General features: G+C 43.2%; 2 protein-coding genes across 2 annotated transcripts in view; both read left to right on the top strand.

The window, feature by feature from the left end:
* Positions 1 to 23863: 23863 nt before the first annotated feature.
* On the top strand, positions 23864 to 42417 carry CA3 (carbonic anhydrase 3). The gene is made up of 7 exons (XM_001506785.4): positions 23864 to 24002; positions 26242 to 26439; positions 31051 to 31169; positions 32084 to 32176; positions 34992 to 35054; positions 36380 to 36535; positions 41458 to 42417. The coding sequence occupies exons 1-7, from the start codon at positions 23969 to 23971 to the stop codon at positions 41575 to 41577; spliced, it is 783 nt and encodes a 260-aa protein (XP_001506835.1). The 5' UTR covers positions 23864 to 23968; the 3' UTR covers positions 41578 to 42417.
* A 21999-nt stretch (positions 42418 to 64416) lies between these two features.
* Positions 64417 to 72089, top strand: part of LOC100075583 (carbonic anhydrase 2) — a 17076-nt gene continuing 9403 nt past the window's right edge. Inside the window, exons 1-2 of the mRNA XM_029063271.2 lie at positions 64417 to 64533; positions 65520 to 65717. Coding sequence (XP_028919104.1) covers positions 64497 to 64533; positions 65520 to 65717 — 235 coding nt within the window. The 5' untranslated portion in view covers positions 64417 to 64496. The remainder of the gene's footprint in view (positions 64534 to 65519; positions 65718 to 72089) is intronic.

Below are 72089 nucleotides of genomic sequence, written 5' to 3' on the forward strand. Positions count from 1 at the left end.
TGTGCAAGGCATTGTACTAAGAGCTGGGGTAGGTACAAGCTAATAAGATTGGACACATTCCCAGTCCCACATGGACCTTACAGTCTTACACCCCATTTTACAGATGAGGTAACTGAGGCCCAGAAAAGTGAAGTAACTTGTCCAAGGTCACACAGCAGACCAGTGGTGGAGCTGAGATTAAAACCTTGGACCTTCTGACTCCCACACACATCCTGTATTCATTAGGATGCTTTTCCTCTCATATAAACAAGAAACCTGTAATAATGTGACTGGCAATGGTGATATAGCCCATCTTTGTTCCAAAATATCTTTTACAAATCAGGGAGCATAAATTTTATTTTCTGCAAGACAGAGAAAGGCTTCAGAAAAGATGATGAATAGCTCACCTCTCTGCTCTCCTAATACAACCCATCATGCACACTTCGCTTCTCTCATGCCAACCTACTCACTGTACCTCAGTTTCGTCTACCTTGCTGCTGACCTCTTGCCCACGTCCTGCCTCTGGCCCAGAACACTCTTCATCTCTCTTCACCTTCAAAGCCATATTAAAGACACTTCTCCTCCGAGAGGTCTTCTGTGCCTAAGCCTTCCTTTCCTCTTTTCCCATTCCCTTCTGCATCACCCTGACATGCTCCCTTTATTCACCACCGCCCTTACCCCCATAGCACTTATGTACATATCCATAATTTATACATTTATATTGTCTGTCCCCCCCTCTAGACTGTAAGCTCGTTGAGGCCAGGGAATATGTCTACCAACTCTGGTATAATGTACTCTCCCAAGACCTTAGTATATGATTGATTGATTGTACATCAAATCACCTGGGGGGCAGAGGAGGGAAATAAAGCCAAGCCTAGAACCTGAATTTGTCCTCTCCCATCCATTTTGTCCCAACTCTGAACAGCCAAGAATCATTGTCACATTAAGGTCAGAGATTTGATCTCTTTCAAGTCATTTAATGTCACTGTACTTTAGTTTTCTCATCTGTAAAATAGAGATATGATACTCATTTTACTTACTTTTTAGATTTTGCCCCTCATGTTGAGGAGGGATTGTGTCTGAATTAACTCATCTTCCCCACTGCTTAGCATAATCCTCCTCCATAGTCAGCACTTAATAAGTACCATAATTAACCTGAGGTTGGAAGATTCTTTTGCAGTCAAGCTGATAGTGTTTCGAGGTGATGACTGTTATCATTAGCAGCAACAGCAAAGGTGTTATTATTGAGTATCTTCTTTCGCCACAGCATTATTTCAAGAGTTCTGAAAACTTACAGAGGAAAACTGAGGCATGGTCCCTACCCTCCGGGAGCAATAGGATGAATATAAATATACAGACATATAATTACATTTAAAGAGAAAGTGATGAAGGACAGAATGTCAAAGATACTTAAGTATGCAAATAACATTCCTCCTCCTAACTTTTCCATCTCTGTTGATAGCACCACCATCCTTCCTATCCCAAAAGCTGGCAACCTTGGTGCATCCTCTACTCCTCATTATCTTTTACCTCTCACATTCAATTGACTGCTAAATCTTGCCAGTTCTTCCTACATAGTGTTTCCTGGATCTGCCCTTTCCTCTCCACTCAAATAGCTAACACTTTGGTCCAACCTCTGGTCTTATCATGGCTAGATATTGTGCCAACCTCCTCATTAGCCTTCCTACCTCCAGCCTCTCTCTAACATGCTGCTGCCCAGATAATCTCTCTCATTCAATTTACATAATAATACTACTAATAATAATTATTTGGTACTATATAATATTATTGAAATGATTATGACACTTCTTAAGTGCTTTCTATGTGCCCAGCACTGTTTTAAGCACTGATGGAGATTCAAGTTAATTAGGCTGGACACAGTCCCTGCCCACATTTGGCTCACAGTTTAAGGAAGAGGGATTGTGATTTAATCCCCATTTTACAGATGAGGTAACTGAGGCACAGTCAAATGACTTGCCCAAGTTCACACAGCAGGTATGTGGTGGATCTGAGATTAGATCCCAGGTCCTCTGACTCCCAGGCCCATGCTCTTAATAATAACAATAATAATAATGTTGGTATTTGTTAAGCGCTTACTATGTGTAGAGCACTGTTCTAAGCACTGGGGGAGATACAGGGTAATCAGAGTGACCCACAGGAGGCTCACAGTTAATCCCTATTTTACAGATGAAGTAACTGAGACCCAGAGAAGTTAAGTGACTTGCCCACAGTCACACAGCTGACAAGTGGCAGAGCCAGGATTCAAACCCATGACCTCTGACTCCCAAGCCCTTTCCACTGAGTGCTCTTTCCACTGAGCCACACTCTTTCCACTTGGCCACACTGTTTCCCACATATTCAGTGTCACCAAATTCTGTTAGTTTTACCTTCGCAACATCTCTATAATCCATCATTTCCTCTGTAGTCAAACTGTTACCACGTTGATTCAAGCACTATTCTATACCACCTTGACTATTGCATTAGCCTCCTTGTTTGCCACCCTGTCTCCTATTTCTCCCCACTCCAGTTCATACTTCACTCTGCTTCCTGGATCTTTTTTCTAAAAGAAATTCAGTTTCCCACTCCTGAAGAACCTCCGATAGTTGCCCCTCTACCTCCATATAAAACAGAAACTCCTTAAAATCAGCTTTAAATCACTCAATCACCTTGCCCCTTACTATTATATTCCTCTGATTTCCTCCTATAATGCAGCTCACACACTTCGCTTCTCTAATGCCAACCTACCCACTGAACCTCGATCTCATCTATCTCACCACTGACCACACACTACCTTTCTCTATATCTAACAGATGATGATGATGATGGTGTTTGTTAAGCACTTACTATGTGCCAAGCACTGTTCTAAGCTCTGGGGTAGATATAAGATAATCAGGTTGTCCCACATGGGGCTCACAGTCTTAATCCCCATTTTACAGATGAGGGAACTGAGACACAGAGAAAGTTAAGTGATTTGCCCAAGGTCACAGAGCAGACAAGTTGTGGGGGCAGAATTAGAACCCATGACCTCTGACTCCCAAGGGCCCTTTCCATTAAGTCACCTGGCTTCTCTTTATTCTCACCTTCAAAGCCTTACTAAAATCACATCTACTTCAAGAGACCTTCCCAATTAAGCCCTCATTTCCCCTGCTCCTTCTTCCTTCTGTGTCACCCTTGTACTTGGATTTGTACCCTTCATTCACCTGACCCTCAGCATTGCAGAACCTGTCTGCTGTGTGACCTTGGGAAAGTCACTTCACTTCTCTGAGCCTCAGTTACCTAATCTGTAAAATGAGGATTGAAGCTGTGATCCCTGTGTGGGACAGGGACTGTGCCCAACCCAATTTGCTTGTATCCACCCCAATGCTTAGTACAGTGCCTGGCACATTTTAAGCACTTAACAAATACCACATTATTATTATTATTAGGTACATAACTGTAATTTATTTTAATGTCTGTCTCCCCCTTGCAAATCTCCTTATGGCTAGGGAACGTCTGTTCTGTTATACCAAATCTGATATGTTATAGTCTCCACTCAGTACTGCACGCTGCACTCAGTAAGCACTCAATAAATATGATTGACTGATTGGTGGGGCAGAGGTGCTCAACCTACTACATGTCTGTGAAATCTAGACTTGCCCAAAATGTTACAATAGCATTTTGAGTATTATCATCAACGCCATCCTCAACCCGTACATAAACTCCAGTGGCCAGGCAGACTCACCAACCAAAAGGTCCTGGAGCAAAGCCATACAGTGGCTCTGAAGTTATTCTAGCTGATCCTCTCTAATGTTCCAGGAATGTGAGGAGTATGGATTGCAGCAGCTCCTAAGCACCAGTCTAAAATGGGCACACATGAGTTGGGAAGAGTCAGAAAAAACTATAAAGATTCCCTGAGTAACTTCAAATAACAATAATAATAATAATAATGATAACTGTGCTATTTGTCAGGCACTTGCTATGAGACAGGCACTGTACTAAGTACTGGAGTAGATACAAGCAAATCAAGTTGGAAAAGTCCCTGTCCCACATGGGGCTCACAGTCTCAATCCCCATTTTACTGATGAGGTAACTGAGGCACAGATAAATGAAGTGACTTGTTCAAGGTCACACAGCAGACAGATGGCAGAGCCAGTATTAGAACCCAGATCCTTCTGACTCCCAGGCCTGTGCTCTATTAGACAAGGGATTGTTCATTTGAGACACAGCAAAGCATAGCCTAAAATGTGGAGACTCAAGACCCTTGAATGATGTGGAGTCCACCCAGACAACTCCCAGGAGATGATGACACCTATTGCCTATGATGGGGGCAGAAGCTCTGTGGTGGAGAAAAAACTGTAGCAGTGCCCATGTTTAGGGGCCAAGTGCAATTCAAAGTTCACTTTTTCCCAACTTGTTTGCCTCATGTTGGAAGACTTATTCCATTCCGTGTCTGCAACATTGGTAGCTGCAGCCAATTTGCTTTTTCAGAGCATATGTATCCCAGTTTGTCATGTGTCATCTCTTCCCTGTTCCTAGGAGAACATCTTAGCCACTAACAGCAGGCTGGTACAGAAAGAGACAAGTGTACTGTCAATCATGGCCACATAAAGGTGCCAGCCTCCCTCTGCCTCTTCCTTTCTTTCCATCCATCTTTCTTCCTCCTACTGCCTAGAGAGCTGTCAGCTTCCATTTCTCTAATTCTCTTCTTTCTTGCCAGGGTCTTTCCTTGGAAGAAAAAGTAAAGATGTTCAGGCAACATGACTAAGGGAGATTGTTTATATAAAGTGAGGAGGGAGGGATGGGGGCCTTAAGGAAGAGAGAAACTGCCTCCGCTTCTACCATAACATCAGAGATCTTGGAAATAAAATGTGGAGATTAATTTCTGCAAATTGAAGAGTGGGTGAACTCATGTTTAATTTGGCACTGCAGCATAAATGTGATTTCAGAAGAACACTTACCTGCAAACTAGATAGAAATAGCTAATGTTCTATATATGTGATAAAATGTGATTTTTTATTGCCTGTGATAACACTAGAATGGGTTATGATATTATTCTTATCACTATACTAATGATTTACACCCAGCAAACAGCATAGAGCCTCTGGCTTACATTTGTCTGTGCTCAGGCCCATGGATTCACCATCCCTTAATTAATTATTCTAGGCTGAAAAATTATTGGGGTACATGATGCTATCTGTTCTCTAAAGAAAGCTTACTTTATTCTCTCATCAATACAAAAGATTATCCCCACTCCTGAGCAGTTTGACCTTTTTTGTTTGTCTTTCCTTATCTGTAAATTGCCAATCCCATCCCCACCTACATTCATAGTTTGTGAACCCCCCGAAGTTTATTCTTTCCCAGAACTTAACACAGTGCTCTGTACATAGTAAGTGTTTACAAAATACTATTACTACTACTACTAGAGAAGCAGCATGGTGTAGTGGATAGAGCACGGGTTTGGGAGTCAGAAGATCATGGATTCTAATCCCGGCTCTGCCACTTGTCTGCTGTGTGACCTTGAGCAAGTAGCTTTACTTCTCTGTGCCTCCTTTCCCTCATCTGTAAAATGGGGATTGAGATTGTAAACCTCACATGGAACAGGGACTGTGTCCAATCCGATTTGCTTGTATGTGCCCCAGTGCTTGGTACAGTGCCTGGCAAATAGTAAGTGCTTTACAAATACTATCATAACTATTATTATTACTAATACTATTGCTACTTGTGACCCCTTGGGGGCCAGGAACTGGGTCTATATCTCACTGGTAAACATTTTTTCCCAGTGTTTAGTACAATGCTGTCCACTTAGTAAATGCTTAATAAATAACTGCAATTACTACTACTGCTGTGAAAACTTTTTCTAGAATTTAAATTGGACATATTTTTTGGATAGGGTAGGAGGAGAATCTGGGTAATATTCTCTCTGTTGATATTAGGGAAGTAAACAGCTGCCAAACCAGTTGAACCCATAGTGAGGACTGAACTCCCAAAGGAAAACTTCTAGTTAGCCAAGAGTTATTTGACAAAGAAAATCATCAAGCTACACCTTTTTCTGCTCCAAAAATGGCTATCGGGAAATGAAGCCATGGAGAAATCACAGCTAAGTCAATGTTCTTAACAGTGGAATAAACAGAGGTGAGGTGTTCAATTGCCCAACAACACGTGTAAGATCTATAATTGAAATGCTGATTTCATGGCAGCTTAAGGGAAAGGTATGGTAGGCCGAGTGAGTTCAAAGAGAATGCTTTCCATTCCTCCACTCTTAGAGTACATTGCTATAAATTTCTTCTGAGCATCAAACAAAAATATGACGCCAAAGCATCTGCCTGTCCTCAGCACAAAGATGGAAAAGCAAAACGTGCTCATCTATGGGAAGGCTACACATGTGTCTGTTTCATGGCTCAGCAGGGCATAGGTTAAAAGCATTTTGTATATGAACCAGGTCAAATCATGATATGGTTGCCTGTTGCTTAGTTCATGAAGACAAAATTTTAAGATTGCCTGGAATACCCTGCTGAGCCCTGTCCCCTCTTTTTCTCTTTGTTTCTCTCTCTTCCATTCTCATAAAAGCTGGGTAAGGGAGCCCAGGGTAAACAGGAATAAGATCTCTTGTCCTTATGTCAGCTTCCTAAACAATGACTCCGCTACAGCTTGGTCTGGCCTGGCTACCTTTCTTCTGTTCGAAGCGTGTATGAGGGCTGTGTTTCAGTACTTCCCTTTAGATATAATAATACTGCTAGTTATTAAATGCCTACTATGTGTCCAGCACTGTGCAAAGTGCCAGAAGAGAAGCAGCATGGCCCAGTGGATAGAGCACGGGCCTGATAGTCAGAAGAACCTGGGTTCTAAACCCCAGCCACCACTTGTCTGTTGTGTGACCTTGGACAAGTCACTTAACTTCTCTGTGCCTCAGTGCCCTCATATGAAAAATAGGGATTAAAACTGTGAGTGCCATGAGGGATAGGGACTGTGTCCAATCTGATTAGCTAGTATCTACTCCAGTGCTTAGTACAGTGATCTGCTCCAGTGCTTAGTACAGTGCCTGGCATATAGTAAGCACTTAACAAATACCAATAGAAAAAAAAGAAATAATATAATCAAATGGACACATTCCCATCACATAAGGTATCCACAGTCTAAGATAGGGAGAATAGGTATTTTATCCCCGTTTTACAGAGGGGGAAACTAAGGCACAGAGAGTTAGGTAACTTGTCCAAGATCACACAGCAGACAAGTGGCAGAGGGTGGACTAGAGCCTGTGTCTACTAATTCCCAATCCAGTGCTTTTTCCACTAGGCTTGGAGATGTTAAGAGCAGGCAACGGAGGCATCCAAAAGTGTCTTTTGAAATGATTTTGTTCCCAAATACATTGTAAAATAGTTTCATGGAGCTGGGAGCTGTGTGAGCAGTAGAACCATCCTGCAGGAAGGAGCTATGAACCATTTTTTCATCATTTCAGTGTCCCAAGAAGGAGTAAAGAATCATGTCATCATAGCAATCTGGGTTGATTTTGCCTTCAAGGTTATAAGTTCCTTAAACACTACCTACTTTTCTGTGGTATTTGTTAAGTACTTACTATGTTTAAACACTGTTCTAAGCACTGGGGTAGGTATAGGTCAATTAGGTCAGACACTGTCCCTGGAGATCATTGATTTATTCATTCATTCAATCGCATTTATTAAGGATCACAGTGTAAGCAGGAGGGGGAACAGGTATTGAATCCCCCTTTTACACTTGAGGAAACTGAGATAAAGAGAAGTCAAATGACTTGCCCAAGGTTACACAGCAAGCAATTGGCAGAGGCGGGATCAGAACCCAGGTCCTCTGACTCCAAGGCCTATGGTCTTTCATTCATTCAGTCAGTCATTCAGTCAGTCAGTCAGTCAGTCAGTCAGTTATATTTATTGAGTGCTTACTGTGTGCAGAGCACTGTACTGATTGCTTGGAAAGTACAATTGGGCAACAGATAGAGACAATCCCTATCCAACAACAGGCTAACAATCTAGAAGGGGACTTTCCACCTAGGCCACACTGCTTCTCTATTTTTAATGGTTCTGCTTTGGTGATTTCTTCAGTATTTGGGGCAAGTGCTAGGGCTCCACACATTAAAAGGTTTTGTATGCTTTGAAGAAAACAGTATTAGACCCTGTAGGTAACATTACACAGAAAAGAAAAGAGAAATCTTTCGATGTCCATGATGTGAAATAAATTGTCAGTCACAAATCACTCTTATCAGCCACACTGACACTGATGGATTTAAGATGTCATCATCAGTAGTAGAACTGAAGGACATCTAGCTAAATGCTCTTAAACAAACTTTGCTTATGCATCTAGGATTTAGTTAATATTTCCTCATCTGTACACTGGGGATTAAGACTGTGAGCCCCATATGGGCAGGGACTGCACCCAACCCAATTTGCTTGTATCCACCCATGCACTTAGCACAGTGCTCGGTACATAATAGGTGCTTAACAAATACAATTATTATTATTATTTCTATAATTATTCATTGTGGGACTGATATTTACACTATTCAGAGAATTATACTAAGGGAATTTATGAACTGAAGTCTCAAAATTGTCCTAGTCTGCTTTCCTGAATACTACTCTGGCAAAAATGTTGTATAAAACAAAATGGTGAGATAAATTTACTTAATTCTTCAGAAGAATGATTCTAGATACTTTCAAGGCATCCCACACTGGAATACTGGCACAGCTTTAGATTCTTGGTGCCTTTTCAAGAATCCATATAAAGGGCCCTTGCTTTAAAACTCACAACAAACAATTGAAACGTTTCTCACTTCCAGGATCTCCACTGATGAAGATGAGGAGCTATAAAATGCAGAATTAACATTTTGGGTTTTCATACTAAATGTAGAATTTCCTGCAACTTTGTTCATGCTTTTTTTATTTGAAAATGAGACTTGATTTTCTGTGGGTGAGCCCTGGACCTCGACAGAAACTAAGACAAGTTTTCTTTCTGTAGAAAACAGACAGTTGAGCATGTGGGAAAGACAGATGATTTAAGAAGGTGAACTTAGAAGATCAGAACAAGTGCTTCAAGTACAAGAAATTCTTGGAAAGGAAACAAATATAGAAAATGGTCATGATGTTGATAATCTAACACACTGAATGAAGGTCATGCAGAGAAGGGATGTTGCTTATTGAGAAATGACTTTTTTATGGTATTTGTTAAGTGCTTACTAAGTACGAGACACTGTTCTAAGTGCTGGGGTAGATACAAGCTAATCAGGCTGAACATAGTATCTGTCCCACATGAGACTCAGATGAGGTAACTGAGGCATGGAGAATGTCACATAGCAGACAAGTGTCCTCTGGAATTCTATGGTAAGGACAGAGAAATCTATTTGAAGATGCCTGAACAGGCGTCAAACCCACAGGGAGGTGTTTCATGGGGAAGAGTTGCTGATAAATTTCACATCTAACACACGAACAGGTGCCTAATTTCCTAGAAGGAATGTGATGGAGCAGTTGGGACATGAGACACTGAAAAAAGGGAGCTTCTCTGAGCGCCAGGCAGACCAGCCAAGTTGGAGGGGGAGGCAGGCCTTGAGCAGAAGCTTTGGATCCCATGATCCCAAGGGGAAGGATCAGAAGCAGTGATAGGTGATTCAGATAGCAAAAGCATCCTCAAATCTTAGAAAGGACTAAGTATTCATCTCTCCAGCCACATCAATGACAAGGATACATTTCACCCACTTCAGAAGCAGAGTGACCTAGTGGGTAGAGCACGGGCCTGAGAGTCAGCAGGACTTGGATTCTAGTCCCAGCCCTGCCACTTTGCTGTGTGACCCTGGCTGAGTCACTTAAGTTCTCTGTGCTTCAGTTACTTCATCTATAAAATGGGGATTAAGACTGTGAGCCTCATGTTGGATATAAACTCTGCCCAGCCTGATTAGCTTGTATTTACCCAGTGCTTAGTACAGTGCCTGGCACATAGTAAGTACTTAACAAATATCATAAAAAGTCATCACTGTGTTTGAATTCAACAGGGCATTGTGAATGGGGACAAGATAATTGTAAACACCTGCAGGAAGCAGCCAATTCTGAGAGCCAAGGGAGAAAATTGCAGAATAGGAGAATATAAGCAACCAGAATTTGGGGCTTCAGGGAAGGTCTTTCTTATTACGTTCTGATTATAGGCTGTAAGCTTGTTGCGGTCAGGGAACATGACTGCTAATTCTGCTGTGTTGTATTCTCGAGACCAAATGCTTAGTACAGTGCTCTGCCTATAGTAAGCACTCAACTAAATACCACTTATTGCTTATAGCATCAGTTTATAGCATTAGGTAGGACTAAACAACCATGTAACTGAAGATCTATTTAGTTCCTCAGTAGGAACTTGTCTGGCAGGGATGAAAATGTGCAAGTGGCACTGCACAACTCATTAGCACTCTAATTCCTTCACATAGGTTCTTGGTCCTCAGATCTTCATGACTAGGCCTAGGCTTGTACAGGGGTTTATAATGGGAGTCACCATCATCATCATCATCTTCAACCTATTTTGTGTCCCGTTAGATCTTTCTTTCTGTCATTTTGATTGCTAAATGGGCAAAATTAGGTTTGTTTTAACCATACAATTGGAAAGTCAGAAGGTCCCTTTCTGCTGCACAGAAAGACAGATCTCATTAGAATTTCATTTTTTGGACACTGATAGTGATAGATGATTTGCCTGACTACTTGTTTTGTTTTGTTGTCTGTCTCCCCCATTTAGACTGTGAGCCCATTGTTGGGCAAGGATTGCCTGTATCTGTTGCCGAATTGTACATTCCAAGCACTTAGTACAGTGTTAAATCATTTCCAATTTCTACCAGCTTGAATGCACCCTTTCTATGTTCAATTATTGTTTGCATATGAGTATTAGAGGTCATTGTGCACTGTGTCTTTGTGGAAAGTAGATGTCTGTCCTGTGGTATTTCAGGATTGACATATTCGGTGTTTATAGAAACAAACAGCTTATCTTGGATTTTCATTCCTGGATTATTTAAGTAGGACAGTGCCAGAGTACATAAAAGCAGAAAGCTTGGCTGAGATTTTCATTCCTCAATCAGGATTTCAATATGCAAACCTTGCAAGTAAATGCTTATGAGATAATGAGGATTCACTCATTTATCGCAATTCTCATTATTTTCTGAGGTACAGTATTAATAAACAAAAGAATAATATTTATTGATCTAAGCTTTGCTTTTATTTTATATAAATATTAATCTTCTAGATATTGGATAGTTTTATGCAGAATTTTCAGACTGAGATATGCATGTTGTGTGTCTCCCCCTTCTAGACCATGAGCCTGTTGTTGGGTAGGGATTGTCTCTATCTATTGCCGAACTGTACTTTCCAAACACTTAGTACCCGTGCTCTGCACACAGTAAGTGTTCAATAAATATGAATGAATGAATGAATGAATTATCCCTACTCTGGGAGTCTCTAGCTTTTATCCCCTGGTATGCCATTATCACCACCTCTTTAAGAGCTTTTCTAACAAAACAAGATGTTTCCAATAAAGTCCATATCTTATCATTACCATCAGAGCCATCCATTGCTCACATTCCAAGTGCTTAATACCTGCACATAGCAAACACTAACAAATATGATTGCTTGATTGATTGATGGAAGTGTGTACTGTATTAATTTATTGGTAGCACTTGCCTTAGAGAATCACAGATCCCTCAGAGGGTCCTATGTGATGAATGATGTTATATGACAAAAATCACAGGAAAACCATATTATGAATCAATCATTGCTATTTATTGAGTACTTATTGTGTGCAGAGCACTCTACTAAGAACTTGGGAGAATACAATACAAAAGTGTTGGTAGAGACAATTTCTGCCCCAAGAGGTTACAATCTAGTGGGGGAGATAGACATTAAAATAAATTACAGATAGGGGAATATCAAGGTGCTTATGGGAGATGTGGAGCTGGGGTGGGGAGAGAATCAAAGTGTTCAAGGGGTACAGGCCCAAGGACATAGGTGATGCAGAAGGAAAGGTGAATAGTTGTATATTAGAGGGGTTAGTCAGGGAAGTCCTCTTGAGACATGATTTAAAACTGTACTAAGCACTTGGGAATGCACAATATAAGACACAATCCCTGCCCACAAGGAGCTTACAGTATATTGTTTTTACCATCGTATGACATAGAATAAAATAACTGGATGGGCCTAGAGAGGTCATCTAGTCTACCATCAATCAATCAATCATGTTTATTGAGTTTTTACTGTGTGTACAGCATTGTACTATGCACTTGGGAGAATGCACTATAACAGAGTTGGTAGTTATGGCACCCGCCCATAATGAGCAGGGGCCAATCTAAAGGCACCACCAGGTAAAAGATTGACTCCAGAACAGATGGGTGCCTATTCATCTCTTAAATATCTGCACGGATGAAGATTATCCACCTCCTTTGGTAGCCCATTTCAGTTTTTTATCACAAGATTACCAGAGAATTCTTCTTTTCACCCTGCCCAAATCTCTCCAACTAGTAATAATTTGGCATTTGTTAAGGGTTTGGTATGTGCTAAGCACTGTATTAAGCTCTGGGGTAGATACAAGATAACCAGGTTGCACCCAGTCCCTGTACCACATGAGTCTCACATCTAAGTTGGAGGAAAAAGAAGAATTAAATCCCCATTTTGCAGTTCAGGAAACCCCACAGCATTTAAGTTCATATCTTTAAATTATATAATATAAATTACCTATTTATTCACTTTTAAGCCTGCCATCTCCTCTAGACTGTAAGGCCATTATGGGCAAGGACCGTGTCTGCTAATTCTCTTGTACTCTCCCAAGTGCTTAGTACAGCGCTCTGCACATAGTAAGTACTCAGTAAATGTGATTGATTGATTACCTGAGACACCCAGAAGCCAAGTGAATTGTCCAGGATCTCACAGCAGATAAGTGGTGGAGCTGAGATTAGAGCCCGGACTTCTGACTCCCATGTTTGTGCTCTTCCCACTATGCCATACTGCTTTTCTCTTGCCTAAATTGAAATCCAGTTCCTTTTGTTTGGTCCCCAAAAGACATACCACATCCCTCTCTTTAAAGGTCAGCATCCTTCCTACAAAGACAGTTACTGAATCACCCATTAGCCATCTCTTGTCTAGGCTAGACAACTCCAAGTCCTTTAACCTCTCCTTACAGGATTAATTTTCTATCCTGTCAGACATCTTTATTTCTTTTATTTGAGACTCTGCTCTAATCACATCTGTTTAAAGTGTGACCACCAAAGTAGAGTAATCATCAGTGTAATCAGGTTTTAACTGATGCAGAATGCAGGGAAGGGTGATGTCCAGATTCTTACATGTCATCTCATGCATCCTAGTGCCATCTTGGTTTCTGGCACTGCAATGCTGACTCATATTTAGCAAGTTTACTTTGGTAATGATGTAGCTTTTTGCTATGAGATGAAGTCATTTCCTGGTGGAATAACATTGTTTCTTAAATGTGCAGAAACTATTTGGCTAGAAGCACTAGCTCTGATTAACGATACAAGGTCTCTGTTTAAAAGGAAAGGCAAAAATCTATTTTATCCCAATTTTACAGATTAGAAAACTGTGGCACAGGGAAGTTTAGTGCCTCATTCAAGGTTACATAGCAGGCAATGGTGGATATGGGACTAGAAACTGGGAAACAGTCCTGATAAAGGTGTATTTCTCCAAACTGAAATATGTCTGGGAAAATTAAAATAGATTCCATTACGAACTTGATTTGGAGAAAAGCAAACCTGAAACGTGCAGGCACATTAACATGAAAACTGAAATCTCCTGGCTTTGAGGAACTGTAATTTGGAGTTTTTTGTGGATGAAAGTGGTAATGCAAAATCAGTTTTTGAAAATTACTTTCTATCATGCCTAACTTATTTTGCTAATTTTATAAGTAGTCTAGAAAATATTGCTCTTTCATTGAAAAAACTATTGAAAAGCCAGTTTGAACGGACTCAAGACATGTTTAGCTGGATCCATCCTGTGTACAAATGGTAGTTAAAAGTGTGAACTATACCCAGTGGAATGTGATGATCTCAAATGTGTCTGCCTGTCAGGAGGTGAGGAAGAAGCCATTTCTGGGGGATTAACACCTGGTTAAGGTTTCAGAATTAAAAGTGTGACATCTGTCAGTTACCTATATGTGTAGAAAACACAAAAATTGAGGTAGAGGACTTTTCAAATAATGGTCATATAACCACTTATTATGCTTTTTTGAAATTGCAAAAACACTCAGATATATTTTCAATGTTCTGATTCCATTTCTAGTTTTTCTTACCCTTCCTTTATTAAGGGCTATAAAGAAAGAGTAAAATTCTTTAAATGCCCATAATGAACCACATTCTCAGGCCTCTTGAGTCAGAAATTGACTCCCCAAGTCACATGACATTGTGAGAAGCAATATGGATGCTCAGAAGACCACATCTCAGCAGCTCCCTCCTCAACCGCATTTATTAGGCATCTCCTGGGCCTAGAGCATATACTAGACTTTCAGCCAAGAGCAATCAATCAATCAATCAGTGGTATTTATTGAGCGGTTTAAGTGGTGGAGCACTGTACTAAGCACTTGAATGCATGACTGTAACTTTCTCCTATAGACTTGGAAGCTCCTTGTAGGCAGGGATCATGCTGATCTTCTATATTGTACTCTATTTTTCCAAGCACTTAGTACAATGCTCTACACACAGCAAGTGCTCAGTAAACACCACTGAATGACTGGTAATGTGGCCCCTTGGATCAGTGCATCCAACTTTTATTATTGTCTTGGTTACCAGTTGCCCTGTAACAAAGATCACTATTAAGTACTGTTCTGTGCTAGACACTGCATTAGAGACAAGATTATCAAGGTGGACCCAATCTCTGTCCTCCACAATCTAAAGATGAGGGATAACAGGCATCCTCTCCCTTTTTTACAAATGAAAAAACTGAGACTTCCACTAGGACATGCTGCCCCTCTAAAGCTAGCTCCATGTGAAGATTTGTGAAATATCAAGCTGACACACTGAGGTATGGTTTGTTTCTTCAGGCACATAGTTGTGTATTCAACATTGCTGCTGGCTGCAATTTGATCTTTTAACCTGGCTAAACAATGCTTATTAGTCATCTGCACAATCAAACACTGAAGGGGGGGGGGGGGTGTTTCTTGCTCAAGCCAGAGATGAAAGGAACTGAGCAGCTGTCCTCTTGGCTCTGTTCTAATCCCTGTGTGAAAAAAAAAATTAATGTCTTGGAAAAGTAACGGTCTGCCTGCATTCTACATGGGCAGCCAAACTTAAAACATCTTCTCTGTTAATTCGGGGAGAGCTATGTTCCTCAATTTGGCTGAGAGACAAGTTTTTATGCCCCTGTGACTGTCAGCGATAGAGACTGCTAGCTCATCCCTATACCCAACTATAGGTATCTGTGTTAAGAGGTGTATTCTTTTTTTTCACTCTCCCACACAGATTTTTCTGATCAGCCAGTAGAGATTAACCTTCCTAACAATTTCTTCAGTGGACACCGTAATGGATTAGCATTTATTAGACATAAGAATACCCAACCCATTTGTATTGGTACCTTCATCTCTCCACATATGAAATGGAAATGTATATTTTCAAAGAAGGAGGAATCTTTAATAATCACAATTATGTGTGGTCTATTAAAGCTACATACAGTTTAGTATTGCATAGACACGAGGGATCAAAACGATTTTTCAGATTCCAGAATTTTGAAGTGGATGGTATTGTAATATTTTCAATTCAATGAGAGTCTTAATTTGAGTACTGATTCATGGAACTATTAGTAGGTGAGAGTTTGTTATAATGGTATCTCTTTCAAATGACCAGAACTTTGGATCTATAAGAGTGATTTGGATATCTCAAAAGAATAATTTCTGCAGTCTCTACCGAACCAGATGAAGTACTGAGACTATCTAAGTCTTCAACTCAAGGCATGGAGAATGTGACATATCACAGTTTCTAAATTCAAAATCTATGGAAAGGAAGCCTTCCCTAAGCAACATTAGGCATCCTTGGAGAAGACCACTCCTCCACTTTATTGTTTCTCATTAATCTCACCTTTCCCCAACTGTGTTTTGTTTATATCTAATGGAGTAGGTCCATCAATCTAGTCTAGAAACCACTTCCTGAGCATGGCACCAATCCTCCCTCAGTGTTCCATCCAACTCTTGCAGATGGTTGGTATTCGCTAAATGTTAAAATGACAGTAATTACACCAGAAGTGTTTTGGTTTAAATATTGGAACGTGACATGCTTGTTTCTGTGCTCCATAGGTTTGATTTGTCACCAAGTTCTGCAGCCCTCCCTATTATACTTTTCAATTGATTTCCATTCAACAGGCATCTAATCTGTGTGGGATCCAAAAAAAAGTGGTTAATTTTTTTTAATTCACTCATTTTTCTAACAAATATGCCCTCTGCTAAGCTAGTTTTATTGAATGAGATTCTTTAAAAATTGTGTTGTATGTTTGGGCAATATAAATTCTCAAAAATCTCTGAAGTCCACATTATCTGAATTAGCTAGAAGCAAAAATCAAAAGTAGGAACTGGCTCCCTGTTAATAATAATAGTACTAATGATGGCATTTGTTCAGCTCTTACTATGTCAAAACACTGTTCCAAGCACCAGGAAGGATACAAGGTGATCAGGGTGTCCCACGTGGGGCTCACAGTTTTATAATCCCCATTTTACAAATGAGGTAACTGAGGCACAGAGAAGTTAAGAGGACTTGTTCTAGTTAGCAAGCCTAGTAGGCATATGTATTAAGTTTACTTTCTAAATGGACTTATGTCTGCGTGTGTGTTTGTATGTGTGTGTACAACTGCAGATGATCTTCCTAGATATATTAAAATTGCTTCATCTTAATGATTCCCCATTACTTTGGCACTCTACCTTTCAAGGTCATTGTGAGATATGAAATTATATGTTTGTCAAGAAGAGATGTGGGTCTGGAATTTCAGGACAGACATGTCCAGCGTTTAGAAAAGCAAATGGCTTAGCTCAGATATACATTCCCGGACTATACCAAGGTAAACAGTGCCAAGATATATAAAAGCAGATAGCTCAGCTCAGATTTTCATTCTTGAACTGCGACTTGTGTTTCACTGTGCATTCCAGACAAACAAATGCCTAGAAGAAAACTAGAATAGCCATCTAGAGAGGTTATGAAGTTCACTGTAGTGCGCCCTGCAGTTTCAAGAGGCTTACTTCACTAGCCTTGCCTACTATATAAATAAATCTTCATTTTGGAGGTATTTCCTTCTGAGCCCCATATTAATTTAAATATTGCTTAAAATTCAGAATCAAGTTTGTCGTACATGAAAACCCCACCCACTTAGGTAACAGAGTGTACACATAACTATTTAAAATCATATTGCTAAACAAATGAAAAAGCATGCATTTTTATTCAGTCAATAAAGGCAGAAATCAAGGCCCATGTCTAGGGTAAAGGGCTGAGTTGTGAAAGAAATAAGACAAGGGTCAACCTGATCACATTTTAAAAGAAATGGAAGATATTTTTCAAAAGGTAAAACCATTCCTCAATTATTTTCAGCAAAAGGAATTCCTCTGGAGTGCTCAAACCTGCCGTTCCAAAGGCATCTGATTCTCAGGGTATGTTGGTAACTCTGAGAAGATCCATTGAATAAACTACTGTAATCTCAGCCTTTTCTAGGTTTCTTCTAGGATTGAGTCCCACAGAGACACTTTTTAAATGCAGTGAGCAGAAGTCAAAGTTGTGCCTATTGTATAATGACATTTTGTCAGAATATCATTCATTTTATAATTTGGGGAATGAATGTTATATCTAGTCATACTGCTACAAATTTCAGAGATTTAGAGTGAAACTATGTCAGTTTTCCTTCAAATAAATGAAAGGTACTAATTAGCTGATTGATCTAGGATGGCAAATCCTAGCTTTCCATTCACTTACATAATAATGATAATATTTGTTAAGTACTTATTATGTGCCAAGCACTGTTCTAAGCACTGGGGTAGATACAAGGTAATCAGGTTGGACACAGTCCCTGTCCCACATGGAGCTCACGGTCTTAATCTCCATTTACAGATGAGGTAACTGAGGCACAGAGAAGTTAAGTGACTTTCCCAAGGTCACACAGCAGAAAAGTGGCAGACCTGGGATTAGAACCCACATCCTCTGACTCTCAAACCTGTGTTCTTGCCTGGGCCATGCTGCTTCCCTCTCTAGGATGTGCTTGATGAAAGGGGAGTGGGCCTAGTGGGAAGGACATGGTCCTGGGAGTCCAGGCCCCCTCGAGACCGTAAGGTCATCGTGGGGAGGGAACATGTCTGTTATATTGATATATTGTACTTTCCAAGTGCTTAGTAAAGTGCTCTACACACAGTAAGCGCTCAATAAATACAATTGAATGAATTGAATGCATGAATGATTGATTGATTGATTGTGTCAGAGGACCTGAGTTCTAAGCTCCATCATTTTCCTGCTGTGTGATCTTGGGCAAATCACTTAACTTCGTTTACCGGCCTCTACTCCATCTCAATCCTCCTTAACCTCTTGGCTGCCTTCAACACTGTGGACCACCCCCTTCTCCTGGAAACCTGATACAACCTTGGCTTCAATGACATTGTCCTCTCCAGGTTCTCCTCATCTCTCTTGTCTCTACTTCTCAGTCTCTTTCCCAAGCTCCTCCTCTACCTTATTCAATCACTGTACTAAGTGCTTGGGAAAGTACAATATAACAGAGTTGGAAGATATATCCCCTGACCACAATGAGCTTGCTCCACCCTCTACCTGTTGGAGTCCCTCAAGGCTCAGTTCTAGGTCCCCTTCTCTTCTCCATCTACACCCACTCCCTTGGAGAACTCATTCCCTCCCATGGCTTCAACTACCATCTCTATGCAGATGGTTCCCAAATCTACATTTCTAGCTGTAATCTTTATCCTTCTCTGTGGTCTCATATTTCCTTCTGCCTTTAGGATATCTCTTCTTGGATATCCCACTGGTACCTTGAAGTTAACATGTTCAAAACAGAATTCCTCATCTTCCCACCCAAACCCTATGTTCCCCCATCTTTTCCATCAATGTAGACAGCACCACTATCCTCTCTGTCTCCCAAATCCATAGCCTTGGAATTATCTTCAAACGATGTCACTCATTCAACCCACAAATTTAACTGTCACCAAATCCTGTCAGTTCTAACTTCATATCATCTCTAAAATCTGCCTTTTCCTTTTCATACCAACATCTACTATGCTGATCCAATCATTTATCGTATCTTGCCTTGACTAATGATGATGACTACTGCATCAGCCTCCTTGCTGACCTCCCTGCCTCTTGTCTCCCCACACCAGGCAATCCTTCGCTCTGCTCCCATCATTTTTCTAAAAAAAAAAGTTCAGTCCATGTTTCCCCACTCCTTAAGAACCTCCAGGAGTTGCCCATCTACCTCCGTCAGCATCAGATAGAAACTCCTTTCCATTGGCTTTAAAGCACCTAATCACTTTGGCCCCTCCTATTTTACCTCACTGATTTCCTTCTACAACCCAGGACCTTCACTTCACTTCTCTAATGCCAACTTATTCACCATACCTTGATCTCATCTATCTCACCACTAACTCATTTGCCCATATCCTCCCTCTGACTTGGCACTCCCTCCACTTCCATATCCATCAGACCAGCACTCTCTCCTCCTTCTCCCCTATTAAAAATCACTTCTCCCCTAAGAGGCCTTCCCCTACTAATCCCTTATTTCCCCTACACCCTCTCCCTTCTGCATCACCCTTGCATTTGGCTGTTTACCCTTTTTTCCCCACCCTCAGCCCCTCAGCGCTTATATGTCTGTAATTCATTTTTTGTCTGCCTCCCGCTCTAGACTGTAAACTCCTTGTGAGAAGGGACCATGTCTAACAACTCTGTTGTATAGCTGTTGTAGTGTATTCTCCCATGTGCTTATTCTAGTGTTCTACACACAGTATATGCTCAATAAATATTGAGCATTGCTATAATACAGATGTGCATGTGAGTTTATTTTTCTGTTAGTGGATGGAAGGAAGCAGCTTGTCCAGCTGAACCACTGTCATTTACCTTATCATGCTCAACATATTCCTCTCACATTTTATTTTTCATTCAGTTCTCCTTGAAGATGTGTTTTCTGGACTATGAACTTAATGCCAAAAATTGATTTCCAAATCCTCCAGTGGGGTGATGGGGACCAGTTTCAGGCTGGGGCAAGCAGCTGGGTACTCTGCCCTACATCTGTGAAATGCATGAGAGTTAGCAAGTATCCTAGGAGTTATACAGGAGTTCATTCTTTAGTGCCAGACAGAAACAAGAAAGACTTAGAGTGGTTTAATGCAAAGGGGAAAATTGGATAAAATTTAAAAGAATTACAATGAATAGCACCAAAAATATTTTTCACACCTGAACCTAGTTAAATAGCAAAGCCTTTAAAGAAAAATGGCAGATGCTCATTATGGCCAGGGAACTTGTCTGTTAAATCTGTTGCACTATACTCTCCTAAGTGCTTAGTACAGTGTTCTGCACATAGTGCTCAATAAATACAATTGATTGATTGATTTACAACTGGATCTGATAGGAAATGCACTGCTCTGGAAGGACTTCCAGGACTAATAGTTTTGCTGTAGTGTTTATTGTACAACATTCTCTTTGCTTGAGAGAATTGGACCCTCCTCAGGTGCTGCCTCCAGCTCCTTGGAGCTACTCTCTAGCTCATTGTTTTCATTTCTCCCAAAACAACCTTCTAGCTGTACCTTGCACTCCACTATCTTGCTTTCAACCCCTCTCTCCTATTTTCCACCAACCTGGAACTCCTTCCGCTGCCCAATCTAACAGACTGCAGCTCTTCCCACCATCATTGACCTCCTAAAATCCCACTAATCTTCTCCCAGTATTACTCAGTACCTTGTCATAAAAACCCATCAGCCACCTCCAGCACTAATTTATTCCTATCAAGAAAGTATTTGTATGTATCCTACTTACCTGTATGTGTATTTACTTACTTTGCTTATACCTGTACATTTAATTACTTATTTTGTTTACTCTATTTGTAAATACTTTATAGGTTTTCCTCATTAGAGTGCAAGCTCCTTGTGTGCAGGGAATGGGTCAACTCTCTGACTTATATGGCACTTAGCATAGGGCATTGCAGCCAGTGGGTGCTCAGTAAATGCTATTATTACTAAAACTATTACTACTGCTAATACTACTAGAAGGAACAATCTTAAATTAAACCAAGATGAATTTTTTTGGACACAAGAAAGTACTGCTTGACTGTCAGGGGGCCAAAACACAGGAACAGTCTATCAGGACAGATAGTGGAATCTCCATCCCTGCAGCTCTTCAAGGAAAGAACAGACACGTGTCTTCTGGATGGTTTAATTATTCTCCTGTCTGGTGGTTGGACCTTCCTGCCAGGTAGATGATTCTCTGATCCACTGAAATTCAGTATTTTAATTTATTCATCAGGATGCTTAGCTTCTAATTACAACTCTTATTTTTACCAACATATATTGGGGAAGGTTCCAGAAAAAACAAATTGTGTTTTGCATGGAGTGTATATCTTGTCAACATTTATCTTATATGTCCCTTGCTTTTGTTTTAAGGGAGTGAAGGTTTGTATGCCCATTAAAAATGACAATTCACACCTCCTCTGCATATACCTCTTGTGCATATTACCTAGTTTAAATGGCAGCACTTGTAAACTCTGGGGGTCCTGGTCTTGTTAATAAATCATGGCCATGAATTTCAAATGCTCTCAGGCATTTCACAAACACATTAGCCTAAATCTATATCCTCTCCCTCTACGTTAACCTGCCAATAAACTGAAATGGAAAGTAAAAAAATGAATAATGAGGAGGAAAAATCACATATCGCTAGTGCCAAAATCTACATTTTAAGTGGGCGGACTTCTCTCTGTCCACTTTATACTTGAATTTAATAAAAAAAAAACCTTCCTATATCCTATTTCACAACTGAAGCATCATCATCTCTTAGGCTGCTTTCCCTGCTTTAATTCCATTTCTATTCTGTGACCATCATAGATCTCCCTTTCACAGTTTGTGATCCGGAAAAACAGTTGGCCTCTCCTATTTGTCAAAGCCAGAAAAGCGACTTCTTTCACCTTTATGCTCAGGATATCTTGGATCTTATAAACATCCCTTTTCCTGCCTCTGGAGAAGGAGATACTGTGACCTGCAGAAATTATTGTAGGTGCTATGGTGATGAGAACAGTACAGTGAACATGGCTCTGTGCCCTGGACCTGGAGACCTGGCAAGGACCCTGCCCTTGATGAGGCTGGCCGGGGGGTGGCCATAGTGGCCCAGGGAAGCCAGACTCCTCCTGATCCCCTGCCCTCTTCCCTATCTCTAGGGACTCGACTCTCCCCAGCCCAGATCCCACTGGACCCGAGGCTGCCCCCAGCCTCTGCGCTTCCTGGGACCCTGCCTGCTCCGAGGCCTACTCTCCCCAGAGAGACCCCAAACCCTGGAGGAGGTGGAGGAGGAGGAGGGCACAGAGGTGGAGAGAGGGGAGAAGGGGAGGAAAGTGGAAGGCGGAGAAGGGGATGGTTTAGCGAAGGAGCATGGGCTTGGGAGTCAGATGATGGGGGTTCTAATCCTGGCTCTTCCATTTGTCTGCTGTGTGACCTTGGGCAAGCCAGGCACTTAACTTCTCTGTGCCTCAGTTCCCTCATCTGTAAAATGGGGATGAAGACTGTGAGCCCCACATGGGACAATCTGATTACCTTGTATCTCCCCCGCACATAGTAAGCGATTAACAAATACCATAATTATTAATTATTATTATTAAGGGGAGGAAGGTGGAGGGGGAGAAGGGGAGAAAGGTGAAGGGGGAAGAAGGGGGGAAGAAGGAATGGGGAAGAGGAGTCAGGTGTCTCCCCCGATTAGACTGTAAGCCCGTCAAACGGCAGGGACTATCTCTATCTGTTGCCGACTTGTTCATTCCAAGCGCTTAGTACAGTGCTCTGCACATAGTAAGCGCTCAATAAATACTATTGAATGAAGGAATGAGGTGGGGAGAGGCAGAGGGAGAGAGGGAGATGGAGAGGGAAAAGGGAGGCAGGAGAAGGGGGAGACTGAGGGGGGAAGTAGTCAAAAGGGGGAAGGGGGACAGGTGGAGAGAAGGGGGAGAGAGGGAGATGAAGTGGGGAGAGGAGGCTGAGAGGGGAGGGAGATGGAGAGGGAAAAAGAAGAGGGAGAGGGGAAGGGGAGGAAGATGAAGAAAGGAGAGTGGAGGAGGGAGAGGGGAAGTAGATGGAGAGGGGCGTGCAAAGGGAAAGGAGGGAGATGAAAAAGAGGAAAGGGAGACAGGGGGATTGGGAGAGGGAGATTGAGTGTGAAAAAGGGTCAGGCGGGGAGTTCTGGGCGGCCGATGGAGGACGGAGGGGGAGTGGAAGAAGAAGAAGTGTGGAAGAGGCTGGGGAGGTGGAGAAGGCTGGGGCGGGGGGAGGCAGCGGGCCCCGGAGGGAGGAGAGAGGAGACAACTCAAGAAGGGAGATGGGAAGGGCAGAGGGGAAAGAGGGGCTACCTTAGGGCAGGATCGGTGCGGGAGAGATGGACCTGCAAACAGAGGAATGGGGCGGGGGGGAGGGGAGTCTCTCCTAGGTGGTCCTTTTCGGGGTGTCCAGCAGGCCTGGCTGCAGGCTGGGGAGGGGATGGGGATGGGGATGGGGATGGGGGGCGGCCCGGACCCACAGGACCAGAGAGGGCAGGAGCTGGGAGACTTTATATCAGGGGGCAGGGCCAGGGGGCAAGGGGCAGGGGCAGGGGGGTTTCTCCTTTCCACCCTCGACCCCGCCTCCGCCCAGAGCGGTCCTCCCTCTCCCGTCCCTTCCCCATCCTCCCCCGCCCCCCTCCCAGACCGACTGGGCGACCCTAGCTATAAAAGCCCCTGGTCCCGCAGGACGGCAAGGCATCCCGGAGGAGAGAGCAGGGGGCCAGAGCCGGAGCCGGAGACCCAGGGACGGAGAGAGAAGGAGCAGAGGAAGGAAGGAGATCATGGCCAAAGAGTGGGGTTACGCTAGCCACAACGGTGAGTGACCCTGCCCTGTCCCGAGAGGAGGAGGAGGAGCAGCAAAAACTACTCCTGCAAAAACCATTCCTATTGCGGCAGCAGCAGTAGGAATAGTTTTTGCTGGAAATCTCTCTGTTTATCGTATCGTGCTTCCCCAGTCACTCTGCACAGCGCTCTGCACGCGGTAATGATCATAATAATCATGGTATTCGTTAAGCTCTGACTATGTGTCAAGCACTGTTCTAAGCGCTGAGGCAGATATGGGAAGCAGCGTGGCTCAGTGGAAAGAGCACGGGCTTTGGAGTCAGAGGTCATGAGTTTGAATCCCAGCTCTGCCACTTGTCAGCTGTGGGACTGTGGGCAAGTCACTTAATTTCTCTGTGCCTCAGTTACCTCATCTGTAAAATGGGGATTAAGACTGTGAGCCCCACGTGGGACACCCTGATTCCCCTGTGTCTACCCCAGCGCTTAGAACAGTGCTCTGCACATAGTAAGCGCTTAACAAATACTAACATAATAATAATAATAATAAAGATACGAAGTCATCAGGTTGTCCCACTTGGGGCTCACGGTCTTCATCCCCATTTTACAGATGAGGTAACTGGGACACAGAGAAGTTAAGTGACTTGCCCAAAGTCACACAGCTGATAAGGGGTGGAATCGGGATTAGAACCCACGACCTCTGACTCCCAAGCCCGCGCTCTTTCCACTAAGCCACGCAGTTTCTCATAATGATGGTATTTGTTAAGCACTTACTATAATCGCTCGATAAATACGACTGAATGAATAATAACAAATAATGGTATTTGTCAAGTACTTACTATGTGACGAGCACTGTTCCAAACAAAGGCTGGGGTAGGTACAAGGTAAGCAGGTTGTCCCATGTGGGGCTCACAGTCTTCATCCCCATTTTACAGATGAGGGAACTGAGGCACAGTCACTCACCCAGGGTCACACAGCAGGCAAGTGGCAGAGGAGGGGTTAGAACCCATGTCCTCCGACTCCCAAGCCCGGGCGCTTGACGTTGAGCCAGACTGCTTGTCATGCAAGGTGCTTCTCAAGGATGAGTATCAGTCATTCAATAGTATTTATTGAGCGCTTACTATGTGCAGAGCACTGTACTAAGTGCTTGGAATGGACAATTCGGCAACAGATAGAGACGATCCCTGCCCATTGACTGGTTTACAGTCTAACAGCACTTAGAACAGTGTTTTGCACTTAGTAAGTGCTTAACAAATGCCATCATTATCATTATTATTATTATCAAGCACTTACTGGGTGCAGAGTGCTGTGCTAAGTGCTAGGAAGGAGTTCACAGGAGGGAATGAGACTCAGAGGTTGCCTCCGTAGGGGCCCCCAGGACTCCCTGGCCTGCCTTGCCCTGTCCTTCCAGCCTGGAGGAGGTTTCCTTTGCCCTGCCCCCCGGACCTCTGTTTCTCCCCACACAGCCCTTGCCCTTGGGAACTGGTCCAGACCCCGGCCCGCAGCTCCAGGATGGAGCGGGTGGAGGCTTCTCTTAAGTGTTACTTTTTCGTCTAGTTTCTGCAATTTTCCTTCCCCTTTCAGGAGGCCCGTCTCATGAGCGAACATCGCTCACGGTGAAACTTGGCACAGGCCCAGGGGATGATATTCTACCTCCCCTCCTCACCCACTGCTCACCCTGGCATTCCTGAAGTCCCCGGGTGGGCTAAGCTGGAGTCAGGCCCTGGAGCTGCTAGCCACCCACTGGCAAAGCTGATCTGCAGAGACCCCGTTGGCAGATCTAGAACCAAAGCCCACTGCGATTTATAACCGTAAACAGTGTTCAACCCCTCTGTCAAGCAGGACAGAGATTACTTGCTTGCAAGATTCCTTGCTTGAAAAGCAATAATAATAATAATGATGATGATGGTAAGCGCTTACTATGTGTTGAGCACTGTACTAAGCACTGGAGTAGATGCAAGGTAATCAGGTTGTCCCACGTGGGGCTCACAATCTTAATCCCCATTTTACAGATGGGGTAACTGAGGCCCAGAGAAGTTAAGTGACTTGTCCAAAGTCACAAAACTGACAAGTGGCAGAGCCGGGACTAGAACCCACGACCTCTGACTTCCAAGACCATGCTCTTTCCACTAAGCCATGCCTCAAAATTACCATGAGAATATACCGTAAATATGAGCCCAGCCTCTGGGTACCCCACTCTAACATTCAGTATTTTGAAGACGTATGTCTTTGATTTGACCAAATCTTTTTTTCTTCTTCTTCTGTTTTTTTCCAGGACCTGACCACTGGCACGAACTTTACCCAATTGCTAAGGGAGACAATCAGTCCCCCATTGAACTCCACACCAAAGACATAAAATATGACCCCTCTCTGCAGCCCTGGGCTGCTTCTTATGATCCTGGCTCTGCAAAGACCATTCTGAACAATGGAAAAACCTGTCGGGTTGTATTTGATGACACTTACGATAGATCAAGTAAGTCTGACTCCCTAAAGTATCAAGAATTAAGTAAATGTGTCTGTGTGTATATGCAAATATATATATTAATAGCATTTGTTAAGCACTTAGTATGTCCCAGGCACTGTACTAAGTTCTGGGATAGATACAAGCTAATCAGGTTGGACACAGTCATTGTTCCACATAGGGCTCACAGTCTTAACTCCCATTTTGCAGATGAGGCAACTGAGGTATGGAAAAATTAAGTGATTTGCCCAAGGTCACACAACAGACAAGGGACAGAGGCAGGATTAGAAGTCAGGTCCTTCTGACTCCCAGGCCCATGCTGTATCCACTAGGCCATGCTGCTTCTCGTGTTCATCTAACATTGCAGACCAAGTCCACATTCAATATAAATTGGTTAGCAGAACTTTATTACATGAAATAGGGGTTGAGTAGAGGAAAAGGACGTTGAAAGAATGGCACTGTCTTCCCTAGCCAAAATCTGCTTTAGTTAAAAGAAGCTGAGTGTCATATTTTACCTTTATGTTGCATAATGCAGCAGAGTATAATTAACACTTAACAGATTTAACTTTCAGAAAATACCAGTTCATCTAGCAACAGTTTGATAAAGTAAAAAAGGTGGCAATATCTATTGAAACAGGGATTTCTTCTGTAACAAAAATTAATAACGTTCCTCACAATTTCAAGGAAAACTTTGAAAGCATAGGCAGAAATGTTTTCATATCGAAAGAAGGTAAGAAACAACCCCTAGTTTACTTTCTGAGTTGCTGATATATTGCAGAGCTATTTAAAAATCAATTATGAACTTCAAACTCAAAGCCTGAAATCCACTAAAAAAAGGAGCTAATTAAAATATTGCTATTATCATTCATTCATATTTATTGAGCATGCAGCAAAGGGCTGGAGAGAAGATTAAGAAGTTGGGTTCTTGGTCTCCCAACACTGGCCTGACAAAGAATGTGTCAAAAGTTTATTTTTTTCTTAAAACCAGGTATGACTCTTTCTCCCAGGGCATCTAAACACTTATACCTGTGTAAATCATCATTGCAGTTGAAAAAATTTACATCTAAGAAGCTAGTTCAAATATTCTGCATTTCCACACATTTGTTGCGCAGCAGCAGCAGGTCATAACTGAGCGAAGGCTTCCAGTGTTACTAAACATTCTGCAATCAGATGCTGAATATTTTGGATTCAGGGTGCCTATGAAAAGACGTGACAGGTTGACTTTTCAGCTGGGACTTGCCAGGTCCTAAGTTAATCCATCAGTCAACGGTATTTTGATAGGTGTCATCTATGAAAAGAAGTTTGACCAATGTTTCCTTTGATTGACCTTTTTGTGGCACTTCCAGGACCCAATACTAGTATTGCAGCAGAGCTGTGGTATGAAGTCTAATTTCTCATAGCTGCCACAGCACGAACAGCAATTTGATCCCTTGGTCCTGAAGACACAGGGGCAGTTTGAAGCGGCTATAGAGAACTCAGTCCGCTGCTCCCTCTAAACCAAGCATCCTAGTGCTCTAGGATTTCTATCACGTGGCACCCTCATATTTGCTTTGAGAATGATCACACAGAAATTATAACTAAGATTCAAGGATATCATTTTCCAAGCTTTTCCACACCTTTTCCAATATACTTCTTTGCCTTACTCTTTGCCAGTGAGATCATAAATGCTTCCAACAATCTCTAATGACAGGTTAGCACATCCTTACCATATTTAGCAAGCCATATTTGATGTATAAACTAATTTGCTCGTTTTCTTCGACATAACTGCTATTGTTGTCATTATCATAATCATCACAATATAACAGGTATTTGTTTTGTTAAGTGGAATTATCTTCTTACCAGTGTATTCCCTTGTTTATATTAATTCCCTGCAACTTAACTTTCTCTGCTCATAATTGCTTCATTTCTGTGTCCTACTTACCTCTCTTCATCTTTACCTCTGTAGACCTCTGGAGTTACCAGAGCTATGGGACTGTCACAGACGGAATTCTCTATATGCCTCCATGCAGTATTGGTCTAGTTTACAGTTTTAAAACTTTAATAGTTCTAGAAACCTCATTCCTAGGCATCCCCTAGGTCATTTTGGTATTAATTAAGCTCAAACTATTGATGAGAGAGACATTATTATATTCTTACTTTCGTGTTTGCTTGTGGCTGAAGATGCATAAAACTGCTATTTCACTAGTGTTTGTTTCCATGTTTTCTGTTATTTCAACTATTGCTACCAATGTGAGATAACACTGGAACATCACTACTGAAAGGTTTGTCCTCCGCACTCCAAAGTCCTTGCTTGGTTAAAAAGCCCTCTCAGAGAATCAATCAAATCAATGGCATTTATTGAGCACTTACTGTGTGCAGAGCACTGTACTAAGCACTTGTTCCTCACCCAGAGGACCTAATAGTCTAGAGGGAGCTTACAGTTTAGGAAAGGGCAGCCTCTTTACTTCATTTTACATCTTTGGTACTAGGAAATTGCCCACTTGCAATATGAATGCAAGTGCTTTAAAACGTGAAGTGCATACACAGGTATAGTACATACAGTCCGCCTGACTTAGAGAAAAGAGCCGGGCACTGGTAGTGAGGAGACTTCTTTTCCCTTGTTCCAGCTCTGTCACTCACCTGCCGGGGGACCTTGGGCAAGTCATCTTTCATCTCTTTGTCTTATTTTTCTCATCTGTAAATTGAGGATATATGCGTGCTTCTACCTAGCTCTTAGAGTGAGACCTCAGTGTGGATTCAGGTACAGGGCCTGATTTCATTATGTTGGACTTATCCAGTTCTTAGCACATAGTAAACATTTAATAAATACATTCACTTCTTCAATAGCACATGCTTTCATTATGCAATTTGGCTAGCATGTTGTGAGGGAGTTAGGAAGTGATCTTCTGAATATGCGAGCCTGTTTTGGAAACTGTTCTATGATGTTGGAATAAACAGTTGCAGCGTGGCTCAGTGGAAAGAGCACGGACTTTGGAGTCAGGGCTCATGAGTTCGAATCCCAGCTCTGCCACTTGTCGGCTGTGTGACTGTGGGCAAGTCACTTAACTTCTCTGTGCCTCAGTTCCCTCATCTGTAAAATGGGGATTAAGACTGTGAGCCCCACGTGGGACAACCTGATTCCCCTATGTCTACCCCAGCACTTAGAACAGTGCTCGGCACATAGTAAGCGCTTAACAAATACCAACATTATTACAGTTTATGTATATGTGTGCTGGGCATTGGCAATGGAGTGTATACTCGTTGCAAATTTTCCTTAATGTGAGGTTTTGCAAGGGAATGTTTTGAGAGCAATGTGCACTATAATTATTATATATAAATGCATCATTTAATTATTTGTTAGCAACTCTTTTTCTGGTTCTGAATTCTTGCCTTGATCTTAGAATAAATATTATAGCCCTTATAATATTTGCTTATGCCTCAGAGTAGCAAATATTTCTATTTCTTTGGAGGCCTGAGGCTACACTTCTGGTTTTTGTTTTGCACCCTGGTTTGGGGGAGGGAACTCACTACGGCTCTCTTGGGCACCGATTGAAGAGCCTTACTTCTCCATCAGCTTGTCAAATTCCAGTACCAAAGAATTACCCAGTGGTGACAGCAATCCTTCCATCTGCTGGAAGGAGGAGACCTGGGAGCAGAGCCCCATTTCAGACCTCTAAGTGTCACTGACCCCTTCATGAGAGGACAGCCTAGCTGGGCCACCTTGCCCTAACCTTTCCCAGGTCCATTCTGACCATACTCAGGTTCAAGACAAGTCTGGAGCTACAGATGGGTGGATAGACACCTTGCCTCAGATGGGCCTCTACCTGAAACCACTTCCTAAATGATAATAATAGTAATAATAATGACAATTGTTCAGTCCTTACTATATGCAAAATGCTAGGGTAAAAATAAAGTTATCAGATGGGACCCTGGGTTTGTTCCACTTGGTGCTCACAATCTAGTCTCCCCTCATTGTTCAGATGTGCAATCTGAGACCCAGGATAGATAAGTGGGACTCATCCAAGATCTCTCCCAAAAGAGCAGATGCAGAGCTGGGGCTTGAATGCCAGGCTCCTGACTCACTGTCCCATGATCTTTCTATTAGGCTCACACTGCCTTCTCAAGGGATTCTCAAATTTAAAAAATGCTTTTCTTCAGGCTCAGGGAGGAGAGAACTGTGTTCTAGGATAGTGTTGAAGGATTAACAAGACTGTTAGCATTCTATGGCACCTCTGAGCATCCTGGGAGATGCCTGTCAATAAAATCCTTGACAGATCTCTTCAAAGTGAGCACTGGAAGAACAGATTAGTGGGTAAATTATTTAGTCCTGGATTCTCAGCTGCAGGAGAAGTGACTTTTCCCTTTCCCCTCACCTCCCTACCTACTGCACCCCAACTTTGGAGGGAGGACCTAGGGGCTGAGGAAATTGTGTTGATGCCAGTGTTACCAACTTATTGGTTGGTAGAAATAAGGCAGCTACCAAAGACTCTGCCACTAGATCAGAATGGCTCTCTGGCCGTTATCTGTTGTCAGTTATTTTAGCTTGAGCTGCAGAAGAGAGCCAACTCTGAGAACAGCCTGGAGGCCAGGGAATAGGGAGGCCACTGTTGATGTCACTGTTAACCAGGGCTGTTTGCATTTCAGTGCTGAGGGGAGGGCCCCTCTCCGCGCCCTACAGACTCCGGCAGTTTCACATTCACTGGGGTTCTGCGGATGACCATGGCTCTGAGCACACTGTGGATGGAGTGAAATATGCCGCAGAGGTATGTGTTGCCTTCGATCTACTGTCAGGAACAAATGACAAAAACCGAAATGCACCCACTGCACTCCTGGGCTCTCTACTTCACACTCAGTAGGCAGTTGAGGAAGTAGGGAGATGACAGCCCTGAGTCTAGTGCATTTTCCCTAGAGGTAGAGCTACCCCAGGCTTCCCCTTTCCAGGTCACACAACTACTTTCAGGCCTAGCCCCACTAAGCTGTAGCACATTATCCAGGCAGGTTTGCCTTCGGGATGCATAAAGGTTGCCCTGGCCCTTACCCTGAAGGCAGTCTTCTTCCAAAATATTAAGGGCTGGGAGTCACAGCATAGAGGACTAATGTTTACAAAGTTAGGCAAAATGATCAGCTTTCTTTTCATGTATAAAGTGTCAGTCATGATTCTTCCCAATTTTGATCCCAAATAAAATATTTTGGCTATTCTTCATCCCCAAACCAACTTCACTGCTGTGAAAAACTAGAATCCATTCTTGTTCTTGCTCTATGCAATTTACCAGGAGATTCTGCCCTTATTTAAATAGTACTCAAGCTATTACTCTTCTTGCCGAGTCCTTGAGTTTTTCAGAGGAAAGATGTGACCATATAACACAGAAATAATAAATGATTACCCCTTTCTGGTAACTAGAAAACTTTTTTTCCTTCAGCCCTGATCATAAATATGTAATCATGTTTACCATGTTTTATGTAGCTTTTATTTTCATCATTTGAAATTCTAAGGAATCATTTTTTTTTTAGAAATTCCTGTATTATATAGATTTCTCAGGGACTTTCTAGAGGCACTTAAAAGGTGGAGTTAAGTGAACCACAGTGTTATACCAGTCCCTTATTTACCAATGTGTAAATGGATGTGTGTATTTTTTAAAAGTTTATTTGTTGCATATTTATATTCTACCATTTTCAGCTTCATATGGTTCACTGGAACCCCAAATATGGCAGCTTTGGAGAAGCTTTGAAGAAACCCGATGGCATTGCAGTCGTTGGGCTCTTCCTGAAGGTCGGGTAAAACACGTCTTCCTTCTTCCCAAAAGTTAGGATTTTTTCCCTTTTTCTTTTGAGCCCTGATATGATGGCCAGGAATTCCCCACTCCATTCTCCTTCAGCCATCATTCTACCACCAGGCCTGGGGATTTGCATCTAGGTGTTTTATGAGGCTGACGACATAGTGTTTCTTCAGCAACTGGAAGCCCCAACCCAGAGTCAGAGATGCTGGAACAAAGTCCTGATATCACTTCCTCTAAGTCCCACTTTTCCTCCAAGCAGAGGGGAGCAGCAGAATCACCATCCATTTGCTCATTCATTCACTCTTATTTATTGAGTGCTTATTGTGTGCAGAGACTGTACTAAGAGCTAGGGAAAGTACAATATAACAATAAACAGATACATTTCCTGCCCACTGCGAGTTTACAGTCACCAATCCATCCTGTTCTGAGCTGGGCCCTCCTCCTTAAGAAGGCTAAGCAACCTAGAAAAGCCACGGATGTGTTGTGGCCAGCAGCATACCCCAGTCACTGTCTGGAGAGGAAGCTCTTCTTGCTCCCTCTCCCCATCCTGTAGCCCCTAAGAGACTAAAAGCATCATTCCCCTCAGGCAGACTCATTGCTTTACTGCCCACTGCAGAAGGGTTTTACTTCATTTGTCAATAGGCTAGCATTTAAAATAATGCAAGGAAGATTAACGTGCATTGTCTTTTTTCATGAAACATTTCCCTCTTGAGTGGTTACATGATGTCAGAGTGATCAGTCTTAGTCTACCTGATCCATAATTTACTCACTGCACTGTCCAAATAGACTAGTCAGTCAGTCAGTCAATCATATTTATTAAGCAAAGCACTGTACTAAGTACTTGGGAGAGTACAATATAATAATAAACAGACACAGTCCCTCCCTACAAGGAGCATACAGTCTAGAGGGGAGAAGTCAGACCAGAAGTCAGCCTGAAAACTAGAAGAGCCCGTTGTTCTTTATTGTCTTTCTTTTCCTTTCCTCTTCTACTGTCTTTCCACTGGCCTTCCTGGCCCTCCTACCCGGCTCTGAATGCCACCCCTGACTCTATGCCCCCCTAAGAAGACACCTCCAAAGCATTGAGGTGCTTTCTCCATTGGAATGAGGTAGTAGTCCCATCTAAAGTTTAACTCCAAATAACTCAAAATGTTTTGGCCCTCAAATGCGTAACATCAGATTCCTGATGAATAATAATGGTATTTGTTAAGCGCTTACTATGTGCCAAGCACTGTACAAAGTGCTGGGGTGGATGCAAGCAAATCAGGTTGGACACAGTCCCTGTCCCATGTGGGGCTCACAGTCTCAATCCCCGTTTTACAGATGAGGTAACTGAAGCACAGAGAAGTGAAGTGACTTAGTCAAGGTCAAACAGCAGACATGTGGCAGAGCCAGGATTCAAAATGTATGGTGATTCATAACAGGACAAAATGTTCTATCACTAGACACTCATGCAGTGTGTCTTAGAAAACTTACAACTCTTAGAAGGATGACTATAGCATTTGATTGAAATGTGACCATAAAACCAGAAATTTTATCTAAGAAGCAGGGTATACCACATGTGAAATTCTTTCTAAATTATTTGAAGATATAGAATTTCTTCTCCAGTAGTATGGTCATATATTCAACATTCAGATTGCATGATCTCTTGGGTCTTTTTCAAGAATTTTGGATAAAAATTGAAAATAATTTTGTTTGCCTTGATTGACTACTTCCAAGAGTTGAGTTACCCAATGGGGAAACAATGCCTCAACAGCCAAAGCATTGCTTAGGTGCATCTTATCTGAAAATATTTAAAAATAGGCCAGGAGTTATCTTTTGCAGTTCTGCCTACAGGCAAAGGATGCATTAATGTATCATCCAGTGTCTGTTCTAGTGCTGATTCTTCGTCAACTCCCGCTGGCTGGTTTGGGAAGGAAGGTGCATACATGCAATTATAGAGGGGTTTGTTAGTGTATTAAGTACCTTCAATCAGCTCTCACCTTCCTATCTAACCTCTCTAATCTCCCACTGCATCCCAACCTGCACACTTCACTCCTCCATCGACAACCTGATTGATCTTTCTTGCTTCCAACCTTTTGCTCGTGGTCCTTTTTCTAGTCTGGAACTTCCCTCACTTCATATCTGATTGATCATCATTCTCCCCATCTTAAAAGCCTTATTAAAATCACATCTCCTCCAGGAAGCCTTCTTCTGGCTAATCCTTCATTTCCCCATCCTGTTTATCTTCCCTATGCCCTTGGGTCTATATCCCTTAAGCATTTGATTCATTACTCTCCTCATCCCCAATCACCCTTAAGTAATATGATACTCATCTCCCTGAAGCCCCCAGACACCCCCCACCCAAGACCCACAGCATTTATATACGTATTCTTTATTTATTTTAAAGTCTGTCTCCCCTACTACACTTTAAGTTCCTGGAGGGCAGGAATCATATCTATCAATTCTATTATATTGTACTCTCTCCCAAGTGCTTATTACAGTGCTCTGCACATAGAGTGTGTTCAATGATTACCACCGATTGATTGATTGGATCTATGGATTTGCATTCTGAGCTTAGAGGCCAATGTGATGACATTGCTAAAATTGAGTCTAGTAGTGTGGGGAAAATAAGAAAATTGTTTTATTCTCATTTCTCTTGGAGAATTCTCTTCAGTGACATTTTGGCTCAGAACAAGATGTTCTGACATTTCATCTATCAGAAATAGCTGATGGGATGGGTCAGGGTCATTTTTTAGGCAATGCTAAGTTCTAATGAAGGAAAAAAGATATTATTTAACTGTTATTCAGTTTCTGTTTTCTATATTACAGATAGGACATGAGAAAGCGGAGTTCCAACTACTTCTTGATGCTCTCGATGCTATCAAGACAAAGGTATAAACTAGTTTTTTTAATGTAGTGTATATTTTAATTTTCTTTCTTAATCTACAAAGTGCAGAGTTGTCTCCTTTGCTTATACACTGCAGAAAGTATCTGAAAGATTTTCTGGCATGGTTTCATTGTTTTTTGACCACTCAAGAACTGAATTTTACCATGGTGGCAAATGTAAGGCACATGATGAATAAAGAAAAGGTGTTCATTAAAATTCCAAAAATTTTCAGAAGTAAAGTAGGCCATCCACCTTGGGCCTGTTTGAATCATTGGGAAGTACTCCCTAAATTTTTATATTTGCCAAACTCCATGCATTTTAAAAATCAAACTCTTTTATTTACTCTGTGCATTTTCCATAAGTTTCCATTTGCAGAGCCAGTTGAGCAGAGGAACTGAGAGTTCCAACTTGCCTTTGAATGAGAAACTCTTTTGTATAGTGTTAGACTTTATGGTAACATGGATATGACCCTTTCCCTATGAATGGGTTGAAGCTGAATGTTGAGGCAATTATTCAGTTATGCATTTGACCTCCCGTACCAAGAGTATGAACCTTTTGTGCACCAGTGAAAGTATCTCAATATATTCTGCTTTAATTCCTCAGCACTAAGTACAATGTTCTGTACCTTGTAAGCACCAAATAAATGTTGGTAACATTAATATTAATTCATAAAAGCAATTCATGAAAACAAACCCTCTGGTTTTGCCCAATCACTTAAATAATATGATGGTATTTCCATCACATTTCCTGTTCTCTCAGGCCATACTTGCATTAGTAATTAGGAATAATTGTATTGACTAATAATAACTGTGGTATTTTTAAGCACTTACTAAGTACTAAGCACTATACTAGATGCTAGGGAGGATGCAATGTACACAGATTGGACTCAGCTCCTGTCCCATGTGGGGCTAACAGTCTAATAGGGTGGGATGACATGTATTTAATTCCCCTTTTACAGATGAAGAAACTGAGGCACAGTAAGTGAAGTGACTTGCCCAGAGTCAGACAGGAGGCAACTGGCAGAGCCAGGACTACAACTCAGATTTCCTGACTCCAGGCCCAGGTTCTTTCCACTAGGCCATACTGCTCCTCAGTAATCAATACAAATTTCAATAGAAGAATCAAAATGTTTCTTATATTAATGAAAGGGAACTTACACTTCTTGCCCATTAAAAAATAAATAAAACTTGGCATGAGCATAGAGTTTTTAAGGATCTATGGCTTTGCACTGTTTTCAAGGAAACTGTCAACCATTAATAGAATTGTAGGGCATTTACTGCTAAGACTCCCTGCAGAGTGGTAAAGCGAACATTCTGTTTATTTCTTTCAGGGCAAAGAGGCTCCTTTCACTCACTTTGACCCATCCTGTCTATTCCCTGCTTGCCGGGATTATTGGACTTATCACGGCTCTTTCACCACTCCCCCATGTGAAGAGTGCATTGTCTGGCTTCTTCTGAAGGAGCCCATTACTGTGAGCTCTGACCAGGTAAGGTTCACCTAAATACTTCAAGTTTTTCAGAGTGTTCTTTAAGTGGTAATTTGCTGTTGCTAAAACCTTCACCAACTAAGAATTTGATCCTGTGACCCATTTATCCATTTGCAACTATTTCCTTGTCATTTCCAAGCACTAAGTGAACCCTAAAAACAGAACTCTTCCCTGGTTCTAGATTAATAGGCAATTTTCCCATAGCACATAAATCCCACTAAAACTAACTTCTCAGTTCTGACTTCTTTCTCCGTGAAAAGTCATTAACCTAAATGCTTCTGGACACTTTTTCTCCCGTGAGTTATTTAAATACAGGGACCCATTTAGTTTGAATTCAGGTATATTCCTTTGGGTAAATAAAATAACTTACTTCCTTTAGAGCCAAACTAATTGGCTTTCTTTTCTTCTTTCTAACATTTTATAGCTATTGAATTTTCATAGAATAACTTCTCTTGTCCTGCTCTATGCTGAACACAAGCAAAGTTGAGCAAATATCTGGATAATTCTTGCCAAAATACTCCTCATCTCAAGAAGTCATACTTATGTGGATGAGATAGGCAAAATATCAAGGTTTTTACTCTCTGATGGAAGTTGAAATTCAGATAAAAATCTGCTTCATACTGGCTCAGTATTCTTGATCAGGACAAAGAAGGGAGAATTGTGGAAAAGAGTCTCTGGAGTAAAATTTTCCACCAGACAGGCAAGCATGCATGCAAGCAGGCAAGCAGTCAGCCAACAGGATATAAGGGACATTTATTATGCTCAGGGATTCAGTGATTTAGATGTGACAGGATAAACACAGATAAAAGAATAAAGAAATCAATCAATCAATGGAATTTGTTGAGTGCTTGTGCTGTGCACAGCACTGTACTAAGAGCTTGGGAGAGCACAATACAATAGAATTTGCAGGCACACTCCCTGCCCACAGTGAGCTTACAGTCTAGAGGGGGAGACAGACATTAATATGAATAAATAATTTATAATATATCATTTAATGACATATAATATAAGAAAGTGTTATGAGTCACTAAATAACACCAGAGAGTCTAAGAGTTACAAACATGCTACTGACATAGTGAAAAGGAATTTAGTCTAAAAAGCCCCAGAAGCCAGTAGAATCCCTGAGGGACCACTTTCTAGAGATTCCTGCCCCTGAAAGGGCAGTGTTTTCAGTTGGGTTTGGAAGAAGGGATGATGAAGAGCACCTTAAGCAATGGCATGGCAGTGATTCAGAGTTAGGGGGATCCTGGGCAGAATGGATGTCAATTTAATAATAATAGCAATGATGACAATAACAGTCATATTTGTTAAATGCTATACTAAGCGCTGAGTTAGATACAATACATAAGGTTGGACACAGTCCCTGTTCCACTTGTCAATCAATCAATCAATCAGTGGTATTTATTGAGCACTTACTGTGTGCAGAGCTTTGTGCTAAATGCTTGGGAGAGTACAGTACAACAGAGTTGGTAGACATGATGCCTGTCCACTGGAGTTTACAATCTGCAGAGAAGTATACAATCTACAGCCCACTTGGAGCTCAAAGTCTGTGTAGGAGGGAGAACAGATTTGTTTGACCCCAGAGAGGAATGTTTAGGAAGTAAGGAGATGTTTGGCCATTAGAGGATGATCAGAGTTGTGAATCTTCCCTGATCTGCTCCTTTCTGGTATACCTAAAAAGAAAATCAGAAAAATAATGATATATTGAGGAAATAGAAATCAGTTCAATTTTTACAATAAGCATGTAGGGAAACTGGTTTCTTATTTTCACGAGTGGTAACAGAGTAGTTTAGTCAGACCTCATTCTCATCATGTTCTCCAAACCTACCCCTTTATCTCTTTTTACTATACATTGGACATACTATCTCCATTAATTATGTCACCTAATCTAATGGTGTATGCTCTATTCTGAATCTTATGTCCAGATTGATACTCAGCATTGATATTTAACGTGGATACTCAGCAAAACACTGCATTAGCTCAAATCTCTTTGGAGTTGGTACAAAGTGAAGAAGAAAAAATTATAATAATAATAAGAAGAATGAAATAATTGTGTTTGTTAAGCACTTACTATGTGCCAGGCAATGTTCTAGGAGTTGGAGTAGATACAAGATAATAGAGTTGGACACAGTCCTTGTCCAACATAGGGATCACAGTCTTCATCCCCATATTACAGGAGAGGTAACTGAGGCACAGGGAAGTAAATTGACTTACTCAAAGTCACACAGCAGACAAGTGGTGGAGCAGGAATTAGAACCCAGGTCCCTCTGACTCCCAGGCCTGTGCTTTTTCCACTAGACCACACTGAGAAATTTGAGCCAATACTTCAGTTATTTAAGCAAAATTTCCACCTTTGCCTCTGTTATGAGTTGATGTTTATCAGAATTACTCAAGGTCAGTCAGCCAGTTGGTTTTATTTATTGAGTCCCTATAGGTTGCAGGGCACTGTGTTAAGTACTTGGGATTGTACAGGAGAAATAGGTCAGATTATTCCAGTGTCCCAGATCAGGCCTAATTTCCCCAGGTAATTGAAGGTTTCTTACTGGAACTACCCAGATATTTTCTCAACTTTTACTTCACTTCACAGTGTGTGTGTACGCTAAGGAGTAGGTTAGTCAGCTGACAACAGATATGGAGGTGCCATGCTTGGTTTACAGCTATTTCATTCAATGTCTCATCCAGATTTCACTGAATATCTGCAGGATGGTTTTCTCTTCAGGGTTGCTGTCTCCTATTAGATAGAGCATGGGCCTAGGAATCAGAAAGTCATGGGTTCTAATTCCCGCAAGGCCACTTGTCTGCTCTGTGACCTTGGGCAAGTCACTTTACTTCTCTGTGCCTCAGTTACCTAATCTGTAAAATGGGGAATAAGTGTATGAGTCCCATGTGGAACAGGGACTGTGTCCAACCCAATTTGCTTGTATCCCCCTGGGGCTTAGTACAGTGCCTGGCACGTGGTAAGCGCTTAACAAATACCATTATTATTATTGTTATTATTATTAACAAAGGCAGAGTTAGGCAGGTAGCAGCTATAAAGCCCTAAATGAAGCATAAATGTGTGTTTTATATATATACATATCAATCAGAATTAGAAAATGCCACTAATGATGGTGAGTAATCAATCAATTATATTTATTGAGCACTGTGTGCAAAGCACTGTGCTAAGCACTTGGAAGAATACAGTATAACAGAGTTGGTAATCACATTTTCTGTCCACAAGGAACATACAGTCTAAAGGGGGAGACAGTCATTAACATAAGTAAATGAATTATGGATAGGCCCATAAGCACTGTGGGGCTGAGGGAGGGGTGAGTAAAGGATACAAACGAGAAGCAGAAAGGAGTGGAAGGAGAGAAAATAAGGGCTTAGTTGGGGAAGGCCTCTTGGAGTTGTGATTTTAATAAGGCTTTGAGTAGCTCAAGAAGTCTAGTTGACCATCCACCTCCGCAAAAAACAGAAACTTCTTACCATCTGCTTCAAAGTACTCAGTCACTTTGCCCCCTCCTATCTCACCCCACTACTCTCCTACTACAACCCAGCCAACACACTTCACTCCTGTAATGTCAACCTACTCACTGCACCTCCATCTCATCTATCTTGCTGTCGTCCTCTTGCCCATGTCCTGCCTCTGGCCCTTTACATATCTGACAATTATTTTACCTTAAAATCCTTACTTGAAGGCACATCTCCTCCAAGAGGGATTCATTCATTCAATGGTATTTATTGAGCACTATGTGTAGAGCACTGTACTAAGCGCTTGGAATGTACAATTCGGCAACAGATAGAGACAATCCCTGCCCAATGATGGGCTTACATTCCCTCACTAAGCCCTCATTTCCTCCTTTCTCACGCCTCTCTGCATCACCCTGACTTGTTCCCTTTATTTACACAACCCCTAACCCCACAGCACTTACCTATATATCCAAAATTTTATGTATTTATACTAATGTCTGTCTGCTCCTCTAGACTGTAAACTCACTGTAGGCAGAGAATGTGTCTGTTTTATTGCTGTATTTTATTCTCCCAAGTGCGCATGGCATAGTAGATAGAGCATGGGCCTGGGAATCAATAGGTCATGGGTTCTAATCCCAACTTTGCTACTTGTCCGCTGTGTTACCTTGGGCAAGTCACTTCACTGTTCTGCTTTTCAGTTCCCTCATCTGTAAAATGGACATCAAGACTGTGAGTTCCTCATGGGGCAGAGACTATGTCCAACCTGATTTGCTTGCATTCACCCTAGCGCTTAGTATAGTGCCTGCCACATAGTAAGCACTTAACAAATAGCATAATTATTATTATAACAGAATTCTGCACAGAGTAAGTGCTCAATAAATATGATTGATAGATTGATAATAGGATGAGGACAGGACTGGGAGTCAGAGGACTAATTCTGGCTCTGGCACTTGTCTGCTGTTTGACCTGGACAAATCATTTAACTTTTCTGTGCCTCAGTTTCCTCATCTGTAAAATGGGGATTCAATATCTGTTCTCCCTCCCATTTAGACTGTGAACCTCATGTGGAACTGGGACTATGAATGCCCTGATTATCTAACAAATACTTATGCTTGGTTAATTGAATAGATTTGGACTGATAAAAATAATAATAATTGTGGTATTTGTTAAGCGCTTACTTTGTGCCAGGCACTGAACTGAACCCTGGGGTAGATACAAGGTAATCTGGTTAAACACAATGACCCAGAGTCTTAATCTCCATTTTACAGTTGAGGTAACAGGTACAGAGAAGTGACGTGACTTGCCTATGGCCACACAGCAGACAAGTGGCAGAACTGGGATTAGAACCCAGGTCCTTCTGACTACTAGTCCCTTGCTCTATCCACTAGGCCGCTAAGCACAACTCCTGGAATCTCAGCCCAGCCGTGCACTAGAAACCATGCTGATGTGTTTGATTGGGACTTTTGCAGATGGCCAAGCTCCGCAGCCTTTTCTTCAGCGCTGAGAACGAGCCTCCTGTGCCCATGGTAGATAACTGGCGCCCTCCTCAGCCCCAGAAAGGCAGAGTGGTGAGAGCCTCCTTCAAGTAAGGAGACTCTTCAAGATGACCCTGAAGTCGCTGTCTTCAAGGGAGGAAAGCCTTAAGTTCAGCCAAGAGTTATTTTTCACTTTCCACTGAAAAACATCTTTCTTTCCACGACTACAACTCTGAGTAATGAAATGTGACAAATCACTGAATTTTATTGTTAGTAGGACAAAAAAGGCTTGGGGGAAAATCTAACCTTGTCATGAAAGTGGAGAGGATGGGGCTGATTCTATATAGCCATTGCCTCAGCTGCGAGAACAGCATTTCTAGGAATGTCTCCCGAAGAAGATACAAACATTTTCCTTTCAGCCTTAAATGCGACCATCCTCTATGCTTTTCAAATGATGAATTTTCTATCAACCGAATTAATGATTAATCTGATGTTTATGAGTGACAGGATGTAGAGGTCAAATAATTGTGAAATAGCAGCTGGCAATTAAAAATGGTTTTGAATTTCAAAGAACTGAAATATTAAAGCTTTGAAATTGTACATGACAGCAAAAGGCAATACATGATTAATTAAACGAAGGATGAATGTCTTTAGTTCAATTATCAAGTTAACTTCCAAATGAAAAGTAAGTAAAACTAGGATTTTTGAAAAATCTTCAATTTGTAATTTGTCATGAAGATAGAGTTTTCTAGAAAAAGTAGGCTATTTGAACATCACAGACTTCTTACCACTGTCTTTGCATGCCTTTAAACAGCTGACTGATATACTGCTCTTTTGTTGACAATTTATATTGATCTTGCTACAGCAAAATCCACAGTATTGTATGACTATACTTGAAGCAATCGCAATCCTCTTTAAGAACAGCAACATTAATAAAGACCCTTATACTGAAAATTGTAGTTTATATTGTGCTTCTTGAACTGGACAGTGGTACACAAGTAGGAAGTTTTGAACTAATCCTGGCAAAAACATGCTTGCCTTAATTATTAAGAGATGCAGGGGAATTCACTATACTTACAGCTTTGGTTGCTTCCTTTGCAGTGTGGTGTTGGACATCAGAAAAGTTCCTGGGATTTTATGCGATTCTAAGAATGCCACTTCTCACCTGTGATTTTTGGGTCAATTAGCATCAGATGATCCATTCCAGCCCCAGGGGTCCCATCTGACACAGAGACTTAGGTCACTTTCCAGAGGAAAGAGACTGATGTTTAGAGCATTTGTTTAGACCTGCATAAATCATTTTGGCCTAGTCCCCAGTAAAGTCTTAGAGCATAAAGTCACTTGCACTCTACTGATGGAGTCTCCCCTGAGGATGGAGGACAAGTTTCAATTCTGGGAGTTTAGGCCCAAGAACCTGAGCAGAAAAATCCCTGATAGTCCCCCTGATTCACTGACACTCTCTTAACCCTGTCAGAGTGCTCCCACCGGGCCCCAGGGTGTCACACATTCATTCATTCATTCAATAGTATTTATTGAGCGCTTACTATGTGCAGAGCACTGTACTAAGTGCTTGGAATGTACAATTCGGCAACAGATAAAGACAATCCCTGACCAGCGATGGGCTCACAGACTAATTGGGGGAGACAGATGGACAAAAACAAGACAACATACTCACGATAAATAGAATCAAGGGGATGTACACCTCATTAACAAAATAAATAGGGTAATAAATAATATAGACAAATGAGCAAAAAAGCACAGTGCTGAGAGGAGGGGAAGGGAAGGGGGAGGAGCAGAGGGAAACGGGGCTTAGCTGAGGGGAGGTGAAGCAGGGAAGGGGGAGGGAGGAGGGCGGGGGGGCAGAGAGGGAGCAGAGGGAGTAGAGGGAATAGGGATAGCTCAGTCTGGGAAGGCCTCCTGGAGGAGGTGAGCTCTCAGTAGGACTTTGAAGAGGGAAAGAGAGTGAGTTTGGCAGAGGTGAGGAGGGAGGGCATTCCAGGACAGTGGTAGGAAGTGGGCCAGAGGTCGACGATGGGATAGGTGTGAACATGGGACAGTGAGGAGGTGAGCGGCAGAGGAGCGGAGCTTTCGAGGTGGACAGTAGAAAGAGATAAGGGAGGTGAGGTAGGAAGGGGCAAGGTGATGGACAGCCTTGAAGCCAAGAGTGAGGAGTTTTTGTTTCGTGCAGAGGTTGATAGGCAACCACTGGAGTTTTTTAAGGATGGGAGTGACATGCCCAGAGCGTTTCTGCAGGAAGATGATCCCGACAGCGGAATGAAGAATAGACTGGAGTGGAGAGAGACAGGAGGAAGGGAGATCAGAGAGAAGGCTGACACAATAATCCAGCTGGGATATTATGAGAGCATTGTAAAGTGCATGGAGAGGATTTTTACCCATTTACAGACAAAGTCAGTACAGCATAGCGGCAATGCTCGTGCTATAGAGCCTTCACTCAGCAGGCACCTTGGCAACTGCTCTGGTCTTCACATAATACTGATAATAATAATCCCTCCCTCTGGAGTGTAAGTCTGTTGTGAGCAGGGAATATATTTGTTATATTGTACTCTCCCAAGTACTTAGTACAGTACGTTGCACACAGCAAGTGCTCAATAAATTAAGTGGAATGAAATGAATGATTGAATAATAATAATAATAATGTGGGGGTTTTGTGGTATTTCTTAGACACTTACTATGTGCCAGGCACACTGTACTAAGCGTCGGGGTAGATTCAAGCTAATCAGGTTAGACCCAATCTATTTCCCACATAGGGCTCACAGTCTAAATTCCTATTTTATAGATAAAGGAACTGAGGCCCAGAGAAGTGAAATAATAATAATAATAATGATGGTATTTAAGCGCTTACTATGTGCCAATCACTGTTCTAAGTACTGGGGTAGATACAAGGTAATCGGTTGTACCACATGGGGCTCACAGTCTTAATCCCCATTTTACAGATGAGGTAACTGAGGCACAGAGTAGTGAAGTGGCTTGCTCAAGGTCACACAGCAGGCAAGTGGCAGAGCAGGGATATGTATGATACTGAATAACATACATCTGCTTTTAGCCCCCTTAGCTAGGCTCAGCAGAAACAACACGCAGAACTTGCATTGTTAACCCTTAACATATTGGAAATTTTATATTAAAGACCATTTGAACCAATTTAACAAGCAAGAATGAACAAACAAACCCCATTTTTGATATATTCAATTTGTAGTATTCAGCAATTAAATCTGTACTTTGTATGCAGCTGTCCCCTTATTAGACTTCTTAAGATCAATGGTTGACAAAGTTTCTCAGCCTAACCCAATTTTATTTAACTTTTTAAAATCCATTTAAGGAGAGGAAAACTCCAAATTCAATTATCATTCCACGTTTCCCTTCCAAATGGCTTTTCCAAAGTCACACAACAGACAAGTGGTGGAGTCAGAATTAGAAGCCAGATTGTTCTGACTCTCAAATCCCATGCTCTATTCACTAGGTTATGCTGCTTCTCTGTTGTTTTTGAAGTGCTTACTCAGTGCCAAGCAGTTGGGTAGATACAAATTCATCAGGTCAGTCACAGTCCTGGTTCCATATGGAGGGAGGGAGAACAGGAATTGAATCACCATTCTAACTCCCTTTTGCATCACGCTTGCACTTGGATTTACGCCTTTATTCACCTCTCCCTCAGTCCCACAGCACTTATGTACATATCCATAATATATTTATTTAATTTCTGTCTCCCTCTATAGAGGGTTAGCTCACTGTGAGCAGGGAACAACTCTGTCATCTCTGTTATATTCTTCTCTCCCAGTCACTTAGTTCAGTGCTCTGAACAGCAGTAAGTGCTCAATAAATGCAAATGATTGATTTCAGAGATGAGAAAACTGAGGCATAGGGAAGTTGTGACTTTCCCAAGATCATACGACAGGCAAGTGGCAGAGTCAGAATTAGAACCCAGGTCTTCTGACTCCCAGACCTGAGTTCTTTCCACAAAGCCACACTGCTTCTCAGTGTTTGTTTGATTGATTGACAAGCCCTGCAGGAATACTAAAAATAAATCATACTTATTGAGTGCTTACTGTGGGCAAAGCACTGTTCAAATGATTGGGAGCACCCTGCAAAAGGCCTAAAGTGGTTCAGCTAGAGACCTTCACCAATGATATCGTAACAGACAGAACTGTTAAGCAGCAGAAGCAGAGGGGCTCAGTGGAAAGAGCCTGGGCTTGGGAGTCAGAGGTCATGGGTTCTAATCCCGGCTATGCCACTTGTTAGCTGTGTGACTGTGGGCAAGTCACTTCACTTCTCTGGGCCCCAGTTCCCTCATCTGTAAAATGGGGATGAAGACTGTGAGCCTCACGTGGGACAACCTGATGACCCTGTATCTCCCCCAGCGCTTAGAACAGTGCTCTGCACATAGTAAGCACTTAACAAATACCAACATTATTATTATTACTATTATTAACTGGGACTAAGAATCCAAGTACTCTTAACACTGGGAAAAACAGCAGAGAAGTCTGCTACCACACATAGTCACACGAAAAACTACTGAAGTGTATCCAGCTCTCTTCAATTAGCAATATTCAATCATTTCTTTTTAAAAAACAGAAGCAATAACTTCTGAGAAATTGCCCTGAGAAATGAGAAGGCTATTAGGTCAGAGAAGTCCTGGGAGGCAGAAATTAAGTCACATGATAGATCCCTGTGAGGCTAAGCCATTTAGTAGATTACCACATGGCTGAAGTAGGGCTAGGCTGGTCAATGTGAAATGGGATGTGTTAATTAAATCCCTTGAAATTACCAGGTGTGGAGCTTTCCTCATTAGAGCTAATACTTCAAGAGGTCTCCTGAAGTGGCTATGATCTTCCACTGCTATTTATAGAGAAAGCAATAACTATTTAGAGTATTTTTTACTGGTGTAAAACAGTGGACTCCTTTAAAACAGAAAATTTAACACAAGCTTTCAGAAATGTTAATGATGGAACAGAAGGCACCAAAGACTGGAAAATTCTCCAGGAATACCTACAACTCAGTCATGATGGACTGAGGAAATGTCAGAGCTAAAGCTGAGGCTCTACCTGCAAGACATAAAAATGATATTTTCCCATGTAGAAGGCTGCTGGCAAGGGGGTGAGCAGTCTTGTCTTAATGGTGAAGGTAAATTCATTCTCCAAGATTTTGGTTGAGTGTGCTGTGAAAAAGAAATCTGTTAGCACACAGTGGGGGTTTGTGATAAAAGGCAAGGGGGTTTTGAGTAGAGTAGGAGGGAAGGGAGGGAAAGATAAGATAGAAGATTCGTTCAAGCTAATCAATTTGGAAGAAAGCCATGTCCCACATGCGGCTTACAGTCTTAATTCTCATTTTACAGATGACGTCACTGAGGCACAGAGAAGTGAAATGACTTGCCCAAAGTCACAAAGCAGGTAAAAGACAGAACCAGGATTAGAGTCCAGATACTCTGAATTCCATATCCATGCTCATTACATTAGGCCACTTTGCTTCTCAAGAAGGAGAAAGATAGAAGCCCTGAGTAAGGGAAATGAAAGAATGATAAAATTGGTGGACATGCAGATTTTATAGCTGTATGAAAGCTTTTTGACTTGCTGATTTTGGTTGCACTCCAAATCCATCCTGTCTGGTAGGTAAAATTAAGGTAGAGCAGGGTGTTGTTTTCCTACATCTTAGTAGAGGATAGCACTATACTTTGAATTTTCTTGCTCTGAAGCAAGAGGTAATCTAGAATATTTGGAACATGCAGTGATTTTTTAAAATAATCCCTTTATAAGGGCATTATTTGAACCATTTTAAAACTGATATTGTTATCGTGACTCAGTGGAAAGAGCCCGGGCTTGGGAGTCAGAGGTCATGGGTTCAAATCCCCGCTCTGCCACTTGGCAGCTGTGTGACTGTGGGCAAGTCACTTAAGTTCTCTGTGCCTCAGTTACCTCATCTGTAAAATGGGGATTAACTGTGAGCCTCATGTGGGACAACCTGATTACCCTGTATCTACCCCAGCGCTTAGTGCTCTGCACATAGTAAGCGCTTAACAAATACCAACATTATTATTAATTATTATCTTCACACAAGAATTCACAATAGTAAAATTGCTAAAATCCAGAAATGGGGGAAAAGGAAAGAATTTCTGAATATTTATTATTAATTCTGAGAGGCCCAAATCCAAAGGAAAGAAAGGTCTTCAGATAGAAATTTAGCCAGTATCTAATTTAGCCAGTAAAATTAGCTCAAAGTGGATAATTGTATCCTCTGTCTGCTAGATATTTTACAATTGAAGATTGCTTGGGACTCATTAAGATGATTATATTTTCTACATCTGTTATGATACTTTATTAAAAGTAATGGATGTCTTTATTTAGTTCCACTCAGACTTTTCCTGAACCAAACACAGATTCTGGAGCCCCGGCCTTTGTCTCTCTGAAGAAGAATTTGAATACCCAAACATCTGGAAAGTAAACTGAGGTGGAACAGTGGATTGGAGGCTGGGGGATTGGTAAGTATTCTTTCCCTATTTGGTTGGCACCTAATCACTGTCAGGATCAATCCCTGGGATGTTCCATGTGAAGTTTTTAACAGAAAGACTTGAGATTATGGTATTTTTAAGTGCTTAATATGTGTCGACCACTGGTCTAAACTCAGGGATAGATACAAGTTAATCAAGTCAGACACAGTACCTGTCCCAAATGGAGCTCATCGTCTAAGCTAGGAGGGAGAACAGGCATTGAATCTCCATTTTACAGATGAGCAAACTGAGGGACAGAGAAATTAAGTGACTTGCCCAAGTTTACACAGCTGGCAAGTGGTGAACCTGGGATTAGAATCCAGGTCCTCTAACTCCCAGGCCAGTGCTTTTTCCACTAACTCATTCAGCTCCTCCCAACAGACTATCAGTCAATCAGTGGAATTTACTGAGTGGTTATTTTGAGCACTGTACTGAGAACTTGGGAAAATGCAGTACAATAAAGTCGGTAGACAAAATCCCTATTCACAATGATCTTATGGTCTAAAGGAAGAGTTAGCAATCTATCTTAAAGACTAGCTGTGGACTTGGCTAGTCTCAGGTTTCTCTATATGTCATGGGAGCAGAATCAGATATATTGGGATGAGATGCCTGCCAATAACCAGTGCCTCTCAGATGCATACAATTCAGGTGAGATGGGCACTTAGAGACAAGATGGAGAAGCCGTATGGCCTAGTGGAAAGAACAGGGGCCTGGAAGCCAGAGGACTTGGGTTTTAATCTTGTCTCTGCCACTTGTCTGTTGTGTGACCTTGGGCAAGTTACTTAACTTCTCTGGGCCCCAGTTTCCTTAACTGCAGAATGGGGATTCAATACCTGTTTTTCCTCCTACTAAGACTATGAGCCCTAACCGGGACAGGGACTGTGTTAGACTGGATTAACTTGCTTTTACCCCAGCATTTAGAGTGGTGCTTGACATGTAGTAAGTGCTTAACAAATATCAGTTTATTGTTTTTTAAAAAAAAGACCCAAGATTGACTAGCAAGAAGACTCCATGGAAAGAACAATGGGTGGCTTAGCAACTTCTTTCTTCCTAATATTACTCAGCACAGTGAGCCCAGTGCTACTGAACCATTCCATTTATGGGACTAACCATGAGTAAGAGGGAATGAGGGGCAGATAGAGACCAAAGACGGACCATAGTCCTTCATGGCAGTGAATAAAAAGCCGCTCTTATTCAAGTCTAGAGTTCAACCTGTTTCTTCAAGCATGACAATAATAATTGTGGTATTGAAGTATTTAATATGTGCCAAGCAAAGTACTAAGTGCTGGGATAGACATAGTATATGTAGAATGGACACTGTCCCTGACCCACCCAGGCCTCACAGTCCAAGAGAGCAGTGGTATTTAATCCCTTTAATTATTATATTTTAAATGATTGTAAAAATATATCTATTGCTTTATGAACTTGCCTTGAAATATACAGGACATCCCATTTTGTCTTTCTTTCAGCAAAAACACTGATATCATAGGTGATAAATAACATTAATTCTCTTTAGCACTTTTTCATTCATTCATTCAATAGTATTTATTGAGCGCTTACTATGTGCAGAGCACTGTACTAAGCGCTTGGAATGAACAAGTCGGCAACAGATAGAGACAGTCCCTGCCGTTTGACGGGCTTACAGTCTAATCGGGGGAGACAGACAGACAAGAACGATGGCAATAAATAGAGTCAAGGGGAAGAACATCTCGTAAAAACAATGGCAACTAAATAGAATCGAGGCGATGTACATTTCATTAACAAAATAAATAGGGTAATGAAAATATATACAGTTGAGCGGACGAGTACAGTGCTGAGGGGAGGGGAAGGGAGAGGTGGAGGAGCAGAGGGAAAGGGGGAAAAGAGGGTTTAAGCTGCGGAGACGTGAAGGGGGGGTGGTAGAGGGAGTAGAGGGAGAAGGGGAGCTCAGTCTGGGAAGGCCTCTTGGAGGAGGTGAGTTTTAAGTAGGGTTTTGAAGAGGGGAAGAGAATTAGTTTGGCGGAGGTGAGGAGGGAGGGCGTTCCAGGACCGCGGGAGAACGTGGCCCAGGGGTCGACGGCGGGATGGGCGAGACCGAGGGACGGTGAGGAGGTGGGTGGCAGAGGAGCAGAGAGTGCGGGGTGGGCGGTAGAAAGAGAGAAGGGAGGAGAGGTAGGAAGGGGCAAGGTGACGGAGAGCCTCGAAGCCTAGAGTGAGGAGTTTTTGTTTGGAGCGGAGGTCGATAGGCAACCACTGGAGTTGTTTAAGAAGGGGAGTGACATGCCCAGATCGTTTCTGCAGGAAGATGAGCCGGGCAGCGGAGTGAAGAATAGACTGGAGCGGGACGAGAGAGGAGGAAGGGAGGTCAGAGAGAAGGCTGACACAGTAGTCTAGCCGGGATATAACGAGAGCCTGTAGCAGTAAGGTAGCCGTTTGGGTGGAGAGGAAAGGGCGGATCTTGGCGATATTATAAAGGTGAAACCGGCAGGTCTTGGTAACGGATAGGATGTGTGGGGTGAACGAGAGAGACGTGTCAAGCTCATTTTCATTCTCAGCTCCACTCAGTCTTTTCCTCCACTTGATCAATGTCATTTTCTTCGCTATTACTTTATAGATTTTTCCCTCAAATGCACAGCTATGCTGTTCCTGAGATGGGCCCCTTTCCAGGACACACTGCAATCATACAGAGACTCCCACCACACCATCATTCATTCATTCATATTTATTGAGCACTTACTGTGTGCAGAGCACTGTACTAAGCACGTGGGAGAGTACAAAATAACAATAAACAGTCCCATTGAGCCCACATTGAGCTTACAATGTAGAGGACAAGCTAGCTATATAGAGTGATGACTTCATTACAGTGAACTCATCACTGTTTGTAGGAAACAAATGGCCATTGCAAATCTATGTGCAGATACCTTGTACTCATTATAAAAGTTAATTTTTCCCTGAAATATTTTCCCCCTGCTCCCCCACCCCCACCCAGCCCCAGGTTTGCCATACCAAGGCTGGGTCTTTAGAACCTGTTGGGAAATCTGCCCCTGCCCAGACCCAAGCTCTTCCCCATAGACCATGGTGCTTGACCAGATTATGCTTTTCCTTCCTTTGATCCATTAGAGAAAGCAATGTATTAGGAGTTAGCATCCAACTCTACAATTTTCAGTGGCTTTAGAGAAAACCTCCAGGAAATTGCTCCTCACCTTGAATAATCTATTAAAAAATAATAACCAAATCTAGGGTTCTTAGGAGTCACTTCTGGTCACTAAATAGAGAAAAGGACAGTCCTGGTTTAGGACTTCAGTGTGGAGATGAGGAAGAAACTCTCACCCCCTCCCTTCTTCCCTCCTCAACAACTATTTTCAACTGTTCACTCTTCCCTACTACTTTCAAATATGCCCATGTCTCCCTAATTGAAAAAAACCCTCCTTTGACCCCACAACTCCCTCCAGTTATTGCCCCATCTCCCTCCTACCATTCCTCTCCAAACTCCTTGACTGAGTCATCTACACCCCATGTCTCAAATATCTCTTCTTCGATTCTCTTCTTGACCCCCTCCAATCTGGCTTCCATCCCTTTCAGTCCACAGAAACCTCCCTCTCAGAGGTCACCGATGATCTCCTCTTTGCCAATCCAATGGCCTCTACTCCATCCTAATCCTTTTCAACCTCCCAGCTGCCTTTAATGCTGTAGACCACCCCCTTCTCCTGGAAACAGTATCCAACCTTGGCTTCACTGGCTCTGTCCTCTTCTTGTTCTCTTCTCATCTCTCTAGCCATTCATTCTCAGTTTCCTTCATGGGCTCCTCCTCTGCCTCCCAACCCTAACTGTGGGGTCCCTTCAGGATCCATTCTGGGTCCCCTTCTAATCTCTATCTTCACACTCCCTTGGAGAACTCATTCACTCCCATAGCTTCAACTACCACCGTTATGTGGATGATACGCAAATCTACATCTCCAGCCCTAATCTCACTCCCTGTCTCCAGTCTCACATCTCCTTCTGCCTTCAAGACATCTTTAATTGGGTGTTCTCCTGTGACCTCAGACTTAACATGTCCAAAATAGAATTCTTTATCTTCCCACCCAAACTTTGTCCTCCCTTTCACATTTCCATCACTGTACATGGCACCACCATCTTTCCTGTCTCACAAGCCCATAGCCTTAGCGTTATCCTTGACTCCTCTCTCTCATTCAGCCCACATATTCAATCAGTCACTAAATCCTTTCGGTCCCACTTTCACAACATCACTAAAATCCATCCTTCCCTCTCCACCCAAATGGCTACTATGTTAATACAATCACTCATCCTATTCTGCCTTGATTACTGCATCAGCCTCCTTGCTGACCTTTCAGCATCCTGTCTTTCCCCATCCAGACCATACTTCACTCTGCTGCCCGGATCACTTTAGTACAAAAACGTTCAGGACATGTTACCCTGCTCCTCAAAAAACTCCAGTGGTTGCCATTCACCTCTGCATCAAACAAAAACTCTTCACTAATGGCTATAAAGCACTCCACCACCTTGCCCCTTCATACCTCGCCTTGCTACTTTCCTTCTACAACCCAGCTGACACATTCGCTCCTCTAGTGCTAACCTTCTCACTGTGCATCACTCTCACCTGTCTCTCCCCCGGTGACTCTTTGCCCACATCCTGCCTCTGGCCTGGAGCACCCTCCCTCCTCAAATCTGACAATTACTCTCCCCCGCTTCAAAGCCTTATAGAATGCACATCACCTTCCTAGACTAAGCTGCACTTTTCCTCATATCCCACTCCCTTCTGAGTCGATCTGACTTGCTCTCTTTGTTCTTCCCCCCTCCCAGCCCCAGAACACTTAAGTACATAACTGTAATTTTATTTATTTGTATTGATGTCTGTCCTTCCACCCCCACAGTCTCCGTGCCCCAGGCTTTAAGCTCGGTGTGGGCTGGGGATGTCACTGTTTATTACTGAATTGTACTCTCCTACGCGCTTAGCATAGTGTTCTGCACATAGTAAGGGCTCAATAAATACGATTGAATGAATGAATGAATGAGGAAAGTACACTTTGGTTTCTACTGCGATTAAATAGTGATGGAGGCAGTTTGCTTTTAGGCCAGCAGGTGGTGGACTTAAACTGCCTTCTAGGGTCAGCAAGTTGTTAAATCTTCTTAAAGATTTAGCTTCTTAATCCAGAGTGAGTGAAAGGGGTTGCCCGGATAGCTCCCTCAGAGCCACTGATAATCACAATAACAATAATTTATTTTCTGCTTATTCTGTGCTATAACCAATTGGACAGAATTGTCTCCCCCGGTTAGACTGTATTCCCGTCAATAGGCAGGGATTGTCTCTATCTGTTGCCGAATTGGACATTCCAAGCGCTTAGTACAGTGCTCTGCACATAGTAAGCGCTCAATAAATACTATTGAATGAATGAATGAATGAATCCTTGGACGGGACCAATCAGGATGATATTATTTTTTATCAGAGTAATGATCTCTTTTCCTGTCAGAAAGAAAAGCAGTCCTTTTTAAAACATTGTTTTATTTATTTTTGGCTCATGCTTATCTAAGCATGAAGTGAATAAGGGTAACGTGATAAAGCTTGTCCTTTTCTTCTTCGTGAACAGTGTGTTGCATTATTTTTAACTACCTAGATTGTGCCAGAATGGTTTAGAATATTTCCAGGAAAAGCAAAAGTCAGATCTTGATAGAAGTATTCATGGGCAATAAGAAAGTAAGCTGGCCTATAAAAATGCCAAAACATAAACTGAAATACAAAAAGACCATTGAAAAGCTCTTGTGTTCCTGCACTAGCCAGGCTGGGAAAGATAGATCTGCCCTCCCACTGATCCTGAATGAATCTTCAGAGTAAGTGTCCACATCCCTGGAACTTGGTGGAGGAATGAGAGAGAAGGTGAAAGCCAGAGTAGACATAATGGAATCCAGAGGTAGCTGTAGTTCAGAAAGTTGCTCTGGGAAATGGGCACTTGGGAGTCAGAGGAAGGATGTGGGTTCTAATCCCAGCTCGGCCAACTTGTCTGCTCTGTGACCTAAGGCAAATAACTTAACTTGTCTATGCCTCAATTACCTCATCTGTAAAATGGGGATTAAGACTGCGAGTCCCACATGGGACAACCTGATTACCTTGCATCTACCCCAGAGCTTAGAACAGTGCTCGACACATAGTAAGCACTTAACAAATACTACAATTATTATTATTTTTACAGAAATATCAGTGGAAGAAAATACAGTTCCTGTAATAGAGAGGGGTTCTTGATCAGTTCTAGATCTTGATCAGTTCTGGATCTAGAAGCAGCATGGCCTAAGGCATAGAGCATGGTTCTATGGTTCTAAACCAGGATCCACCACTTGTCTGCTGTGTGACCTTGGGAAAGTCACTTGACTTCTCTGTGCTTCAATTACTTCATCTGTTGAATGTGACCCTCCCTTGTGGGACAGGGACTGTGTCCGACCCTATTTGCTTCTATCAACCCATCACTTAGTGTTCGATACAGCGTCTGATACTTAGTAAACACTTTCATTCATTTCATTTATTCAGTCACATTTATCAAGTGCTTATTGTGCGAAGAGCACTGTACCCAAATACCATTATTATTATTATTATCTTTGCATATTTATGAAAACTACTTGTCTGCTGTCACTTGGGCAAGTCACTTAACTTCTCTGTGCCTCAGTTACCTCATTTGTAAAATGGGTATTAAGAGTGTGAACCCTTTGTGGAACAGGGACTGTGTCCAATCTGATTACCTTGTATCTACTCCAGCATTTAGAACAGTGCTTGACACATAGTAAGTGCTTAAAAAATACTGTAATTATTAATTACATAATGTTTTATTAAGAGCTTGTACTATTATAATCAATTAGCTAAGCACCTTCCAGATACAGGGAAATGACCCACTCATTGGAGGCAAATAACTCACTGGGTATGACTGGATTGGAGGCATATAAATCAGACAAATCGACTTACCTTCTTGTCTAACCTCTCATCTCCCACTAAAACACAGCCCGCACACTTCAATCTTTTAACACTGACTACTTACTATACCTCGGTTTTGTCTCTTGCTATCAACTCCTTGCTCAGATTCCGTCTCCTGCCTGAACTCCTTTACCACTTCCTATCTGACAGACCACCACTCTCCTTATCAACAAAGCCCTACCAAAATCTTATCTCCTCTAAGAAGACAGGTTAATCTTTCCTCTCCCTGACCTTCTCCCCAGCCATTCACCCTGGATTTTCCAGCATCCTGACCCTGACTCATTCTCTTCTCCTGGCCTGTAACTCCTTCCCACTTCAAATCTGCCGGACCTCACTTCCCCCTATCTTTAAAACTTTTTAAAAGATTCCATCTCTCCCAAAGGCTTTGCCCAATTAATTTTTCTTCTCTTCCAATCACATCCTTCATACTTTCCGCTCAGCTCTCAGTCCATATCATCCCACTCCTCAAACAGTGTGGCCTAGTGGCTAAAGCACGGTCCTGGAAACCAGAGGACCTGGTTTCTAAATGCAGCTCCATCATTTGCCTGCTGTGTGATCTTGAGCAGGTCATTTAACTTCTCTGTGCCTCAGTTTCCTGAACTGCAAAATGGAGATTTAATACCTGCTCTCCCTCTTACTTAGACTGTGAGTGCCGTGTGGGGCAAGGACTGTATCTGGCTTGATTAACTTGTATCTACCCCAGTTCTTAGAGGAGTGCTTGACACATAGTAAGTACTTAACAAATACCATAAAAACAAGCAAACAGAGGTGCTTCATCCACCTCTGAATCAACAGAAACTTCTTATCAGATTTAAGGCATTCTATCTTCTTTCTACCTCCCACCTTACCTTGCTGACATCCTACTGCAGCCCAACCCCCTACCCCTACTAACTGTTCCTCAATCACCTTGATCTCATCTCAGACTTCTTGCCCACATCCACCCTCCAGCCGGGAACTCTCTTCCTCTTCATAAATGTCAGCCCATCTCTCTCCCCCACATTCATATCCCTCCTAAAATCATATCTCCTCTAAGAGGCCTTCCCTCTCTAAGCACTCATTTCACCTACTCTCTTTCCCTTCTGCATTACCTCTGTAATAATGGCATTTGTTAAGTGCTTTACTATGTGCTAGACATAAGCATTGGGGTGGATATGAGAAAATCAGGTTGGACACAGTCCCTGTCTTACATGGGGCTCGCAGTCTTAACCCCCATTTTAGATGGGGAAACTGAGGCACAGAGAAGTTAAGGGGCTTGCCCTAGCTCACACAACAGCCAAGTGGCAGAGCTGGGCTTAGGACCAGGTCCTTCTGACTGGCTAGTGCTCTATCTACTAAGCCACACTATTGAGTGTTTACTATGAGCAGAGCACTGTACTAAGCACTTGGGAGAGTACAGTACAACAGAGCTGGTAGACATCCCCCGCCCACAGTGAGATTTCAGTGACTATTACTTCAATACCGGTGAATTAACTTAATTCCAAGACTTTAATATGCTCTTTTGTATGGTATTTATTAAACTCTTACTGTGTGCCAGGAACTCTGCTAAGCATTGGGGTAGGTACGAGATAATTGGGATTGGACCCAGTCCATGTCCCACGGGGTTCACAGCTTTAATTCTCACTTTACAGATGAAGTAACTGAGACACAAAGAAGTTAAGTGACTTGTCCAAGGTCACATAGGCAAGTGGCTTAGCAGGAATTAGAACCCAGATCCTCTTTTTTTTTAAAGTTAAGTACTTTGACTCCCGGCTCTGCCACTTGTCAGCTGTGTGACTGTGGGCAAGTCATTTAACTTCTCTGTGCCTCAGTTACTTCATCTGTAAAATGGGGATTAACTGTGAGCCTCACGTGGGACAACCTAATTACCCTGTATCTACCCCAGCGCTTAGAACAGTGCTCTGCACATAGTAAGCGCTTAACAAATACCAACATTATTATTATCTGTCAGGCACTGTACTAAGCATTGGGATAGGTACAAGGTTGGACAAAGGACATGTCGCATGTGGGGTTTATGGTCTTAATCCCTATTTTGCAGCAGAATGACAGGCACAGAGAAGTGAAGTGATTTGCCCAACGTCACACAGCAGACAAATGGCAGAGCAGGGACTGAAGCCCAAGTCCTTCTGATTCCCAGGCCCTTTCACTTTCCACTAGGTTACACACTGCTTCTCATGCCATTAGATGTTTTTAAATATGACACAAAGGTGGCATTATTGGAATTCCTCCAGAAGGAATATGTGACATCTGGGAAAGGTTATCTCACAGTTATCTAGAAAGTTGAATACTATAGTTGCTCTATAGACCTTTAGTTTAGTCTGAGTCTTGGTGCCATAATGGCCTTTTAGACTGTGAGCCCATCATTTAGACTTTGAGCCCGTTGTTGGAATGTCTCTATTTGTTGCCGAATTCTACATTCCAAGTGCTTAGTACAGTTCTCTGCACATAGTAAGCGCTCAATAAATACGATTGAATGAATGAATGAATGGAGCTTTATTCCATAAATAGCAATTAGGAACGCACTAACTTTGGGTGGTTTTTTTTTTAATCATGACCATGGCTTGCCAATTCAGGTTGACACATAAACTTGGTTTTTTCCTGCTAAATATCAGTTCATAGTGCATTGCTGACTTTTAAAAAGCAGTTGCTAATGTTTTGCAGCTGGAAGTGCAGTTCATGGCTCTAGAGTACAGATATTTGCATAAAGGAGCTCTTGAATAAATAGTTTAAGTTTTTGAGAAGCAGTATGCATATTGGGAAGAGCATGGGTCTGAGAGTCAGAGGACCTGACTCGAGACTGAAAGCTCATTGTGGGCAGAGAATGTGTCTGCCTATTGTTGTATTGTACTCTCCCAAGCACTTAGTACAGTGCTCTGCACACAGTAAGTGTTCAATAAATGTGACTGAATGAATGAATAAATGAATGTACCTGGATTCTAATCCCAGCTCTGTCACTTAACTGCTGTGTGATCTTGGGCAAGTCACTTCACTTCTCTGTGCCTCAGTTTCCTCCTCTTTAAAATGTAGATTAAATACCTGTTCACCCCCTACTTAGACTGTAAGCACAGTGAGAGGCAGGGACTGTGACTCACTTGATTTATCTTTTCTCTACCCCCGCATTTACTGTAGCGCTTGGCATATAGTCTGTGCTTAAAAATACCATTATTATCATTATATTATCATTATTATTATTATCATCATTATTGTTGTTGTTACTGTTACTATTCTCTGGGATCGATGAACTCTGTACAGGCCTTGCTTAACATTGGCCCTAAACGTCATCAGATTTGGAGGCTTTCCATTCTTCATGTCACTAACTGCAATGATGTAAGATCCATTTCTTCAGTTGTAGTCTTCATTGGACCTAAATTTCATTGATGGTGAAAGGTGGGTTTAGAAAACCTTCAAACACTGTTGCCTACTTGTTCCTGACCTCTAACCTTGCAGATAACATTATTTTCATTTTCAGTCAATCGTGATCCCAGTATCTTGCTCATTATGCAATTGTAATTTTCATTCACTCAGATTTGACATACTGTAGCAACTTCACATAATAGAACAGTTTTAAGAATGTAAAAATCAGGTCTGGGTTTCATTTGGGGGAAGGAATTCAATAATTGTAAGAATTTGGAACTAAAACACAGGGAGAGATTTAGATGTCTGTAGAGCTGCCGAGGCAGGTCCTATGTTGTAAATTCAACCTCTCCACTCTACATCTGAGTTGCCCCAGGTTCTCGACTCGGAAATCTCAACCTTGTCCTTCAACTCTGCATTTAAGAAGTTAGCTGGAAAATAAGTGCAGTTGTCTCTCTATTATGCTGGTAGAAGTATTCACAAGAAGACTTGTGCCCAGAATGGCATTTACAAACTATTATTTCAGTGGGAAATAAAGGAATGGGTTTCATACCCCTCTATAGTAATAATAATAATGATGGTATTTGTTAAGTGCTTACTATGTGCAAAGCACTGTTCTAAGCGCTGGGGTAGACACAGGGGAATCAGGTTGTCCCACGTGGGGCTCACAGTCTTAATGCCCATTTTACAGATGAGGTAACTGAGGCACAGAGATGTTAAGTGACTTGCCCAAAGTCACACAGCTGTCAAGCGGTGGCGCCGGGATTTGAACCCATGACCTCTGCCTCCCCAGCCCGTGCTCTTTCCTCTGAACCACACTGCTTCTCTTCAAACTCTCTATTACCCCCACCCATGCAAAGATTCTGCACAGTCATAAAAAGTGGATATAAATAAAATTCAGTGTATGTATACGATAATGAGAGAGCTAATACACATTTTTTTGATGCCATAGTGGCATTTGAGGGTCTTCTATACCACCTTCTGGACAGCGGAAATAATCTGGAAAATTCACAATTCAAATGGAAATTCTGTTCCATTGTACTCTCCTAAGAGCTTAATACAGTGCTCTGCACATGGTAAGAACTCACTGTGGTCAGGGAATGCATCTGTTTGTTGTTGTATTGTACTCTCCCAAGCGCTTAGTACAGAGATTTACACACAGTAAGTGCTCAATAAATGCTATTGAATGAATGAATAAAGCAGATAAGCCTAGTGAAAAGAGCACAGGTCTGGAAGTCAGAGCACCTGGGCTTTAGTACTGGCTCTGCCACTTGTCTGCTGTGTGACCTTGGGCAAGTCATTTTACTTCTCTGTGCCTCAGTTTCCCACCTGAGAAGTGGGGATTTGATACCTGTTCTCCCTTCTAGAGAAGCAGCTGTGTGACGGTGGGAAAGTCACTTAACTTCTCTGTGCCTCAGTTACCTCAGTTACCTCATCTGTAAAATGGGGATTAACTATGAGTCCCACGTGGGACAACCTGATTCCCCTGTGTCTACCCCAGCGCTTAGAACAGTGCTCTGCACATAGTAAGCGCTTAACAAGTACCAACATTATTATTATTATTCTACTCAGATTGTGAGCCCTATGTGGGACCCAATTAATAAAAATAAGAATATGGTGTTTGTTAAGTGCTTACTATGTGCCAGGCACTGTACTAAGCACTGGGGTAGATACAAGTTAATTAGGTTGGACACAGTCCCTGTCCCATGTGGGGTTCACAGTCTTGGAGTTTACAGTTTAATTTGAGTTTATGATATTGAAAATTAAATTGCAAACTCCAAGAGAACAAGGATTGAGTCTAACTACTGTACTCTCTCCCAAATACTAAGCATAGTGCTGAGCATGCAATGGGTGCTTACTAATGATTTCGGTAAAAAAAAAAAGTGTGTTGAAGGATACATGAGACACAAATTAGGTGAGAAGCTACTGTTCCATTACTCTTAGCCTGAGCCATGTATCCTCACCCTTGCCATGAATATGTGTGAATGACCAATTCTTGTCACCATTTACTCAACCGGTTGTATTTATTAATAATGTTGGTATTTGTGAAGCGCTTACTATGTGCAGAGCACTGTTCTAAGCGCTGGGGTAGATACAGGGTCATCAGGTTGTCCCACGTGAGGCTCACAGTTAATCCCCATTTTACAGATGAGGTAACTGAGGCACAGAGAAGTCAAGTGACTTGCCCACAGTCACACAGCTGACAAGTGGCAGAACCGGGAGTCAAACTCATGACCTCTGACTCCAAAGCCCAGGCCCTTTATTGAGAGCTTCTGAGCACAAAACACTATGCTAAGCACTTGGGAGAGTATACTATAACATATTCCCTGCACTTATACTTTCTCATCACTGCTTGCAGCGTGGCTCAGTGGAAAGAGCACGGGCTTTGGAGTCAGAGGTCATGGGTTCAAATCCAGCTCTGCCACTTGTCAGCTGTGTGATGTGGACAAGTCACTTAACTTCTCTGTGCCTCAGTTACTCATCTGTAAAATGGGGATTAACTGTGAGCCTCACATGGGGCAACCTGATTACCTTGTATCTACTCCAGCACTTAGAGCAGTGCTCTGCACATAGTAAGCGCTTAACAAATACCAAAACCCAACATTATTAAAATGGTGAGTCTATGGAGGATGAGTCCTCTAGACTGCAAGTTCCTTGGGGACAGGGGACATGTCTACTAACTCTGTTATATTGAACTCTCCCAAGCACTTAATACAGTGCTGTACACAAAGTAAGCACTCAGTGAATATAATTGATTGGTGCTCTGTGCTGTTCTGAACTTCCACCCCAAGGCCCTTAGGAGAACATGGATACTCTGTGGGTATTTCAGAGGCTTGAAACCTGGACTTCTATTTCCAAAGGGGCTGACTGTCCTTTCTCAGTCACAGTGGGAAGGAAAGATTTTTCTTGGTCCTGGCTTTGAGAATGACCAACCTTCTCCAGAAGGCTTTCTTAGGAGAGCGCTCTGCTATTAGAGAAGCAGTGTGGCTCAGTGGAAAGAGCAGGGGCCTGGAAATCAGAGGTTATGGGTTCTAATCTTGGCTCCACCACTTGTCATCTGGATGACTTTGGGCAAGTCACTTCACTTCTCTGTGTCTCAGCTCCCTCATCTGTAAAATGGGGACTAAGTGAGCCCCACTGGGACAACCTGATCACCTGTATCCCGCCCAGCGCTTAGAACAGTACTTTGCACATAGTAAGCGCTTAACAAATATTATTATTATTATTGTTGAAAAGCAAGGGCATGGAGCAGGAGAGAGACCTATTCTTTTCTCCATTAAAATCCTACTTAGAAAGGTCTAGGGTACGCCCACACACAATTAGACAAAAATGAGTTTGCTCTCGAGCCCCGTGGAGTTTCCAGTGGATGGGTGACTTTTTAGCAGCTTCTTCTAAATGGTCCAGAAACTGGAGATTTTCTGCTTTTAAAATAATTTTTTAATAGTCTTGATGTTCATAAAAGCAAAACTGGTTTTCCGTTTCTTTGACTTTCCTGGGTTGGCTTCCCTATTTGAATTAGGATTCCGCCGCATCGTGAAGTGATGTAAAACTTGTTCGTGGGTAATGGTCTCGAGTGTAGGCATGAATTCGGAAGATCTGAGAGGATGCCTAATAAGTACCTCCCTTTTCAGCTCAGTTTTTATACTGCTTCACTGGGCAATGAGCCTGAATACACACACATACACATACACACATTTTCATTTTCTCTTTTTCTCGCTCTCTTTCTTCCTAATGTCCCGATCATTAGAACACAAAAGAAAAAAAAAAACAAATACGAGTGAGGTGATTTGTTCATAATTTATTACTATCTTGAGGAAATGAAGTCAAGAATAAGCTCATTTTGGTAAATGTTTGAGCAGTAGTGTTATCAATTATACATCACATCTAGATTATGCTATGTTTTTGTTTTTCAGACTTGTATTCTTATTTTTCATAATTAGAAACTTTGTATGATGCATCACATCTAGTAGGCACTCAGAATATTCTGCTGCTGTTGCTGCTGCTCTACTACTACTACTACTACTGCTACTAAAATTTTGTGTCTAATTTGCTGTCGAATTTCTCTGGCAATATGCTTTTACATAGAACGCATTTCCCCCAATTTGATTTTTCCGCCTGACTGAGAGATGATGTTCCTGGCCCACTTTTTAGATGGGCAGCCCAGATTCGATTCGAAACCTCGCATCGCCGGTCGGCTCGGTTGAGAATAGTGTTTGCCCTTGGGCGATTGGTGACGCACTGATCCCCGAGGCGAAACCCCCTTCCCCGCTCTCCACCCCTGCCAGGATTCGGGCCAGGCCTTCTCCTTGCGAGACTCCGTCCCTCCCTGCCTTCCTCCACCCCTGCATCCCTCTATCCTTGCATCCCTCCCTCCCTGCATCCCTCCCTCCCTGCATCCCTCCCTCCCTGCATCCCTCTATCCTTGCATCCCTCCCTCCCTGCATCGCTCTATCCCTGCCTGCATCCTTCTATCTCTGCATCCCTGCCTGCATCCCTCCATCCCTGCACCCCTCCCTGCCTCCTTCCATCCCTCCCTGCACCCCTCCCTCCCTGCATCCCTCCCTCCCTGCACCCCTCCCTGCATCCCTCCCTCCCTGCATCCCTCTATCCCTGCACCCCTCCACCCCTGCATCGCTCTATCCCTGCCTGCATCCCTCTATCTCTGCATCCCTGCCTGCATCCCTCCATCCCTGCACCCCTCCCTGCCTCCTTCCATCCCTCCCTGCACCTCTCCCTCCCTTTATCCCTCCATCCCTTCACCCCTCCCTCCATCCCTGCCTCCCTCCATCCCTGCACCCCTTCATCCCTGCACCCCCGCATCCCTCCATCCCCGCGTCCCTGGCCGCCTCCCCGGTGAGCTCCAGGCCCGGAATGGGAGCGGGAGGGAATCGTCGGTTTCCGCGTCGGGGCCCGTCCCCGCCGGTGCGTCCGCCCTCCCTGCAGCAGGGTGCGGGGGGTGCGGGGGATGCGGGGGATGCGGGGTCCCTGGACTCCGGGGTGCGGGGCCGGTCCCGTCGGGCGGTCTGGCGGTCGGTCGGTCTGGCGGTCGGCCGGCAGGGGGCGGTCCTTCCCCGCGAACACGGGCGCCGGGCGGCCCGACTCCCGCAGGCAAGGACCGGCTGCCCCCCGCCCAAGGTCACCCCGCCGCCGGGGCTCGGAGAGGCGGGATAGATGGAGAGGGGGAGGGGGAGGTCACGGCGGGGCCGCCTCTGGGGGGAGGGGAATGGGGGGGAGGGGGAGGAGATGGAGCGACGGGGGGGAGCGGCCGGGGACCGGACCTTCCCACGCCGGGGACGGGGGGAGGGGACATTCCAAGCGCTTAGTCCAGTGTTCTGCACATAGTAAGCGCTCAATAACTGCTATTGAATGAATGAATGCAGGGGGGGCGGGGGAGAAATGGGGGGGGGTGGGGAGGAGATGGAGGGACGGGACCTTCCCACGCCGGGGACGGGGGGAGGAGACATTCCAAGCGCTTAGTCCAGTGCTCTGCACATAGTAAGCGCTCAATAACTGCTACTGAATGAATGAATGCAGGGGGGGCGGGGGAGAAATGGGGGGGATGGGGAGGAGATGGAGGGACGGGACCTTCCCACGCCGGGGACGGGGGGGAGGGGACATTCCAAGCGCTTAGTCCAGTGCTCTGCACATAGTAAGCGCTCAATAAATACTATTGAATGAATGAATGCAGGTGGGACCGGGGAGGGAAATGGGGATGGGGAGGAGATGGAGGGGCCGGGGACCGGACCTTCCCACGCCGGGGACAGGGAGGAGGAGACATTCCAAGCGCTTAGTCCAGTGCTCTGCACATAGTAAGCGCTCAATAACTGCTACTGAATGAACGAATGCAGGTGGGGCGGGGGAGGGAAATGGGGGGGGGGTGGATGGGGAGGAGATGGAGGGGAAGGACCTTCCCACGCCGGGGACAGGGGGGAGGGGACAGGGGCCACCAGGCTGCAGGTGGGGTGGGGTGGGGGGAGCTGGAGGGCGGGAGCCGGTGCGGGGGGTGCGGGAGTTTTCCCCGCCCTCCCCGCCCCCGGCTGTAGGGAACACCCTCTCCCCGCCCCCCCCGCCCCCCCGGCCCGGCCAGTGACCACCTCCTCCCCCCCTCCCCACCCCGGTCCCCTCCCCCCCGCCCGGTGCCGGGGCCATGGGTCCGGCGGGGGCTATAAAAGGCGGCGGCGGCGGGTGCGGGGCCCGGGCCGCCTCCTGCAGCAACGGCCGCGCCGCACCATGGCCCACCATCACTGGGGCTACGGCCCGGGCAACGGTGAGTCCGGGGGGGCAGCCACCCCCCTCCCACCCCGCGACGGCCACGGACGCCACCTGCCTCCTCCTAACCCCAACACCCCTCTTCCTCTCCCCCGTCTGTCAGTCCCGCCCGTCCCGCCGGTCCACCTCTGCCCTCCCCCCGCAACGGAGCTGCCCTCGACCTTGGGACGGGTCAGTTTGGGGATGGCCGGAGTCCGGCCAAGCTGGGGGCGGGGAGGGGGAGGGGATGGACGTGTCCGGAGCGGGGATGAGCCCGCCCTCCCTCCCTCCCGGAGGTCACTTCGGGGACGGCTGGGTCCAGGGCGCGGAGGGAAAGGTCAGTCCCGGACGGGCCGGGTCGGTCCTGTCTGATCTGGGCCGGTCCTCTCCTGTCCCGTCCCGTCCGGTCCTGTCCGGGCCGGGTCGGTCCTGTCCCGTCCGGTCCTGTCGTGTCCCGTCCGGTCCTGTCCTCTCCGGTCCTGTCCGGGCCGGGTCTGTCCTGTCTTATCTGGGCCGGTCCTGTCCTGTCCTGTTCTGTCCTCTCCGGTCCTGTCCGGGCCGGGTCTGTCCTGTCTTATCATCTGGGCCGGTCCTGTCCTGTCCGGTTCTGTCCCCTCCGGTCCTGTCCGGGTCGGTCCTGTCTGATCTGACCCTGTCCGGTCCGGTCTTGTCCTGTCCGGTCCTGTCCGGGTCTGTCCTGTCTTGGTCGGCCCTGTCCGGGTCGGTCCTGTCCGGGCCCTTCTTGTCCTGTCCCGTCCGGTCCTGTCCTGCCCGGGCCGGGCCGGGTCGGCCTTATCTGATCTGGCCCTGTCCGGTCCGGTCTTGTCCTGTCCTAGCCTGTCCGGTCCTGTCCCGTCCTGTCCTGTCCTGTCCTGCCTGTCCCGTCCTGTCTTGTCCTGTCCGGTCCTGTCCGACAGGTGGGGAGGGGCAGGCTGCAGGTGTCGTCCCTCCGTCCGTCTGTCCGCTGACCGCCCTCCCCCCGACCCTGTGCCCCTCCGGCCGCAGGACCCGAGCATTGGCATGAGGCTTTCCCCATCGCCCGAGGAGCCCGCCAGTCCCCCGTGGAAATCCACAGCGCTTCGGCCCGCTACGACCCTACGCTGCAGCCCCTGACCATTAGCTACGACCCCACCACCAGCAAGAGGGTCGTCAACAACGGACACGCCTTCAACGTGGAGTTCGAGGACTCAGCGGACCGCTCAGGTGAGGCAGGGGAGCAGGGGCACAGGGCCCGGGCCAGGGAAGGACCGAGGTGTCCCAAGGGACAGGAGCCGTCCCATCTGTCCCGTTAAATCATCATCATCATTATAATAATGGTATTTGTGAAGCGCTTACTATCTACCAAGCACTGTTCTAAGCGCTGGGGGGGGGGATAGAAGGTCATCAGGTTGTCCCACGTGAGGCTCCCAGTCTAAATCCCCGTTCGACAGATGAGGGATGGAGGCACGGAGAAGTCAAGTGACTTGCCCAAAGTCACACAGCTGACAGGCACGGAGCCGGGATTAGAACCCATGACCTCTGACTCCCAAGCTCGGGCTCCTTCCACTGCTTCATCATCATCATCATAAATAATAATAATAGTAATGGCATTTGTTAAGCGCTTACTATGTGCCGAGCACTGTTCTAAACTCCGGCCGTAGACACAAGGTAATCAGGTTGTCCCACCTGGGGCTCCCAGTCTTCATCCCCATTTTACAGATGAGGTCACTGAGGCACAGAGAAGTGAAGCGACTTAATGATAATGATGTTGGTATTTGTTAAGTGCTTACTATGTGTCAAGCACTGTTCTAAGCGTTGGGGTAGATATAGAGTAATCAGGTTGACCCACTTGAGGCTCACAGTTTTAATCCCCATTTTACAGATGAGGTCACTGAGGCACAGAGAAGTGAAGCGACTTAATAATGATAATGATGTTGGTATTTGTTAAATGCTTACTATGTGCCGAGTACTATTCTAAGCGCTGGGGTAGATACAGGGTAATCAGGTTGTCCCATGTGGGGGGGGGGGGTTCCCAGTCTTAATCCCCATTTTACAGATGAGGTTATTGGGGCACAGAGAAGTGAAGCGACTTGGCCAAAGTCACACAGCTGCTAAGTGGAGGAGTCGGGGGTAGAACCGATGACCTCTGACTTCCAAGCCCGGGGTCTTTCCACTAATCCACGTTGAGCGCTTACTTTGGGCAGAGCACTGTACTAAGCGCTTGGAAAGTGCGATATAGCAATGAAGAGAGATAATCCCTGCCCACAACGGGTTTACAGTCTAGAGGACTCCCGTGACTTGCGATCATTCATTCAATCATATTTATTGAGCGCTTACTGTACTAAGCGCTTGGAATGTACATTTCGGCAACAGATAGGGACCACCCCTAACCAACAACAGGCTCACAGTCTAAATGACCCCATAATTTTCTTCTGCCTGCAGACATCCAAAAGCAAGTAGTTAGAAGTGACCTCAGATGCCCCTTTTCTCAAAAAAAAAAAAAAAAAAAACAACCACCCAAAAACCAAAACAAAAAACAAAAAAAAAACCCCTCTCTTGGATATCGGTTAAAAACCAAAAACCGTACCATTAAGAGGCTAGATAACCCAGGCGTGGCGAGATCTCAGCAGACCTGGGGACACGGCTAGACACGAACTCTCAGTACTGCATTTTTTTAAAGCTCATTATTTGAGTGCCCATGCATTCAAAGCAAATGCTCTAGTGTTATCTCTAGTAGTGGGCCGTCAGGGGAGTGACATTTTTAATGTTTTGAAATTCTCGGAAGCATTCGTGTTTACTAATATTTTCCTGGTTCTGGACTTGGCTGATAAAGGTGGCCCTTGCTTTGAACACATTCCAACCACCCAGTGCTCCCACTAGCCTAGGTAATTTAGGTGTTCTGGGCATCTACACCTTGCACATAGCTGATAGACTGTAATTTCTCTGGAGCGAACTGACTCTTTCCAGAAACGTCACCGTCTGCCACAGTGAACGTGTCTCTCATTTCTCAGTGGGAGCGGGAGAACAGTCCTCAGCCGGGAGAGGGGGACAGGCCTGTTTTGGCCCCCGGACGTTTCCAGCCTATTTCCCAAAGCACGCTCTGGGCCGTGGCCGTTAATGGGTGGGAAACGGATAAAACGAGGCTGGAATCTTGGTTGGGAGCCGAGGACAGGTCACGGAGACCCCACCCTAAATGCACGGTGTTCCAAGTGTTGCACAACTGAACTGCTAATGAATTACAAAGTGTCCTGCTAGTGTCCTGACTTCATTTAGAGGGGGGTTTAATTCTGGTGATGGACCCTGGTTTTCAGTCCAAATAATTCTAGATTTTGGGCTCCTGGTATTGTGTTTATTTTTTCCATTTAAAAGTACGGTATAATTAGAGCTCTGGAAGCACAGGTTTCAGATAAGGAACCCCAACTGAGGTGGTGAAAACGTTAGATGATAAACAAGGTGGGAGGGCAGGGCAGGGCGATCAGGAGGAGCGGAGCTGTAGGAAGGTGGTTATAAAGAATAAGGCAGCACACAGACATCATTGCTGGGTTGTTCAGAGCAGGGAGTGGGAGCAGATGGACACGTTAAAGGCTTTCTTATGTGTTCTGTGGGCATCGTGACCATGGTTCTTGTCCCCCCTTTTGAAAAACCCTATGGGGCACTGTTACCTGGTAATGCGCCCTCAGTATACTTTCTACGAAAACTTCAGGCAATTAACTTGGCAACCTATTTTTAACAGCTCAGGCTGAAGCCATAATTGTACAATATATTATCATCTTATTGGATTTCATGTCCTTCCCACTTTCAAACTCAACAGTGGCAAGGTCTCTACCACCCGGTCCCGGAAACTCAGAAATGATGCAGCCAGCATCAGTATGTTCTAGTCTGTGCTGCCTTAGACAAAATTAAGGTTGTCCTTAATGGAGACAGACAAAAGAAATAAGCATTAAGAAGATGAATGAGCTTTATTTAATATTCAGAACCTTGAATTTGTATTTAAAATTATAAAAATTATATCACCTAATACTATTTTGATGCTGTTCGCTTATTTACCGTTGGTTCGTCTCAAAATACTATTTCATAGCTGAATTATTAGAATAGCATCTAGATTGGGGGTTCTTAACTTTTCCAGATTTTTCTACCTGGACAATCAAGAAGAATTTAAAAACAATTACTAGATAAATGAATACTGTCTGAGCAAACTCATTTAGCCAATGATAAATGAAACAAATGAAAGAAAATATTTGGGGGTATTTGATGAATCAATAGTAAGTAAATAAATCATATTTATTGATCACTTACTCTGTGCAGAGCATTGTACTAAGTGTTTGCAAGAGTATAATGGAACAAGGCTGAGAGACACATTCCCTACCCAGAAGAACCAGGGTGGTCTAGTGGATAGAGACCTGGCCTGGGAGTCAGAGGACCTGGGTTCTAATCCTGGCTCCATCATTTGTCTGCTGTGTGACCTTGGGCAACTCACTTCACTTCTATGCCTCAGTTACCTCATCTGTAAAATGGGGATTAAGACTGTGACCCCCCATGTGGGACATAGGCTGTGTCCAACCTGATTTGCTTGTATCTACTCCAGTGCTTAGTTCAGTGCTTGCACATAGTAAGTGCTTAACAAATACCATTTTTTAAAAAGGGGCCTTACAGTCTAGAGGGGGAGACAAACATTAATGTAAATCATTTTTGGATACATATGTAAGTGCTGTGGGGCTTTAACTAGAGGTGTTTTAATGCTTTTATAATTATTAAGATGGAAAAATATCCATTTGGTCATTAGACCAAATCAAATATCAGTATGATCACTACTTTTTGCTGATTTGGTTTCAGGTCTCTAAGATGAATAGTGAACCAATCAATCAATTAATGCTACTTACTGAACACTTACTGTGTGCAGATAGTGAAGTAGAGCCAAACTGTTATGCAGAAGGTTTTATCAGTGTAACATATTCATTCAGTCATATTTATTGAGTGTTAACTGTGTGCAGAACACTGTAATAAGTGCTTGGGAGAGTACAATATAACAGTAAACAGACACATTTCCATCCACAATTAGCTTACAGTCTAGAGGAACCTAGACTCTCATACCTGATGAGAATTTCAGACCCCTAAAGAAATGCTTTGGAGTCTAAAGCCACAGTGCTCTGGTTATGAATGTAAGCCCGGCTAAGATTTCAGTAGTTTAAACAAAACCCCTTTATTAGCGTGACTTGGGTTAGAATTTGGTGGCAGATTCTGATCCTATTGGAAAGAGAGTGGAATTGGAATTGGGATTGGAAATTGGGATTGGGATTGGAAAGGTAGACGCTGTTCAGCTCTGATCTCTTCTGTTAGGATGGTTTGGACTCATTATCCCTCAATTTTTTTCCCAAAATGAGCGGTGTGCATGAATAAAAATACTCAGGATTGTGTTTGAGTACAGTCCTAAAGCAATACCTGGCTTTAGGTTAAAAATATAAACATATTTAGGACTAACAAAACTTTAAAAGGGTGATTTTTAAATTTTTTATTTAGAGTTTGCTGTAGAGTGATTTGGCCAAGTCAATCAATTTCACCTCCACCTGTTCACCTCCAGTGCCTAATCAGCTCTAGCCTATAGACCCAGGACACCAGAATGTATTTCATTTCTTTATAGGGTGAAGATTCTTTGGAAATCATAAATTCTTTATATGAATGGACTATTTTTATATTTTGGAGCTATTTTATGTTTATCATGATTTAAATGGTTTCAATTCCTATCTGCAGATTTGGAAAATTGATGCCCCCACCCCCCAGCCCTGAAGTTTTACAGGCAAAACTTTAAAAACGATTCATCTGTTTGGGCTGAAAGATCTGCTAACTAAATTTTCACTGAACCATTACAAACATCATTTTTGCTAATATTTTTAGATTTCCTTTACCTTCTCATTTCCTGCTGTCATAAGCTTCTTCATTCGGTGACTTTATGCTTATTTTTCTCACATTAATACTTTGAAGTTTTGAAATTTCTCATAGATTTCCTGGCCTATGACTGTCACAATGCCAGGTCTAAGTATCTAGGGATCAGTAACTGAGCTTCCTTATGGAAACAAAAGTTGAATACTGAATCAGTTTTATTAGTGTGGTTTAGCTTGATCCATTTCATTTCAGCTGGAGAATTAATAGGCTTTAATGAGAAGCTCAGTTTAAAGCTATTAGTTAATGGCTTTATGAATTCCTTTTTAAAAACCAGTTTAATGAAAAATGGCGCATTCAGTGAGAAGGTTGTTTTTATTGTTAAAGAATATTTTTCTCAGGTTGAAACTGTGGAGTCCCAAGATTCATATTGGAAAACATTTTAAAGCCATCTTATTAACTCTTGAAAACCAACTCATTTTTTTTTAATTGAAATTTCATTGCTACATAGAGGCTTTTAAAGTTGTTGGGCTGGAAAATGAATCTGACTTGGATTCATCTGAAAGGCCTGTGCTTTTTAGAGCTTTCCTTATAAGGGAAACCAAAACTCAATAGAACAATTTGCATTGTAATAATTATAAACAAACCATTGTTGTGAACTATAATAGGAGCTAGTGTATGTGTGTGTACTCTTGGGTTTACAAATGAACTAGTTTGAATATTGGTGGCTTGTTTTGCTACTACCTCTCAGCACCAAGAATTTGTAAAGAAAGAAAAGTGACTTTGAATGTTTTGCTGGAAGGTACAAGTATTATTATAGAGACTGTAAAAGGTGGCCAGATTTGGTCTCCTCAGTATGGACAGCATAAGCTTCACAAACAGTGGAGCTCATTATGTGCAATGGAAAAAAAATTATAGTACTCTTAAGGGGCAATACCACTGACACTTCAGTTTTCTTGAACGTGGGTGAAAGACCTGTAGTTAGATAATATGATGGTGTAGGTAAAGGGGGAAAATCATCATTCATACCAGAGAAATACACACCCCTACAAATTCAGTTTTTTCAGTGTCTATCCCTGAATTATTAATTTGCAACCCTGAGGAGAATTCACCCATTAGTTGTCATTTCTTGAACTGTTTACTCTTTCACTTAGATCAGAAGGACTGGAAGGAATTACCACCCTGTTTTTTGGGTTCAGTACACATAATTTGTGTCTCCCAAGAGTTTTGCAAAACAAAATATAAAGTTGATAAGCCCTACCAGTGAGGCTTATATTATTGGAATCAGTGGGAAACTATAAAGTCTGCTCTAGGCAGATAACACAAAGGCATAAGAAATCTCCCCCCAACAGGACGCCTCTTTTGGCAGCTTTCCAGGAACTAACATTGAACACATTTAGTTCTATCCTCTGGTGTGATGTCAGTCAAGGAAAGGCAATCCCTGTATAAGGCTACACTTCTCAGAGGAAATGCAATATAGTCCACAAACCAAGGTAACTTTTTCTGAAAAGTTATGTAGGGAGGGATGATGAGGGGTACTTTTCTATTACAACTTTCTAGAATAGGCAAAAAGAATAGTTTTCTGTGATATGGAAAAAAAGAAATCTTTTGACCTTAATTCATTTGCAAACTGTTAAAATCTGAGATTTCAATTTTTTGTACATATCCATTGTGTATAGATTCTGATTGTATGTGTCTGCACTGAGTACAGTGCTCTGC

This window comes from Ornithorhynchus anatinus, chromosome 4 (genome assembly GCF_004115215.2).
Source record: "Ornithorhynchus anatinus isolate Pmale09 chromosome 4, mOrnAna1.pri.v4, whole genome shotgun sequence".
In the NCBI taxonomy this organism is placed as follows: Eukaryota; Metazoa; Chordata; class Mammalia; order Monotremata; family Ornithorhynchidae; genus Ornithorhynchus; species Ornithorhynchus anatinus.

Coding starts and splice junctions, on each gene's coding strand:
- CA3 (XM_001506785.4), top strand. CDS start 23,969: ATGGCCAAAGAGTGGGGTTACGCTAGCCACAACG. Junction 31,170..32,083: donor GAGTGAAATATGCCGCAGAG/GTATGTGTTGCC, acceptor TACCATTTTCAG/CTTCATATGGTTCACTGGAA. Junction 35,055..36,379: donor TCGATGCTATCAAGACAAAG/GTATAAACTAGT, acceptor TATTTCTTTCAG/GGCAAAGAGGCTCCTTTCAC.